Raw genomic sequence first — 71,862 nt, 5'->3', positions numbered from 1 at the left:
CTCTTTAGGCATGTGCCTACAAGGTGGCTATTACTGTTGCTGGCCATAGAAAATACTTTAAAATATTGGCCTGCTGTAAAATCTTTATTTCCAAAGTGTGGGGTAAAAAGAATGTCCTTAACTAATTTGGAAATACTTTGAGGATGGGAATGGAGAAAAGTACTATGGTAAAACAGAAATGTATATATGCTCTTTCTCCAATATTGTTTGATGTTATGTAGATTGGGACAAAAACTCATACCCTAAAAAAATGATTTATTTGGGGGAAAATATGACTGCTTCAGAACAAAATAATAATAATAATAACAACAATAATAATAATTAATAATACTACCAGAAAGGGACAGACAAGTAGTCAAGTTAAACAGGACTTTCTTAACTTATTTGCTGAAAGTATAACTTATTTGGAATCCAAGTTTTATTTCACAAGTTTAAATTACTGCTGTGCTTTTTATCAAGATGAGAACTGGGCAAGGAGCAGGTTTGGGGGATGGGTAGGAAATCAAGAGATCTTTGAACATGTTAAGTTTGTGATGCCTTTTAGACATTCAGTGGAGATGTCAGTCATGTAATTTGATCTGCTCAATGGAGAGATGGGATTGAAAGTTTAAGTCTGGGACTTCTCAGGGTATAGATGGTATTTAAAGCCAGGTGATCAGGTGAGCTCAGGTAGGGAGAGGGTGTATGTAGGGAATACATGAGGACTCAGGTCAGGACCCTAGAGAACTCCAAAATTTAGAGACTGGGAAGAAGAGGAAATAAAGAAGGAACTACATTTAAGTGGAAAAAAAAAAAACCAAACAAACAAACAGAAAAAACAAGAGAGAGTGGTGTTCCAGAAATCAAGTGAATGTGTTTCCATAAAGAGGGAGTATCAGCTGGGCCAAGTGTTACTGAGAAGCTGAGCAAATAGAAGGCTGAGAGTTGACCATTGGATTTTGCAAGATGGAGGTTGCTGAGACTCGACAAGGGAGTTTCAGTGGAGTTAGAGGGGATAAAGATTTGGTTTAGAGTCGGTTAAATGGAGGAGCACAGTTGGGGGTATGCTGTATCCATTCAGCTATTCAGATTCAGGTTTGGAGAAAGTGGTGGTGTGTTTCATTTGACCTAGGGTGGGGAGCGGGGCACAGGAGATGAAGGTTATACAAGCTAGTAATGCTGGCAATTAATCATGAAATCTAAGCTGTGGAAAGAGGGAAGTAAAGACGTGAGGAGGAAGGGGATACATTTTCTCCTGCTTTTCTCCCCATTCTCCTATCCCCATCCTCCTCAGTTTCTGAGATCTCTAAATTCTGAGTCAATTCTCTTCAAGTATGAGAAGATTCTCATTAAAATATCCTCATCAGCTCTGTAGCCTTCGTTTCATTCAACTCCATCCAGTCTTGCTGACCTTGAGGGCTTCAAAATATTTTAGCATGCAATAGCATCTCTTCATCTACGTGAACAACTGTGTTAAAGCACCAGACTCAAGGCCTGTCATTCTCATTGTTTTCTCCCTGGTTTTCAAATCCCACTTCTCCGTAAGAAAAGTATCACCTTGGCGAAGACCTGCTTCTCCTCCAACAGCAGGTGAATAGCATCATCACATCTGCATCCTTTTTAATCCCTTCTTCTCTTTTACTCACATTCTACCAGCTTCCAGGTCCTGTGAATTCTACCTCCTTGGTACTTCCTGAATCAGTCTCCTTTATTCCATACCAGATTACTACCATTGTTTTACTTTTTCTTTCTCCTCATCATCCCTCCATGTCTTTCCTCTGCTACTGCAGTGGCCTCCAATCTGGTTTCTGGGCTTCTAACCTTGCTTGTCTCCCATTGTTTGTCTACACAGAGCTGTCATACACAGATGCCCTATGAAAGACACTTGTGAAGAAGGTAAATAGGAGCTGAAGTCTGACCTGAGTTCTGAGAGTCAAGCCATGAGCCTTGGATAGAGGTGGCATTTTCCTTTTTTTGTACTTTATCAGCCCCGAGGGTTGCCTTTCTGTTATTCATCCACCAATATGAGTCGTTATTACATAATTTGCACAAAGGCACTCTGTGTGCTAGCTGAGGCCCCACTTCTGCAGTACAGTCAGGACAAGCTTGCAAAAAATACCAGTTACACTGGCCTTCCTGTTCAGAAGGGCACTTCTTTGTCTTTCCAAAGCCTTTGAGGTAAAGTTCAAAGTCATTGAAGATACAGCTCACAATGTGTTCTCATTATCCACTAATATGTAACAGAATTCCAAAGCACAGTGACATGTGGTACACAGAATAATGGACATTCCAAAAGATTCTCTAATCCCTGGAAACTGTGAATGTTTCCTTACATGGTAAAAGGGACTTCACAGATGTGATTAAGATTGAGGACCATGAGATGGGGAGATGATCCTAATCACAAGAGTCCTTAAAAGTGGCAGAGGAAGCAGAAGAGTAGGTAAAGGGATGTGATTTGAGGACTTGACCCATCATTCATGGCTTTGAAGAACCAAGGAATGTAGCGGTCTTTAGAAGCCAGGAGTGGCCATTAGCTCAAGCCAGCAGAAAACAGAGACTTCAGTCATACAACTACAAAGAAACAAACTCTATAAACAGTGTGAAGCAGGAAACAGGTTCTCCCCTAGAGCCTCCAGAAAGGCATGCATGCTGCGAATACCTTGCTTTCAGCATGGTGAGACCATACCCGTCACTTCTTTTTTTTTTTTTTTTTGCGGTATGCGGGCCTCTCACTGTTGTGGCCTCTCCCGTTGCGGAGCACAGGCTCCAGACCTGCAGGCTCAGCGGCCATGGCTCACGGGCCCAGCCACTCCGCGGCACGTGGCATCCTCCTGGACAGGGGCACGAACACACGTCCCCTGCATCGGCAGGCGGACTCTCAACCACTGCACCACCAGGGAAGCCCCTGTCGCTTCTGACCTGAAAAATTCTAAGATAATAAATTTGTGTTTTTTTTAAAGCCACTAAGGTTGCTGTGATAGCAATAGAAAACCATTTTGTTATCTCTCTTGATTCTGTGGGTTCACTGGGCTCACCTGGGCAATTTTGCTCCGTGTGGTGTCAGCAAGAACTCCAGACCTCTGAGGACTTGATTGGGCTGAGCTCTCCAAGATGGCTTGCTCACGTGACTGGTGGTGGCAGTTAGTGTTTGTGACCTGCTAGGAGCTCTATTGAGGCTGTTGTCCAGAGTGCCTGGCTGTGACCTTCCCATGTGGCTTGGACTTCTCACAGTATAGTGACTGGGTTCTGAGAGAGAGAGCTTCCCAGATTGAGCATTCCAAGGAACCCAGTCAGAAGCTGCCAGGGTTCTTATGACTCAGGCAGGCCTGGAACTGGCAAAGTGTCACTTCAATGAAATTCTACTTGGTCAGCCAAGATTCACTGTGGGAATGTGCTACACAAAGGTGTGATTACTGAGAGACCTGCTACACTGGGGTCAGTTCTGGGAGACTAGCTACCACACAAGGTGACTCTTTTTTCATCTGCAGCTTCATCTTAATCTTATTCCTTTTGGCCCATGCACCATTGATGCTCTGCTCATGCCTAATGGAACTAGGAACTAGGGATTTTCACACCTTTTCAGCTTTGCACCTGTTGATGCTTCATGGAGAGAATCTTCCCATGCCCTATAAAACTGACACAATTCCAACATGTGGGGTTTCCCCCACACCACCAAGCAATTCTTTACACCAGCTGGGTGTGCTACAGTTCAACTCAGTTCTGACACTACCTACCCAGAGGTGGCATCAGATTTTACCACTTAAGGAAGGGCTCAGCTCCACAAGACTGCCCACAGACGCCAAACATGAGTCCAGGTCATCAGCTGTGCATCTGATCGACTGACTAGAGATGGGAATTTTCACAGACTCCACTCCTTGGGTTCAATTAATTTGCTAGAGCAGCTCACAGAACTCAGAGAAACATCTTATTACTGGTTTATTGTAAGAGGCTATCACTCAGGAACAGCTAGATGGAAGAGATGCAAAGGGCAAGGTATGGGTAAAGGGGGGATGGAATTTCCATGTCTTCTCTGAGCTGGTCACTGTCCCCACATCTCCAAGTATTCACCAGCCCAGAAACTCTTCAAACCCTGTCCTTTTTGGGTTTTATGGAGGCTTCATTGTATAGGCACAATTCATTAAACTTAGGCCATCGGTAATTTAACTTAATCTCCAGCTCCTCTCCCCTCCCAGGAGGTAGGAGGTGGGACTGAAAATTTTCAACCCTCCAATCACATGGTTAGTGCCCCTGGCAACCTGTGCCCGTCCTTAGGAGACCTCTGGGGCTTTCCCAAAGTCTCCTCATTAACATAACAAAAGGCACCTTTAGGGCTCTCAACAATTAGGAAAGTCTCAGTGTTTTAGGAACTGTGTGCCAGAAGTGTGAGGAAGATCAAATAATATTTATTATAAATCACAACGATCACATCTTCCTTACCTGCCTAATTATAGCTCATCTTTAAGACACTTTTCCGCTATCATCTCCTCCAGTAAACCATCCCCATCTTAGGTTAGGTGCCCATAATGATGATTTTCTCTACACAACGTCCTGCCCTTACATCTATGGAAGAATACGAGTGTGTCTTAATTCTCACTGATTTACTTGTCTGTATTTTTAAAAAATCAGGCCGTAAGCTCCTCAGAAGAGTGCATTTTGTACTCTCCGATTCCCCAGACGGACCTAGTATAGATGGCACAAAGCAGGGGCTCAGTAAATGTTGGCTGACAGAGTAGTAATTGAACAATTCTCTGCATATATTTATTACTTACCACAAAACGAAAATGCACCCAACATGACATTGTACAAATGTCCTGATTTCAACCATGCACAAAATTATGTATGCATGAGGGCGGGAACTAAAAAGGAAGAAGGGGAATGCCCATAATCAGTTGGGAAGGCAGAACTGTGGGTATCTTTTTATTTTTCTCTTTAATGTTCTAATATCATAACGCTGCCACTGTTAAAATAAATGAAAATGTGTAGACATCTGGTTCCAAAGCGTCAACAGCCTTGTCACTTGCAGCACGGACCGCTGATTGGCTTAACCTGGTAGTTTCTTAGAAATGCAGACTCTCAGACCTCACCCCAGACCTACAGCATTAGAACCTGCATTTTAGCGAACCCACCCCCGCGTGATTTTGTATGCGCATTGAAGTTTGCGAAGAACACAACCCTCAATACAGCCCTTCACCCTTTCCTTTATTAAATTTACGGCCATTTGTTTAACAGACCTTTTTGCAAAGATCCCGAGGACAACACGATAAACCGAGCTTATTCACATCTCTGCCAGGGCTTTCTGCGTCTCCTGAGCTCGGTTCTATCAACCCCTTCTAGCAATCTAGAGTGGGTAGTGGGCTGCGCACAGGGGAGTCGCCGCGCGGGTCGCGCCGTGCAGCACGGCAGGGCCGCCGGCCTCAGCCTCCAGGCCCGCGGCGCCGCATCTCCCCGCGCCGGGCACGGTGGCGCGCGCCTGTAATCCCAGCTTCCCGGGAGGCTGAGGTCGGCGGATCGTGGGTGCCCGGGGGTTCGGGACTACCGCGCTGTGTAGAGCGGGCGTCCGCACCGGGCCTGGCACCAACATGGGGCTCCCGGGGGAGCCCGGGGGTACCAGGTTGTCTAAGGAGGGGGGGACCCGGCCCAGGCCGGACACGGAGCAGGTCAAACTCCCCGTGCTGGGCGGCGGTGGGACCGCGCCTGCGAGCAGTGCCTGCAGTTCTGCCCGGACATCCGACGAGACCCGGTCTCTTTTGTTTAATCTTCCCTGGATTCTCTTTTTGAAGAATCGTTTTTCCCCAGCATTATTTTTGCACACAGCAGACCACCTAACTTTACGGAGTACACGGGGCGGCGTACATACTACTGTTAAAAGATAAACCGAGGCATATTAAAAATTTTAAGATTTTACTTGAGCAAAAATCGATTCCAATCGAGCAGCATCCAATCTAGCAGGTAGGAAGGAGCTCCAAGGAGCTGTACAAAATGAAAGACTTTAGCAGGCAGAAGGGAGCTGGAACAAGGAAGTTATACTAGGCAAAAAAGCTGGTTGGCTATTGCTAGGTTACTTTCCTTTAGGGGATGGCAGGAGTCTATCAGGCAGATAACATAACTAGTAGTGCTGATCAGGTGATTCCTGATTGAATGGTTTTAGATTACATTTCTAGGGGGCAGAGGCCCTAGTTAGATCTAGGTTTGGTGACAATGAGACTTAGCATAAATGACTCCATTTTGGGCCTGTCTTTTTTTTTTTTTTTTAAACACTACTGTATACTTTATCTTTAGGTTTTGCACACAGGGGAAGGGTGGTGTAGTCAGTCCACACTGGAAGAAGCTCTTCTTAGTGACTTATTATCCTGGGGATTTCTCCACCCTGCAATCAGCCTTTCCCAAAACCATAAGACTGTACTGCATTTTGTAAATACTGCTGCATTATGTTGCATTGCATGACAATTGTATAATCCAAGACAGATTTGCCACAGGTCTGAACTTCCAAGTTTTTTCAGGAACTTCTCACTCAAAAACCTGTACACAAATGTTCTTCCTGGATTGGACAAAAGACCTAAAGAGACATTTCATCAAAGCAGATACATGGATGGCAAATAAGCACATGAAAAGGTTTTCAACATCATTAGCCGCTGAGGAAATGCAAATTACAACCACAATGAGATGTCACTGTATACCTATCAGAAAGGCTAAACTAAAACTAGTAACAATGCCAAGTGTTGATGAGGCTATATACATTGCTGGTGGGAATGTAAAATGGTGCAGCCACTCTGGGAAACACTTTGGCAGTTTCTTTAAAAACTAAACATGCAAGTACCATGCCACCCAGAAGTTGCACTCCTGGACATTTAACCCAGAGAAATGAAGACTGATGTTTACACAAAAACCTATCCTCAAATATTTATAGCAGATTTATTCATAATAGTAAAAAGCTGGAAACAACCCAAGTGTCCTTTAATGGAGAATGTTCAAACTGTGGTGAGCTCATACCACAGAACAGTATTCAGTAATAAAAAGGAATGAACTATTGAAGCACTCAACAACCTGGATGAATTTCCAAAGAATTACAGTGAGTGCAAAAAGCCAATCCCAATAGGTTACATACTATATGTTTCCATTTATATAACATTGTTGAAATTACAAAATTATAGAAATGGACAACAGATTAGTGGCGGCCAGATGTTGGAGGAGGCAGGAGGAAAGTGGGTGTGGCTATAAAAGGGCAACATGAGGATCCTAGTAGTGATGGAAATGTTCTGTATCTTGACTTTAACAATATCAATACCCTGCTCCTGATATTGCATTATAGTTTTGCAAGATGTCACCATTGGGGGCAACTCAGTAAAGGGTACATGAGATATTTCTGTATTATTTCTTATAATTGCAGGTGAATCTACAATTATGTATAATTTTAAAATTGAATTAAAAAAAGACAGAGGTCAGGACACTGAGACGCAGCCATTTCTAAAGAGTCCTTAGAAGTGGGGGAGAGGGAAGATGGAAACAGAGCAGCTGGAGAGTACAGAGAAGAAAACGTCCAAGGAAGACTGATTCATGAAGGATGAGTTGTCAATAGTTTGTGTCCTGCACAGAATTAAGTTTAGGGCCAAAAAAAGAGACAAAGCATTAGAAACTTGGGAAGTTGATGGTAATGGTTTCCTAGGTTTGGAAGGCAGACCTCAGCTGACAAGCAACTGATGAGGCAAGGAAGTGGAGGCAAATACTGTTCCTGCAACAAGTTTGGTGGTGGTTGGAAGGAGAGATTCTGGGGAAGAAGCACGAGGGCCGGACAGGAGGGCATGTGTTCTCTTATATGTTGTCTGAAGATGGACATGCAGGCATTCTGTAGTTTGAAGAGAGGCAGGTAAGAGGGAGAGAGATCAAAGACACGAGGGCAGAATGGAATTGGGAGAAGGGTCAAAAGCTCAGATGGCATATCTATTAGCCTTGGAAATGAGGGAAAATTTTCCTCTGAGTAGGAAGGAAGAGGTTGGGATATGTGAAGAACTACCAAATTAGGAGGTAGGGAAAAAGGGAGCTACAGGAATATCATGACTCTTTTGTCTCCTTCAAGGCTCAGGCTCAGTTTACCACACACCCCGCACACCGCCCCGCCACCGCCCTTCCAGCCAGGAGCCACCTCTTCAATTCAACTCAGATGACTTCATTTTCCAGGAACATTTCCTTCAGTTCTCCTGCCTTGCCTCTCTCTTTCTCTTCAGAGTTGCATAGGAGTCCACTTAATAAATATTTATTGAAGGAACATGACGTCGAGAATAAAATGCAGTTGGTATTCCTCATATTAAACTTCTCTTTTCCATATCTATCTGGATGACCTGTCCCCTTTGCATTAGAAGCTGGCAGAGAATAAGATTAGGGGGAAAGGGAGATCATGAAGTAGAAATGAACAGGAGAAAGAGGAGTACTTTGGGGTCTCTTGACTTTGGCTTAAGGTTGTTGGAGTAATTCCATGGGAATGAAGAAGGGATAGGTTTGAAGAAAGAGGAACATAGCATAAGTGGAACACAGCCCGAACCAAGAAAGAAGATACACACTAAATATTACAAAGAAGGGAAAGTAGTTTTCCTTCTGCACGTTTGGATCTACTTCTTTTATTTTGTGAGATGTAGAAGCCCATCCCTAGGCTACTCTGGCTGGAAGAATCGTTTTATTGCACAACCCTCTGTCTTCCTTTATGAATTTGAGAAAAGAGTTGCTTAGTGTTTCGGTATGTTGTTATTTGCAGTCTGTTCCCTCAGTATTTAATGTAGCTGCGAAAAGAGACCTGCCGAAACCCGGAATCGAACCAGGGACCTTTAGATCTTCAGTCTAACGCTCTCCCAACTGAGCCATTTCGGCTCCGCCCACACTTTTCTCAAACAATGTCTTATGACTTTATCCTCTGTCTTTTTATTCACTAAATATAAAGAATTTGATAAACATCATCATAAACACGTTGAGGAAACCAAAGATAAACTTAAAAATGGTTTTCATCTTCGAATGGCTCACCAATTTATGAGGAGAAAGATTAGAAGACAGTTACAAATTAATGTCATAAGAACTGCCGTAACGACTTAGGTAAATCTACAATTTATTCCGGAATAAATCCACACGTCTGGAGCAGGGAAGGAGACTCTATGCAGCTACGTGGCCCCGATTACTCCTTCTTGGGCATTGCCACATCTTCTCCTTGTCCAGATTTTATTGGTTGGTGCGGAACAGGAGGTTCATGTATGAAACGAATGTGATCTTGCATTGCCTTATTGAATATTCAGAAAAGGAGTGACGCATGCGTACTATGGAGCATTAACCTTGTAGGTTTATTTAGAGACCTTTCTGTCAGTTTCCCTGGTGGTCTAGTGGTTAGGATTCGGCGCTCTCACCGCCGCGGCCCGGGTTCGATTCCCGGTCAGGGAAAAGCCCCTTTTTTTCCTCATCTACTCGGCTTTCGCGAAACCAAAGGGGAAACTTGTAAATAAGACTCAAAGTTGAAGTGTATACAAGTTAACGTTTAATTTTCATACGAGGCATTTTCTGCCTAGAAACTCTGCAACGTTTTTGATATTCCAACCGCAAAATCACAAGTGATGTAAGTTTCAGTTATTTACAAAATTTTGTTAATGAGCACGTTACCTGACATTGACCAAAAAGCTCGCCACTATCCTGAATGCTTCATAATTTTAATTATTCAGTTGGATGGTCCAGTGAGCAGGAAATTTTGGAGGCAACTGATTAGCTTTAGGAGTTGGCTGAGATTAGCATAACACTTTGTAAAGAGAGTTACGAATGAAGATGAGAGGGAAGAAATCGGGAAGTTATTTCCTGGAAGTTTGCCTTGGCTGGTTGTGGGCGAGTTTCTGAATTCCCGAGAGCGTCTGGAATTGTGAAACGCACTCTCTCCGGCGGGTTTTCTAGTTTCACTGATCCAGCTGGGAGAAGGGGGATCGGCCTAGAAATACTGACACGGTAACTTAATCTTGGATCAAGGCGGTCTCCGGACTGCCTGATCTCCCCAGCGCCTCCACCTGTTTTCCGCTCTGAATTTACAATTTGTCTGGGGTTTCCTAAGAGAGGAAATAGGGGAAGGCCATATTATTAAAGGAAAACTGCTGTCAAAAAACTAAGAAACAGGCAAACGATGTATTCAGCATCTCTGAATGGGCACCTGAGAAATTTACTGACAGCTACTTGAGAAAAAGCAGATTCTGTTATCCTTCTGACTTTTGACAAGGTTTGATGCCTTTGTGATAATTCGCTCCTGTCTGACAGTATTGGGGCACGAATCTTTGTTACTTAGTTTGTCTAAATAGCAGCCACAGAAGTATTGCTTATTATTTCCTTCTCATTTCTTATAAAAGTTCGATGCACATATGAACTCTCCACAAGCTTCCAAACAAAGATCATGGTGACCCTGATCTTACTCTACCAACAGATGGGGACACGATGTTTTTATGATCATGTTAAATGAAGCAGTAATACTCTTTTTCTAACTAATTGCACATTCCTGCTCTCCCCTAACCCCCATATATAAATTCACAAATTCCAAAACCTCTTTGAGATGGGACACTCCTTTGTCATCTTGCCAATACTCTCCTTGAGTTAATACACTTTGACGCCTATGTAAGATCAATTTGTCTAAGAAATTTTGTTTTGCCATAAGTATAAAAGTGGTATAGTTTGTCAAATTTCTGTATATACTGAAGCTGTTCTGTTTCTTTCTGCTTAGTGTTTCACAGGAAATCAACCCTATAGGGCTGATGGCAATCACTCCTGAACAACAGCCTCTTTTAATGATGTTGTATTTTGTCTCCTCTATATGCAGCAAGAATCCTTTGCTTCATTTAGTTTTATATGTCTGTTTTTAGGGAGGAGTCTGGGTAGAACCCCTGAATGTGTTTAATGGTTTTCTAAATTTTAAAACTATCTTACATAAACCTAATTGGATTAGAGACAAAGGATTCTTCTTTGAATGTGATGTGACTTCTTTTTTTATGCTTCTGTTATGAGCTATTTCTTATTCTCCATGGGGGGTGGGGAATCTCTAATCTGTATTTTAGCACAGTAGGTTCTGTGCTCATGATACTGCTACCTAATTACTTGTCAACTCAGAGAGAAAATGGCAAAAATATAACAAAACCAAAATCCACATAAGTGCAAGAGAAAGGAGGGAGAACTTGAATGACTATAAGAAAAAGGACAACAGTTGGGGGTCAGTAAATCAATCTTAAGGGCCAAGGTAGGTTTGCACTACACTAGTCCCTATGGAAGATGAAAAATGAGCAAGACACGCTCCTATCTCTCAATTAACATCCCTAAACCCCAGTTTCCCCATCTGTAAAAAGGGAATAAAAAATCTACCGCATAGATTTGCTATGGGGAGTAATGCACAAAAACTGCTCAGCCATACTATTAGCCTAATCCATATGATTTTATTGTTATTATTATTTTTATTACATTTGTGGTGCTTAGGATGACTGGAGGAGACATATTGTGAACAAGTTTTCCATTGGGCAGAAAGAGTAATCTGCTAAGGAAAAAAAGTGTGGAAAATCACGGTGGTGTGTGTGTGTGTGTGTGTGAGAGAGAGAGAGAGAGAGAGAGATTCGGAGGCAGGGTGGAGAACTGACTTATTTAAAGTGGACTTTGAAGAATGAGCAAGATTTCTGTGAGGGAATGAGGAGGAGACCGGCATTCCAGGACAAGGGATCAGGGGAAGCAAAGCGCGGAATTGTGAAAGCGCCTGGATCGTTCAGGACTTTGAAATCCGAACTCTTTGAATTCTGAACTAAAATTTGGAAAATCTCTGCTACTGATGGGATGGCATACGTTTTCAATGTCAAGCTTTCTGGCCATACCCAGTGAAGCTAGAATTACACTTCTGTATATGTTCCGATGGCAATTGCTGACAAACCCACGTCCTAAAGGTGCATAGTTGCTACCCAGAAATTTTCTCAAGTCGGTCGGTCCTGAGGAACTAATTTTAAATGCTTTACAATCAGTTTAGTCTCTAAAGAGAAGATCATCAGAGTTCCCTGTTCGACTTCCAGGAACCTGTGAGGGTGGTTCCAAATCTCACTCTGACGCCCGGCCTACCCAGCTGTCGGACTGAAGCTGTGGGTTCCCCAAGACTGAACTAGAACCAGCGAGAGAGGCAGTCCTCCCCGCTTCCTAGAGAGTACACACTGAGCTGACAGTTGGATAGAGGGTACTAGAAAGTGCCTCTCTAGGGAACAGGAAGAGGGATATATTTGTATACCGTTTAAATTCTTTGTTCTGTGTGGCGTAGGCCTTTAGTCCTTGCAGGGGTTGTCTCCTGAGGAGCACGGTTGGGCTCATTATTTCTCGGAATGTTAGAATCATAGATCCGGAAACGGTCAGGTAGCGGCAGCTGACGGGGGCCTCCCCACCATCACCCGGAGCGGACCGTGGGGGCTTTGGGAGAAGCCCTCCTCTTCTTTTCATTCTCCTTCTCCTTTTTCTCCTTTCTTCCACTTTTCACCCCTGGCTCCTTCAGGAATCTGTGCCTTCCCTCCGGGAGCGAGCCTGTGGGGTGGGGAAGGGGTTGCAGGTGCAATCCCGACCCCAGCCGCCCTCCACCCAAACTTTTCCTTGTTATGCTTCTCGCCAGGCTTGTCTCACTCCAGCCCCCAGCTCCACCGCATTCCTCCGCGTATTCCTCCAATCAGGCCTTTCCAGAACTACACTAAGTTAGCTCCTTCAACCAAGTGTGAACCCAGCCCTCCTTCATTCACAACACTGAGTTGTAATAACTAGATGAATGTTTGCTTTCCCTGGTAGCTCTGAGGGTGAGGACAGCAATGGTCAAGTGTTTCTGCTGAATATTCAGTGCACAGCTTAGTGCCCAGGTACCCAGTAGGCACTTGGTCAATACTTGTTGAATGAATGAGTGGACTCCTGATGCCCACTCCTTGATATAGTCACTTTATCTCAATTTATTTCTTCATTTTTCTGTTTCTCCGTCTTGGTTTATCATGTAGGAATGTGAGCACTAGAAAGAGAAAATTGGTCTCTGAATTGATGCCTTCGATGGATCAAGATGACGCGGATGAAGCATTGAACCAGTTAGCACCTAGTGGGAGGGTACCATTCTGTGTCTCTGAGGGTTAAAGTTGTCACAAAATGGTCAGTTTCCATCAAACTCTGTCCATCTTGCCCTCAGAGATCCAGAACTGGTGGGAGTACATAGTCTCATAGTGGGGAGGAGACTACTGCTGTTGTGAGGGACTGAGAGAACCAGGGAGAGGCTCAGAATGACACAGCGGGTGAGAAAAGAGGCTCCTAGCTTGGGATATATGGAGAAACTGGGGAAAGTGAGGCTTTAGCAAGCGTAGGGGTAACTATGTTGCTCCTACTCTCTTGAGAATCCTTTTTCTTAGTGATTTTCCTAAAGTAATCTCCTTAGGAAATAACACTGGTAATTGCTAAAGTATTGCAGCTAAGGATAATGAGATACTACTAAATCAATTTTTTACTTTTTATTTTCTTAGAAAGAGAAGGCCATAGAAGACAAAGCAGAGAGAGAGATTTGTAGATGCCTACTTTGAAGATTGGAGAGATGTGGCCACAAACCAAGGAATGCCAGCAGCCACCTGAAGTTGAAAGAGTCAAGGAAACAGATTTTCCCCTAGAGCCTCCAGAGGAAGGTTGACTCTGAGGACACCTTGATCTGGGAGGTGATACAGATTGGACTTCTGGCCTCCAGAATTGTGAGAGAATAAATTTCTGTTGTTTTTAAGTCACACAGTTTGTGCTAATTTGTTACAGTAGGCACAGGAAATGAACACACATGCACTATGCAATAAACTCCATATGAGCAACTCTAGTATAGGAATTTGTAAGAAAGCCTAGTTTTCATTGGAATAGTGGATAAATACACTATCAGCATTGACTTTCTTGGAGATGAATGCCAAAAGAAACAGAAACTCCAGCGTTAGCTAACTTTCTCTATCGAGATATTATTTTTGACATAATCCGCACAATGTGTTCTTGTTTTATGACACCCTTGTCTGAGCCAAAACTTTTAGGTCAGGGAGACCCACGCCCCACCGTCTGCCCTAAGAAGAGAAATGCAGACAGCAACTTTATCAATGTATTGCATTATATTATGACAGCAACTATGTATATATTATTTTGCCATTTCAAATGAGTTGATTTAATTCCAGGTGGAACAGAATTCAGGGTAGAACAAAGACTTAAGAACACACTTTGGCAGGATTCTGGGCTGGGTTTATGCAGATCTCATAGCTAAGGCAGAAATGGCTGAGAAGAACTAAAGACAAGATGAGCCACTGTATGATTTTTTTTGTTTTTTACAAAAGTTTATTCTTAAATGTACAGTAGGTTCCAAGACAACGCTTCATTCTAGCTATAGGTGGCAACAGATGTTATGGCAGGGAATCCAGATGTTTAAACAGGAATGGAATTAAGGATCATCGTAGCCTCAGACACAAGGAACAGCTTACTTTCTGCCAGACCTTAATTCCACCTGTGGCCAGGGGGCCTTTCCCCGCGGCCTTCGCTTTCAGCTCCTCGAGTTTCTTCTGCTCCTCCTCTTGTTTCTGCTTGAATGCCTTATCTTCCTCGTCCACCTCCTTAGCTTGCTTCTTGGGCTGCTTCAGGGGCTGCTTCTTGCCACCTTCGTGGCCCGACCACAACTATATTTTTAAATGATTCGAATCTAGGCGTTTCAAAATGAACCGCCCAACGCCTTTGGTCCTGGGGGCACTTCTGCAGAGACCGTGGTCCTCCTGAGCACTGTGCTCTCTGCTCCTTTCGTCGGGTTGCCTTCCTTTCCTAGAGTACCCTCGGGAGGAGCCCAAACCACTCCCGGACTCACTCAGCTGTGTCGCGGCTCGGGCTGGACATCCCCATCCACGGCGGACCTGAAACCCACCCGGGCCCCGCGGCCCAAAGGGGCGGGAGTCTCGGATGCCCTGGTTTCCTCCCACCCTACTCCCAGCTGTGGGGAAGCAGGGTGTCAGGGGTCAGGATGGGTGGTGGCTGAACACCAGGCAGAAGTTCTATGGAAGTATTAGTGGGAAGAACGCCAGGAAAGAGTCCTGGGTGGGAAACGTGTGTGGGAGTCGGAAAGGGGAGGACTTTCACTTCTAGGGGAAGTGTGGAAAAGGGGGCAAGCCGGAAGTGGTAGCGTGGCCGAGCGGTCTAAGGCGCTGGATTAAGGCTCCAGTCTCTTCGGGGGCGTGGGTTCGAATCCCACCGCTGCCAAGCATGCTTTTCTTTCCTGGTATTAGACGTCCTTTCTTCATGCCCAATGTGGACAGTTCTAACATACTACAAAGTCGGTCCCTATCTCCCCCTCTTTTGATTTCTGTTTACCCAGGGGCCATAGATAACTGCCCTAGAACAATGCTCAACCGAAAATAACCGCTCAAATAATCTGTCTATTTGAGCAGCCAGTATATTCTAGGCACAGTTCTAGGCCCTGCGGATGCAGCAATCAAGTAACACGAACAAAAAGTGCTTTTATGCATAGAGTCTTTATTACAAACAAATGAATAGATGTCAGATTCCTGGGAAAGCCCTTGTAATTCAATACAAATCCTTCCAGTTCCTCCGAAGGAATAATTTATGTTCAAAATAATCACTGTTCTTCCTCCAGCCTCTCTGCAGCGCACTTTGTGTTTGGAACCCTAGTTATTCAGACCTGAGAAGAGGCTCTGGAAAGCGCCAGCGCCTCGTCCCGCAGCTGCCGGACACATCGCACCAGCGCTAGGTGCCATCGCCCCTCTGGGCGCTTTCGAGTTTAGCTGCATCCAACACCTCTGTGGCTTGGGGTGGGCGCTCTCTTTGCTCTGAGCAGATCCTCTTGTCTCTTTCTCATCCTCCAGGACTTAGCTTGGAAATTGTTTCCGCCCGATCTCCCCCTCTCCCTCCTGCCAGCTCCAAGTTCCTTGCCTTCATGGAAATTGTAGTGAGGTTCATGTAATAGATAAGTTATTGCCCAAATATGGTTGAGTCTCTACCAAAAAAAAAAAAAAAAAAATAGTTCTCTATGTGAGGACTTTGAATGAAGTTCCCGATTTAAGAAAATTTGTCAACCTAGTAGGTATCTCACAGCATCTCATTGTGGTCAAAACTCCTTAATTACTGAGATTGGACACTTTTTCTGAGTTTGGTCATCATCGTTTTTCAGTTTTCTGTGACATACTTCATGCTTTTTGCCTATTTCTGGGTTGTCCTTTGCTTATTGACTCATAGGAGTGTTTATATTAAGTTGAAACATGTTAAATTGCCACTATTCAACCTCTTTGTCAATTCATGGGATTCAACATAAAATATTTTAGATAATAATTTGCCAAGTATCTTTTTTCATTTCATGAGAAAATTGTATTTTCACTTTCCTTATGGTGATTTTGAAAAAATAATTCTTCATTTTAATCTAGTTGAATTTATCAGAAAATTAAATTACTTTCCTTAAAATTAACCTTTTTTTGGTGTCTTGCTTGAGAAATCTTTTCTTGACCTGAGGGCATACAAATATTTTCCAAAACTTACTTGTAAAAGACAAAATTTTACCTTTTATAGTCTCGGGTATTCTTGGCCATTCTTGGCCAAGAATTACATATATATATTTTTTTAAATTAAACTTTTTATTTTATATTGGAGCATAGTTGATTAACAATCTTGTGATGGTTTCTGGTGTACAGCAAAGTGATTCAGTTATACATTTTTCCATTTAGGTTGTTACATAATACTGAGCAGAGTTCCCTGTGCTACATAGTAGGTCCTTGTTGGTTATCCATTTTAAATATAGCAGTGTGTACATGTCAATCCCAAACTCCCTAACTATCCCTTTCCCCCACTCTTCCTGCCTTGGCCAAGAATTATATTGCATTTCAACATAAATTTTATAATCAATTTGTCAATTATCATAAAAACTCACCCTTGGGATTTTTTACTTAGGTTGCAATGAATGTATAGATCAATTTTGGGGAGAAATGACATCTTTATAACACTGAGCCAATCCATGAAGAAGTATAGTCTTAGACAAAAATAGCCAAGTCAGTCTTGAAAAATAATAACAAAGCAGTAGGACTTACCCTACCAGATGTCAAGATACTTTAAACCTATAGTAATTAAGCAGTTTTGCATTGGTGTAGGGCTAGACAACAGACCAATGGAACAAAGGCCAAGATGTCTAGACTCCACTCTCACCAACCCATCTTCAATATGATCATTGTCTTCCTGTTGCTATGATCCTGACACCAGCTTTAAAAGCTCTCAATTAACTCTCAATCCCATAGTAAGAAACCCTAAATTGAACTCCAGGAATCTTATGATATTTCCTGAACATTTAGAATGAACATTGTGAAAAGGCAATGAAGAAATTTCAGATATTTTACCTGGTGGAAAGAGCTTTTGTCTTGATATTTTTGAAGGACTACCTTGTGAGCAATGGGTTAATCTTACTCTGCAATTATCCCAGGGCATAGAACTACAGTCCATGGGTAGGAGCTAAGACATTTCTGTACATTTGTGGTTCTAATTCTGAAATCTGATTTTATCACCCTTTTAAAAACTGAGTGAAATGGGCATTCTTTACTTCTTCTGTACAGGTAAAGTGAAAACAATCTCATGGTATCAATGTTCATGGTGAAATTTTTATGTCCTTGCATTTAGAATTAATTAGGTTTAAAAAAGTGAGTTTTATCTGGTGATTTTTCTAAGAAATAACTAAATCAACATCTTTTGTTTTGGTAACTTCACAATTAGAACTACAAGCATCTTAGGGTTTCAAGAAACACTAACATATTTGATTATTCAACTATGCATCAGATCTTTGAATTCCTTCTACATTATGCCTGTCTACCAAACTTACAACTGTATGGCAGAGTCTATTCCACCTTAGGACTCCTTCTAAATGACTTTTTCCACAGGTAAAATATCTGAAACTCCTTCAGTGTTTTTTTTCATAATGTTCACTTTAAGTATCCAGGAAGTATCAGAAGATTCCTGGAGTTCAAGATAGTAATTTGGGATTTCTTACTGCAGGACTGAGAGTCAGTTGGGAGTTTTAAAAGCAGCTGTACACCTAAAACAACCAAAAAATTGCAAATCAACTATACTTCAATAAAAATAAATAACATTTTTTAAAAAGCAGGTGTCAAGATCATAGGAATATTTTAGGGAGACAATGGTCATGTTGAAGATGGACTGGTGAGGATGAAGTTTAAAAGTGTTCTATTTGGGCTCAGTACAGAGGCTTCTCCACTTTCACAGAGGGATGTCAGGCTTGCCACCCCCTCCAGTTACCTGGTGTCTGAAGAACATGACTCTCTGATCAATAACACAAAACATCAACACTCCAGGACTGTCCAGAGTTTAAAATGGAATTGAAACCTTGCCAGATTCTGTCAAAAGACTGACTGAAGAAGTGACTTGAAAGGATGCACTGGAGGGTTCTCATGATGGGCTAAGGATTTTGAGTCCAAAATCCAAATGAACCTCATGGCCTGTGGGTAAAAAAAACATCCTGAACATGTGTATACATTTTCCAAAAGCATATACATGCTGTTGTAATTAACAAAACCTCAGATTTTCTAGGAGAACATGACAACATTTTGCCATCAAGCATTAAAGTACAACTACTTGTAGTGTGTGTATGTATGGGGGAGAGAGTGTCGGTAAAATTTACTGATCATCAAATAAGGGGTCCTTGCAGTCAAAAAAGATTGGAAAAGCACTGCCGATTCTCCAGACATATCCTAAACTCTGTCCTTAAGTCACGTTATATCATCCAAAAGCCACATATACAGAGTGTCATCCTCCACAGAGACAATTTTAGGGTCATATCCTAAATGTTTTCATCTTGGTTTTCTTCAACAAACTATATAAGAAATGGCCATATAAAGGACATGCTCTAATTTCCTGTAGAAACTGAACATAAGAAACAATGTTTAATCTGTCTTTTGTATAATAAGCCACGTAATTCCCTTTGGAGTTTGTTACTAGAAAATTGTGTATCTTGGACTCCTTGTCTATATTAGATAATGTGTAACCATTTCCCAAGATGTTTTCTGTGAAACAAGAGTCCATGAAGGTGCTCCTCCAAACAGAATTCTTTCCTCCATCACTTTGGGAAAGCAATGCTTCTTACAGTTCCTTTGTTTAAGACTCAGAAAGGACATTAGCATAGTATAAACCCTGAGAAGTCTTTAAGGGAATAAAAACCTCCACCTAGCCAGCATTTCTCAAACTTATTATTTTTTAAAAACATTAGCTTGTAAAACACTTTTGACAAATGCTGGGGAACCCACTGCTCATCTCTTTACCAGTCAGGGAACTTTGAACTAAATTTAATTCTCAATTATGGTCATTATGTTAATTAAGTTGACACACATTTGCATCCTCTTCTAGGATTTTCAATTTCTATTTTAACAGCCTTATTGCATGTGGGTATTTAATTTAATTCTGTCTGCAGTAAGGACCTATAACATTTGCAAGAGAAAGGATAGATGTTAGACACTGAAAGACTTGAAAAGATATAAATTTACTAATCTATTTGAAAGAGCATTTCATATGTCATGCAAACAGATATAGCAAATATTTAAGAAATCAACATCTTGAAGACCTTTTAGTGTATTTATAACAAAGTGGGTCAGGCTTCATGCTTTTTCCATACGTACACTGATGCTTGAGCAGTGTATACCTGACTTCTACTTATCTGTAATTTTAAAATCTGCCCTTGCCCTGCCTCCGTTCCCCCACTGAATCTCAGCAATTCTGATCCGTTAAGGAGAAGTACCATTCAGGCTTTAAGTTAAAGCAAAACTTGCTAAAGATGATCAATGTTTATCAATTAAAAAAATGTTCTGTGCTGAACTGAGGTATAGCTTCATATCCAAGAGATGTGGTGCAGGATAATGGAAATTGCTCAGGTAAGTCTAAGCATTCAGTGGGCGTTTGTTCAGAATTTACTAGCTAAGTGATCCACAGCAGGTTTCTTCATTTTTTATGCCTCAGTTTCCTAATCACATAGGGATGTTGTATGGATTAAATGATTAAAAATTGTAAAGAATAATGCCTGGCATGTGTCAAGCACTAGTATTTAATATTACAATACTATTATTGATAGACAAAGGCTTGGAAGTGAATGTGCTCACTGAAGAGACACTGAATAGGAAGGTCAAGGACAAAGGCTTGGTGGGGGTCTCACAATTAGGGGGTCAGGGGGCCAGGAAGAACCAATACAGGAGACAAGAGGAACCAGTGTAAGAAGTAGAAGGAGAAATGAGAAAGTGTAAACACCAGAATCACTACCCTCAAGTGTTGGTGGTCAAAATATTGATGAATGAAAAGGTCTGAGAACCGGTTACTGGAGAGAGGGATTTCCCATTCTCATCAAGTTTGTGGGTTCCCCACACTCTATGTTTTCTTTTCTTATGTCCAGTAAGATTTGAGCTCACTCTGAAAGCTTTTCCACACTCCTCACATTCATAAGGTTTCTCCCCAGTATGAACTCGCTTGTGTCCAATCAGAGCTGAGCTCTGACGGAAAGACGTGCCACACTCACTGCAGGTATATGGTTTCTCACCAGTGTGGATTCTTCTGTGCTGCCTCAGGACTGAACTATGATGAAAGGCCTTTCCACACACCTCACATCTGTAAGGCTTCTCTCCGGTGTGGATTCTTTGATGATTGGTCAAGTTTGATTTCCCACTGAAAGCTCTACCACACTCTGAACATTTATACGGTTTCTCTCCAGTGTGGATTCTCTGATGGATGGTAAGGCAGTGCCGATCCTGGAAAGTTTTCCCACAATCCCCACATCGATAGGGCTTCTCCCCAGTGTGTTCTCGTTCATGAGCCCTGCGCTTACAGTTATGACGAAAGGCTTTCCCACACTCCTTACACTTGTAAGGCTTCTCTTCAGTGTGGATTCTTCTATGTTTGGTGAGCTCTGCCTTGCTGCTGAAGGCTTTTCCACACTGAGGGCACCCACAGTGTTTCTCCTGAGTGTGGATTCTTGTGTGTTTGCTTCGGTCTGAGCTCCGGCTGAAGGCCCTCCCACACTCATTGCACTCATAAGGTCGCTCCCCAGTGTGGATTCTTGTGTGTTTGATGAGGTCTGAACTCCCGCTGAAGGCCTTCCCGCATTCCTCACACTCATAGGGTTTCTCCCCAGTGTGGCTTCTGCCATGGATGATAAGGGAATGCTTAAACTGAAAGGCCTTCCCACAGCCACTGCACTCATAAGGCTTCTCCCCAGTGTGGATGATCTGATGCATCCTGAGATGGTTCCTGGTCTTGAAGGCCTTCCCGCAGTCACTGCATTGGTGAGGTTTCTCCCCACTGTGCGTTTTTTTATGTCGGCAAAGGGCTGATCTACTGTTGAAGGCCTTCCCACACTGGCTACAGTTAAAGGGTTTCTCCCCTGTGTGGATTATCTGGTGCATAGAAAGCTGATTTTTGGTCTTGAATGCTTTCCCACACTCATTACACACATAGGGTTTCTCGCAAGAGTGAATTCGCTCATGGAGAATTAGGTCAGAATGCCAGCTGAAGTTTTTGCCACACCTGGCACATTCATGGAGTTTCTTTTCTGTAAGAACTCTATATGGAATACATTTTGAGTTTTTTCTAAGTACCTTCTGGTTCTTTCCTTTCTTGAAGGTCACTTTATCACAGCGTTCTTTCTCTTCTCTCAGTTTCTCCCTCATAGGCATTTCCCATTGATTCTCTAATTTGACACCTTGTACACAAACTTCTCCAACCTCTGGATCCTGGGAAACAACTTTTAGGAGACTTTTAAATTTCACCCAGCAGACTTCTCCATTTTCAAAAACCGCCTGTTCTGAACTTGCCTTCTCATTCTCAGGCTGTGTCTTGGCAGCTGATACTTAAACAAGAAAATAAAAATGTCAGATGTTCAGAGGAAAGGAAATAAGTGGGCTGGAAGAGGTGAAGCAATGGTTAAGCTGTTGGAAGAGTAACTGACTTTCCCATGCTTGAAAAATTGCTAACATTATGGCAAGGTCGAAATAGGCTGAACTACTGAAAAGTACTAAGATATTTAAAACTGAGTAAACTTTACAAAAATTCTTCCAAATCTACTCATGTTCTAGAATCTCCTAGTTTAGTGAATGACAACTTCATTCACCTAGTCACCTAAGACAGGAAACCAGAAATCATCTTCAACTTCTCATATATACTCACTAACATTGTATAAATGTTACCTGTGAAGGGAGCTGCAAAGCGGGGGCTGAAGTGCCAGCGCAGCCTCCTTTTTAGGGGTCTGTCTGCTTTGCTCCTGAGAGTGGGCCCTGGAGAGCCATATTTCTGTGGTGTAACTCCACCCATCTGGGTAGGGCAAATTAGGTCTGGGCAAGACCTGACCCAAACCAGGACAGATTCTCTCTTCATGAACTTTGGAATCATGATGTGAAAGCAGGTAAGGCCAGGCTCTGAAGAGAGCTAGAGCTTTAGCACTTAAATTTGAGAACCAGTGGTGGTGGGATGGTATGTCGTATAGGGGAGAAAACGCTCTGCCATCGGGACTGAGAAGCAGAGAAGATCCATCTGCCAAGAAAGGAGAATGAAGCAGACCCACAGAGTAGCAGAGAAGACAGCTGGAGAGTGGGGCCTGATGGCATTCCAATCCCTTCTTGAGCCTCATGTATACGTGCCCTTAAGTCCCCTGACACACCCTGAATAATAAATTATTTTTCTTTTGGTTAAGCTAGCTGGAGTTACTTTTTACAGTTGGTAACCAGAGTCCAAATCAATCTCTTATTATCTCTTAACTCTATCCCATCTCCTTCACTTCTACTGCCAGTGCATACTCACCAGCTAACTTTAATAACCCTCAAATGTCCTTTAGTCTGCCTCCCCTCTAATCCATCCTCTACACTGCTTCCAGATTATTCCTTCTAAAAATCAAATCTAATCACATCACTCCTTAGCTTTAAACACTTCAATGGCACTCCATAGTTAACCAGACAGAAAGGAAGTAAAGTGTACAGTCAAGAGCCCCAGCTCACTGTCTGGGTTCAAATCTTAGTTCTGACACCTAATACCTGTGCAAACTTGGGAGGATGTTGTAACTTCTCTCAGTTGCTATATCTATAAAATGGGATCTAGACTATCCACAATAATTAAATGAGTCAATGTATGCAAAGCACTTCCAACACCAAAATAAGTACTTAATCAATCTTAGCTGTTATTACAAGAATAAAGTTAAAGGTCTGCAGTTTATCAAAAGCTCATCCAATTATGATCTTGCCCCTGTCTACTGCTCCTGTACTTTCCCCACTGGCTACTCCAAGTCCTTGGCTCTGGTCACACTGAACTATTCACAGTTCACATTCTTTTACTCCTCAATACTTTCCTACTTGTTATTCCCCTCTGCCCCTCCTTCAACTAAATGACCTCACTTATCCTACATAACTTAATTCAGTTGTCATTCCTTCTGCAGTCTTCTGGTCCTCAGGTCAGATTTAGGTGCTTCTCCTCTATGTTTGTATATACCAGGTACATATCCCTATCTGCATATCCCAAGAACTCCCACCATACTGTCCTATATAATTACTTATTTACTTACCTGCCTTCCCCACTAGAAAATAAGCTTCCATAAGTCAGGGCTCGCCCATATCTTATCTGACTGCATATCTCTAGAACCTTTTATAGTACCTGGCATTTAATAGTTGCTCAATAAATGTTTTTTAGATGGAAGGAAGGGAGGAAGGAAGAGTAGGCATTGTGGACACAGCAGCTGGAGTTGGCCTAGAAACAAAGGACAAGGTTTTTTTTGAATGACAAATACAGAAAATAGTTTGAATGAAGAGCTAGTAATATTTCATGACTGACTAGATAAGAGGTTCAGGGAATGGAAAGACAAAGTAAGAAAGAGGTAGAACCAGATATAGAAATAGAGAGAGCTTAATGAAGAGACAGCCTTGGAGGGAGAGATGAATTTGACTTTAGATAGGTTGCTTTCCAGATGACAATGGGATATTCAAATAAAAACCAGGAGTTAGAAACATGAGACTGCTGCCCAGGAAAGAGGTAAAGGTTAGCATTATCAATGTGGCAGGCATCTGCATCAGAGCTAAGAGCTGAAGCCATGAAAGAAACTAACTAACTTCACAATAAGAGAGAATAGAAAAGGCAAGGGTCAAAGGCTCAGGTCTCCAAATGGGGGAAGGTCCTAAAAAAAAAAAAGAAAACAACTGGAGGCAGAAAGGCAATGCTCTCTGAGCACTGGAGTAAATGATACACAGAGGGGAGATGAATTGTCTGAGCCTTTTTGGAGGACTAAATTGCAAAAAGCCTATATTAGATAGGTTTCAAACAGCCAATTAGATGACAGAATAATTATCCAAACAGTTTGTTTGTTTTCTCTGCCTTAAGATTTCCTAAATAGATTTCCTTCTGGGCCCTTCAGGATGGATGACCCACCACTAAGAACATTCTATAACCATTTTGTCACATGGAACACAGAAGGGGACTGACAGCTTCTCTGGCACTCACCCGGGTAGGAGCAGCTCAGGAACTCCCTGTCCTGTCGATCCTGAACACAGAGCTCTGCCTCTTGCTCCAGATGGGAGATCAAAGGAGGTTTAGGAAATGGAAACCCTGGTTGTAGAGAAGGAAGAAGACAGTGTGTAGAGCAACAGAGAACTGTCCTAACGCTTACCTTGACCCCTCTGTTTGCATATGGAAACAGGAAAGAAATGTCCATTTGGGTAGAGAAAAGGGTTTATTCAGGGGTCTGGTAACATGTAAATGAACAGGTCTAGGAAATTTCTCAGAAAAGTCAATACTCAGAAGGGCAAAGAAGGAGATTCTGGGAAATAGTCGGTTGGTTGTATTTTCCCTGTTCTTTTTAGGAGGTTGGGAGTCTGTAGAGGGAGGTTAATCTGTTTTCAGCCACTAGGAAGGAGTTCATGACTAGGAGCTGAATACAGAGCATTTAATGGAAAATGAGAGGCCTGAGGAGGTGAGAATCCAGGGAGAACAGAGGTTAAGTGTCTCCTTTTTACCCAGGGAGAGTTTCATTGCAAAGAATCAGAAAACAACAACTAGGTTAGCCAGAAAATTATCTTGCTATGTAACAGGGGCAACTCAAAACTAATTTGGGGGAAGATATTGATGATATGGAATAAGAGCTCTGATTTTCAATATGAGACCCCATAAACATCAATAAATAAAGCAATTAAAAGAAAAAGGAAGGGAGAAAGTACTAAGCCAAGTGCAGGGAAAGTCCTTACCAAGTGATACCACGTTCCCATAATTTTCCAACATCACATCTTTATAGAGGTGCCTTTGAGCATGGGTCAGACACTGCCACTCCTCATTACTGAAGTTCACAGCTACATCCTCAAATGTCACTGCCTCCTGAAACAATATGTCCCTGCTGTTCTGGAGAAAACTCCATAGTTCCCTCAGGAAACAGAGGCAGAAGAAAGGAATTTGTAGGGAAGTTCACAGAAGTGAAAGGCTGTTACTGTTTCATGTATATTTGGGGATGAGGTGAAAGGTAGCATCAGCTTTCAATAGCAAAAAATAATAAAAGGAAACAATCCACAAATGGTTTGTCACCCAACAAAGTATCCCTTATGAGAGGGAGCACCTGGACTTGGGAGGTGCATAGCCAGGGAAGGCAGTGAAAATAAGGCCACATTTAGGAGGCAGTGACATATTTCCAGGAGGGAAGGAAGGGGCCTTAGCTCACTTGAGGCTGGCTCATCAGTGTGATTTTTGCTCCTGGCAGGTTTCCTTGGCTTCCATCTTCGGCAAAGGCAGGACAATGAGGAGATGGCAGAGCTGAGAGAAGAGAAATAAGCCAAGAGTCAATTCAGCACAGTGTTGAAACCCTCTGCTTTCATCCTCTCCTCCCCAAATGTAGAAGCTTCCGAAGCTCTAATCTAGGGATTAAGTCTACTGCATTACAGTATCCTCCTTCCCCATTATTCCTCTAGTCTCAGTTTCCAGTTTGGGGTATCAGGCCCTGGCCAGCAGCCAAGCCGACTGTAAGTGCGTTCTTCTTCTCTCTCACCTACTGCACCTTTTTCTCTGGTCTCTCTTCATCCTAGAATACCTTACACCCTCCCCAAAAGGCCCAAATCACTGACTCCCAGCTTATACGATAACCTGGCTTTCTATATTAGAACATTGAAGTCATTTTGTCCAAAAAGACTTGGGGTGGAGGTGGAGGGAAAGGAATGAAAGAGAGGTATGGATCAGAAATATCCACGGATAGGCCCAAAGCTTTTTTCTTTAGGTAACTTAATGGCTGGTCAAACTCAAGTTAGTTTACTAGAAAAAATTTTTCCCTTGTTCTTCTTAGAGAAAATCACTTTCTCCCTTTGATTCTGAGTCTCTTTCCTGTTAATTCCCTAGTATTAAGTGATTCCGCTTCCCCCCAACTGCCCTCCCAGTATAGCATAGCACACACAGCTTTTAAAATGCAAAAGAAACTTTCTCAGAGTGTACACGTGACTAGGTATAATTCATATGGATTGGGCAAGAAGTATAGTTTCACATTCCTGATTAATGGGGCCCTGTTTTATTCCTTGCAATCCAGCTCAGCCTCTCTGTTGCTTCAGTGTTTATGGTGGTTTATCTTTCTTGATAGTCATCAACATATTCCCAAGTCCAAGACCATTCCTTTCTGGTCTGAAATCATCTACTGGTAAGTCTCTAGGATAACCCCTTGGCCTCAGGACCCCAAAACTATCATTTCAATTTTATCAAAACCTCAATTTAGGAGTAAACTGGCTTCTTTCCACAGAAATAGGCCAAGAAGACTTTTCTTTGGTCTAGGCCACCCTTAGCTTTTGATCAAGAACAGGCCTGTGTTCAATCATTGTGGGTTCCATACAGTTTTCCCACTATCTCCTCTGAAAGCCTGTTACTTTATAACTCTTCGTCTCAAAAAGTTCCCAAACCACCTGGAAGGCACAGAGCTCACAGCAGATACATGTTTTGCTCTCAAATGTTCCATAACAGTTCTTTTCCTTATAACATCAATAAACTTAAACCTCCTAATTGGGTTTTTTTCAATCAACATTTTATAATGAACATTTTCAAATATACAGAAAAGTTGAAAGAATTGTAGAGGAAACATCCATATATTCACCTCTTACATTCTACAATTAACATTTTGCAATATTTGCTTTATCACATATCTGTCCATCTAACTATCCCTGTCTCTGTCCATAAATTCATTTTATATTTTGTTGCATTTCAAAGTAAGTTGAAGACATCAGCATACTTCACCCCTAACACTTTATGATACATATCATTAACTAGAGTTCAATATTTGTTTACATTCCTGCTTTTGAAGTAAAATTTACATACTGTAAAATGTACAAGTCTTAAATTTTTGACAAAGCACACCCTATTTAACCCAAACTTTCCTCCATATACATCCAGTTGGATTTTTACCATATCTTCTTCATAAATTAGGAAAGTTTTGTTACCTTGTCATGGCTTTTCCCCCCCTAAGTGTTCATTACATTAAAAACTGTTTTTAATTGTGGTAAAAAACATATAATATGAAATTTACCATTTTATAAGTGTACAGTTCAATAGTGTTAAAAATATTCACAATGTTGCATAATAGATCTCCAGAACTTTTTCATCTTGCAAAACTGAAACTCTATACCCATTAAACAACAACTCCTTATTTTTCCCTCTCCCAAGCCCCTGGTAACTACTGCAGTGATTTTTTTTTCCTAGCCTCACTGAGGCTTGTGGGATCCTAGTTCCCCAAGCAAACCTGGCCATGGCAGCGAAAGTCCTAACCACTGGACCGCCAGGGAATTCCCCCCACTGTAGTGATTCTTAAACTTTATTTTTTAGCCTCAGAATTTGAAAGGTCAGTTTCTGCCCTCAAGTTAAAAATGAACTTGGGGGAATTCCCTAGTGGGAATTCACATGTGGGAGAGAGTGAAAGCTCTGGTCTCTTCCTTTTCTGAGGACACTAATCTCATCACTGGGTCCCCACCCTTATGACTTCATCTAAACATGATTACTTCCCAAAGGCCTCACCTCTAAATATCACTCTGGGGGGTGGGTTAGAGCTTCAACATACAAGTTTTGAGGGTACACAAACATTCAGCCCATAACAAAACTATCTGTTAAAGCAGTGTATAGATATTATCCAGGGTGAGATTAACTCGTTTACATTTTATGTTAAGTAATTGTAAACCTTATGGCCCTGAAAATCACCTATAGGAAGAGAATTCAAGATCTTTTGAGAAAAAGAGGACTTGGATACTCAGGTCAGATGTGAACCATAAAATTATATATATTTTAAAAAATGAAATAAAATGAACAACGAAGTTAAGCAATATTCATTATTTTCTACCTCTCCTAAATTTGTGACAAATATGTTCTATATTATTAATTTTCATTTATGATTACCTATACAGTGGAAATTTCAAGATTTCTCTTCTGGAAGTTCCAATAATATGCTTAGAAATTCATTTTACGTTTTTTTTCTTTGTAGGTAATATATACTAAAAGCCTATTTTTGGGGTGTCCAGGGGCCTAGTCCTCTAAAAGTCTGTGCCTTTCAGGGTCTGATTTTATGACTCCAGAACTGTTAAATACCATCAGCAACTTCTATACAAATCTTATTCACTTTTCTCTTCATATATGCTACCAAAGAACATTTTTAAAGCCCAGCCCCACATTTCCCCATCTTCCTTTATTCTTCTCAAAGCTTCATGAAAATACTTTGCTCCTTCTTTTGCCATGGCTTTATCTTCTATTTCTCAGGTATACCTATACTATAATTTAAAAATCTCAGGGTTAACACATGTACAGAAATAAAATTACCTACACTCAAATTTTACATGTTGGTAAAATTGTGGTTGGGAGGAGTTACTGTATTATACCACAAGTTTTATATGTGCAAATATTCATGTACACATATGTAAGCTACTTACCATACATAAAGTTGTACATATAATAAGTGAATGAATACATTCAATATATTTCATAAATTGCTTTGAAGAATCTTTTTTTATGAATCTTTATTTTTTCCAAATTTGGTTTAAGATGAGGGCAGAAACCTAATAATGTAGTTCCTCTCAATACCAAGCCAAGCCTAGTATAGAAATAGCAGATTTCCTATAAATACTCAATAATGAGCATATTTCCAGGCCCCAGGAAGCATCTCCCACTTAGTCTGTGTCCCTGCCCCATTTTCAGCTGTCATAAATCCTGCCACAATACCCTGTGTGCATTACCTCTTTCCTGCAGGAGCTTGGTATCACAGATACAAAGCTGGTTTGATGGTCCTGGAGTCTCATCTGATACCACCACCTATTGCAAGGAAAAGAATACATTTGGAGACGTTATGGAGGGATGGAAAATGTATGGGAAGCTGCAACCAACTGTGAAGTTCTGTTCATGGAAATCAACTCCCAGAACTACCAAGACGGGTGAGAAAATCAGGGACTCAGTCCTTGATATACCTTATGAAAAACAGAAATGGCATCCAATTGTCCTATAACGTAAAATGATCACCAGGCCATCCAGGAATAAAAGTATTTTGAAGGAGAAAACTTCCACAAGGACAATCCAGGCCCACCACACTCCCACTGCTTTCCTCCTTTCTTGGACCCACTTCTTCCTCCTTGTGATATACTGCAGACACTCCTCTTTTTACCTGCTGCATCTTTTTACCCGGCTTTCTTTTCCAGTCTTCTAACACTGTCCCGGTTTCTTCTCTGCTGGTTGGATCCAGCTCCCAAAGTCAATCGTGGCTTTGCCTGGACAACCAGTTTTGAAGTGGCTCCAGTGGATACCAGCCTCCTTTCAGGGATTTAAGCTTTGGTGGTGCCAGCCAAAGGGCCTCTCCTGACCCACAGGGCAGCTGCTTTTTGGCTTGATGTGTCAAATACTGCCCTGGATTTGGGGTTCATCAGCAGTACTAAGCTAGTGGTGATCCCATACCTTATTTTCCTGCATATTCGATGAAGGGAGGAGAAAAGAGAGGAATGTGACCAAAGTGAAAAGAAGGAATCACTGAGAATCTGAGGTATCTATGGGAGATGAGGGAGCAGGGGAAGACAAACTGAAAATGATAATATATCCAGAATACAACCTCCACTGCCACTATCTTGTCCCAAGCCACCATTGTCTGCATTGCCCTACAGTATCACGTTAGCCGTCCAGCTGGTCTCCTGTTTCTATCCTTGCCTTCCGCCTGCCTCTTCTCAATACCACAGAGTAGGCCATTTAAAACTTAAGTTGGATTATTTCATCTCTCTGCTTAAAACCCCTCAATGGGTCCATCTTACTCAAAATAAAGAGTAGCATAAAAGGCCCTAAAGAATGTGCCTTTTGAATCTCTCTTGTTCATTCAAAATAAAAGCTTAAGCCCTTACAATGGTATACAAGTCTATAGGGTGTGCTATTACCTCTCCTACTATTCTCCCCCTCATTCAACACTCTTCAGTCACACAGACCTTTCTATTCCTTTTTAGGCACATTTCCATTTTAGAGCCTTTGTACTGGCTGTCCCCTCCACCTCAAGCTACACTCACGATGAATAATCTTGCTTCCTTCAACTGTTTGCTTGTACGTAATCCTCCCAAGGAAACCTACTCTAGGTCCCCTATTTAAAATTACAGCCTACCCTCTCCTTCCAATCCTGACATGCCTTACCTTCCTATATAGCACTTTATCACTTTCCAACATGGTGCATAAGTTACTTATATTCTTTCTTTGTTTATTGTAGATCTCCCCTTCACTAAAATGTAGGCTCCCAGGCTTTTGAGGGCAGGGATTTTTGTCTATTTTGTTCACTGCTGTATTCCCAACTTCTAAAACAGTGCCTGCACCAGTAGGCGCTCAACTAGAAATTGGCTGAATGAATGAATGTACGAATGGATGCTGGGGAGGAAAGTAAATGAAAAACAAAAGGGGGCGGGGGAGGTAAGAGGCTGCTGAGAGCAAGAAGAGCGGGAGGGAGTTAGGAACGCAGGAGTAAAAGGCCCTTGTTTGGCAGGAACCCGCGGCGGACCCCAGCTCCCGACGGACCGGGCTCCAAAGGCCCGCCCCGTCCCCGCCAGCCGTCCCGGGCCCCAGGGTGTATTTAAGTGAACCAGGTAGTGGTGCCAGGATGCTCCCAGCCGCACCTCGGCGGGTTCGGAGACCCCAGTGGCAGCTTGGGAGCCCCTCGGCTAAAGTCCCGTCCCACGCTGGCTGAAGACACAGACCTTCCTGCCGACATTCTCCTCTAAAAATGAGAAAACTGAGAAATCTATTCTAGCTCCACTTCCTAGTCCTTCAATAATCATTTCCGGTGCCTTTCTAGGAAACCTCAACTCGCTGGTCGAGGAATTTCCCTAGAAAGCCTCCGTAGACTCCAAACGTGTTATTTCATGTTCTTCAGAATGCATCTCTTAAAACAGAACCACAATGTCATTATCCCACCTAACAAAATTAATTCCTGGGTACCATCTAATACTGAGTCCATATTAAAATCTCCCAAATATATAAAATACTCTGGTTTTTTGAATCAAGATCTAAAGTCTACATACTTTATTTGGTTATTTCTCTTAATCCTCTTTTAATTTAGATCTAGAATAGCTCCTCCATCTTTCACTTTTCCCCACACTGAGTAAATTGGGTCATTTGTCCTGAATGTTCCACATGCTGGCTTTGTCTGTTTGCATCCTCATTTAATTTGTTTCTCTAGCCTTGTATTTGTTAACTAGATGTTAGCTCTAAAGGTTTAGAGTTTGGTTTACCTTTATGGGTAAGCATTCTTACGTGGTGCTACGTACTTCTTTTTGCTTTATATCAGGAGGCATATAATGTCTGATTATTTCACTCTTTGTGATGCTAAGATTGATCAATGAATCAGCACTTGCTAGTGGGATCCCTCCATGTAAAGCTCCTCATCGACCTTTCATCTGGTGGTTTCATCCACTGATGATCTTTGCCTGAATCAACCATTTTATTGCAGAACTGGGATTTTCTAATTCAATATTTTTTTCACATTTATGAGTTGGAATTCCTTTTTAAACAAGGATTTTATCTCATTAACCTATCAATTCAGGGTTATTTGGTTATCCTGAAATGTCAGTTCAAACAGGAAAGACAAAATAAATGTTTACTTTTCTATTTAATTGCTAATTTTCAGGGTAAAAAGTTGTGCCCTAGGTGCCACGGCCACTGATACCTTAGCGGTTCTTCAAAATGGCCATCAATGAGCACTGCCTTCGAGTATTCATACTCTTGTGTATCTCCTTCCTACATTTTACCAGTGTTGGTTTGTGTGACCAATTGAGTATGGCAGAAATGATGTTATGTTACTTCTAATATTAGGTAATAAAAGAAACTGTGGCACCCCAGTGTTCATTGAAGCACTGTTTACAATAGCCAGGACATGGAAGCAACCCAAATATCCATCAACAGAAGAATGCATAAAGAAGATGTGGTACATATATACAATGGAATATTACTCAGCCATAAAAAAGAACGAAATTGTGCCATTTGCAGAGACGTGGATGGACCTAGAGACTGTCATACAGAGTGAAGTAAGTCAGAAAAACAGATATCGTATATTAATGCACATATGTGGAATCTAGAAAAATGGTACAGACGAACCTATGTGCAAAGCAGAAATAGAGACACAGACGTATGGACATCAAGGGGGGAAAAGAGGGGTGGGATGAATTGGGAGATTGGGATTGACATATCTACACTATTGATACTATGTATAAACTAGATAACTAATGACAACCTACTGTATAGCACAGGGAACTCTACTCTATGCTCTGTGGTGACCTAAATGGGAAGGAAATCCAAAAAAGAGGTGATATATGTATATACACAGCTGATTCGCTTTGTTGTACAGCAGAAACTAACACAACATTGTAAAGCAACTGTACCCCAATAAAAAAAAAGAAAAGAAAAAGAAACTGTGGCTTCTATCTTGGTCTCTCTTTTTTTCCCTTTCTCTCAGATCACTCACTCTAGGGGAAGCCAGCTGCCAGGCTGAAAAGTGAGACCCAGGTGGTGAGGAACTAAAGCCTCCTGCCAACAGCCATATGAGTGAGTCTAGAAGTGGATCCATCAGCTCCCTGTCAAGCCTTCAGGTGACTGCAGCCTGGGTCAACATCTTGGCTGCAACCTTAAGATAGAACTAGAACCAACCCCTAAACTGCTCTCAGATTCCTGACCTGTAGAGACTGTGAGAGAATATTCAATATTTGATTCTAAATTTGGGGATAATTTATTATGCAGCAATTGGTAACTAATATTTTTTGTTGTTTTCTCTTTTTGAGCATCATTAACTCATGGATTTTTAAAAAATATTCAAGGAATCTTAATCAATTGCATTTTTTTTTTCTTTTTCTTCTTGATGTTCAAATGATTCCATCTTTGGCCAGTGGGAGTCCCTTTATTTTGTTTCCTGTGTCCTTTTCATCTAACTCTAAGAGTCTTTGATGGTTTTCTTGCCTTCTGGCAGCACAAGATATTTCAGGCTCATCTTGTATATTTCCTGCTCCAGACCTGGAATCAGCCATTTCTCCAAGGACTCTTGGTTCCTTTCAGAGGGTAGAGTGATTGCATAGCTTTGTGAACGGTCATAACTTCTTTTAAAGCTTATCAAAATGAAATAAAATTAATTATGGGATTGAATCCAGGCTAAACCACTTGGTATCTGTGTGCATGAGAACCTAAGCAAGGTATACATCGTGACCCAGTTTCCCCAACTGTAAAATAGGTCCAGGGTGAATACCTAAGTTTCGGAGTCGTTATGAGGATTAAATGAGACAATATACAGAAATCATTTAACACATCACCTGGCATCAAATTTCATCATTAGAATAATAGAATTGCAAGTCTGAAAGGTACTGCAGTGATGACCAAGTACAATTCGTTCATTTCACACTTGAGAAACCTGAGGCCCAAGAGATTAAAATTTTGTCTAAAACTACAAAGGAGGATAAAATTAGAAGAGAAACTAATGACTCCAGAGTCTTGGATCTCATACTTGGGCTATTTTGATAAAAAGCAGTCTCTCCAGCCCGATCAGGGCTTTTATTTATTCAAAAACAAAAGAGGTTAGAAAGTACTAGGCACATTAGTTATAAAATGGTATTATGGAAAGTTCATCAATTTTATGTTCTGAAGACCTGTTTCCTGGCTCTGCCACTCACTAGCTTGATATTTTGGTCAAGTCATTTAACTCCATTGCATCTCAATTGCTGCATCTGTAAAACAGTAACAATAAATCCTTTAATCTCAGCTCATTGTGAGAGTGAAAATACAATATATGGTATATGAAAGTGCCTGGCTCATAATAATTGCTAAATAATGATCATTATATTAAAAAATTCCTTCAATCCTCCAATTTAATACAAATGTATCCTTCTCCTCTAAAGGAAATTGGGTTCTGATTAGACTGATCCCTAAGTCCCTAATTCTGAAACTGAGTTCAGTGAATACTGCACAAAGGCACTGAGCAAGAGGCTGCAGGAAAGATGCTATGCATGGTCACCCATCTTCAGACTGTAGTCTTTCTTCCTGATATCAATTTACTTAACAGTACTAACGTCCAGTACACATGTACTCACAGGGTATATTTATGAGAGACTTTGCTATAACCTTTGCTGATATGAAGATACTTTACTTCCACAGCAGATCCTTAGTATATGACTTTAATAATCTAGTCCAATTGAGATATAATTTATTTACATTTTTCTTGGTTAAACCCAATCTCATAAAATCTCCTAAATAATGTCCTAAAATAATTAATGCTGGAATTTTGCCAGGGATCCATGTCAAGCTTTTCAGCCTAATTCCACGGTTAATCTTTTTTCAGTTTTTGAATATTTGGATATTTGCCAGTCTTAGGCATGACTCACACTCCTTAAAAATGGCCTCCAGGGGCCCTGTGGCTAATCTGCCTGAAATTCAGGATCCTTCAAGCAATTTTATCTGGGTACGAAGATTTGCACTCATTTAAGGCAAGTAGTTACTCTTTTACTATCTCCTGGTATGTCCTGAAATTTAATTTCCTCATATTAATGTTTGTCCTACGATTCCCAATTTGAAGGTCATGATCCTTGATGGAGAAACAGAGGCCTGATTGGTGTTAAGTAATTCTATGGCCCCTCTGCTGTCTGTTGAAATTACCAAATTCATTTCCAGGGGCTTTTAAAAAAAAAATAACAAACATTTCAGGCATACAAAACAATAATAAAAGAAACACTTAACATCTATCTTAAGATATAAATATTACAGATATAATTATATCCCCTTGTCTACTCCTCTCCAATTCCTCTCCTCTTCCTTCTCAGGTTAACTACTATCTTGATATTGATGTTATTATTCCGATGCATGTTTATATATTTTTAGTACATATGTGGGGAGCCATAAACATTTTATAGTATAATTTACGTTTCCCTAATTTTATACAAATAGTTTGACTCTGTACATATTTAAGTTTGAAAGGCTTGATTTGATTTAGGTTCAATATTTTTGGCAAGAATGCTTCATAGAGGTTACTATGTACTTTGTACATACTCAATTTCATGGTTTTGAGATATATCCTTAATGAAAAATGTATCCTTAGCTCATTCATCTTATCTGTCACAGGTATTTTTCATTTTCCTTCCAACAGTCTTGTTCATTATTCTGATTATTTTTTCAGTTCAACTCAGAACTTTAGCAAGTATTTGTTTTTTGTCTTTGAGTTTATGGATTTCATTTTGTTTATATTGGCTGTCTTTTTGAAATAATTTTCTTGGAGTTTCCCCTTCTAAAAAGATTATGTCCCATAATTTTATGCTAGCCAGTTCATATTCTAGTGTAGGAAAGAATAATCTAAAAAGTATTTGCCACTTCCTCAAATTTTTAAATATACCTTTTGTGCTTTACTTAATTACTTAAGTAATTAACATAATTACTTAATTACTTCTCTTCAAGTTTCTACTGCTAATCATTATACTGAAATATACTGAAAATATATTATAGAAAAATACAATACTTTAGAAATATAATATTTTGGAAAATACAGCATACATTACTTATAATGCATGCTTGTGGGTTTTCATAATCCCCAAATTATAAGATATTTAAATGTATGTGACACATAGTTCTCTTTTAAATAAAGCTACTGATCACAGGCAAATACTGATATTAGTCAATGATGCTTTGCAGCAATATTTTTTCAGAATCGTTTCAATTCATTCATTTAACAAGAATTTCTTCAGCAACTGTTATAAAAGCTTGGGATACAGGAATGAACAAAACAGTTAAAGATCTCTGCGTGGTGGAGCTTACGTTCACGTAATTCTGATTAACTCGTGCTTCCATTTTCTTTCGTTGTTTTCCCTCTTCACACGCTGAAGAAGATCAATTTCATATTCAAGCTCATCTGTTCTCCATGTGGCAACAGGTCCAAACTAGCAAGCAGGGACCGGAACCGTCCAGCTTCTCAGGGTTTGTAGTGCTGGACCAAAGAGAAGAGTCCTCCGGGGGTCCTAGAAGGGCGAGCCGCGCGTTACCATGGAGACCGCGGAATGGAAAGGTTCTGTCTGCACTTTGGAGTTGAGCCCCTCGTCTCTGAGGTGCGGGTGCGGATTTTTGGACTTCACCTGAGGAGGCCTTTGCGCTCCTTCGGCCCCACCGCGATGAAGGCAGGACCCGCAGGGTCGGCGGAGAAGGTGAGTTTGCGGGGCAGGTTTGTGAGGCCCTGTCCGGGGTTCTGGCGGGAGCCCCTCGCTGGCCTTCTGGGGAGGGGCGGGGCCTGCGGTGGGAGGTGGGATGGGATGGGTTGGGACGTAGGAGGACCCGCCTGCTGAAGCATATTTATCTTTACCTCTTCTAATCTGTTTTTCTCTCCTTCTCCTCCTTCTTTAGGCCATCCTTTAATATTACAATTAAAGTTTTTTTATTTGGCAAACTGGTGAATATAGCGCTTATTCTGGGTCAGGCCTTGTCCTAAATGTAGTATACATATTGATGTTCATTCGTTTAATTCTCAAACAACCCAATGAGGTAGGTACTATCACTACCCCAATTTTTAGATAGGCAACTTGAAGCCTAGATATGCTAAAAGCTTACCGACAGTCGCATAGCTGGTAAGGTGAGGAGAGGAAACCCAAACGATATGGTGCTCTAAGTCTTTTCTCATGAATTCTGAAACTCTCATCAGAGCTTTAACTTCCTTCCTCTTTGCCAGTTTCTTTCCCCGTCGGGCTGCTTGGTTCTTTTGTGATTTTTGTTGATGTGGTACTATTCCCATTCATGACTTTCCCTCCCTCCCTCTCTCTTTTTTTCCTGCCCTTTTCTTTCAGGCCAGTAACCTAAAATGCAGAGTGGAGCCACTGAACTTCACTGGTATCTAAAGCCATACTGCCAATAGACAAAAAATGCAGAGCAGCTCCTGCCCCTTGGCTCAAAATATCAGTCACTGGGAGAAGGCAGTTACTTCTGATGGGTGTTCACAGGGATTTGGCCCCCTTGAGGAGACCTGTTCTGAGCAGCAGGCCCTGGAAGTCCTACCTGGAGAGAGACGGGACTGGATGTGGGTACATGATTCACCTAGCAGAGAGAAGGTCACAGTAGTGATGGGAGATGAAGAGCGAGATCTGGATGGAGAAGAATGGGTAAGAGGAGGCAGTGTTTCTGCTGGCCAGGGAAGAGAAACAACGAATGATGTGGTTTTCTTAAGGGCTAAAGAAAATAGTGGCTAAGTGCCTCCATTGAGTTTCTTCCTTAACCTCTTTGTTATTGACTGTATTGATAGTCTTTAAAGTTGCATGCTTTTTTAGGAAAGACTGTGCGTATCCTCTGTCTTTTTCTAAAATGGAATGAGAATTGGATTTTCCCTTTCTCTGTAGTCCAGAGAGATTGCTCTTTCATATCTTTCCTAGGATTTTAATTTTAACATGTAAATAATCCCTTTTTCTTTTCCCTTTGATGACATTCCTACATCTAGGTTCCATCCAGTGCCCAGGAAGGGCAGAGCTTGGCATATGAGAAGATTTTGGCATCAGCTTTCGATTCACGAGTTATTCAACATTGGCCCATAGTCATCCAGCCTGAAAATGTCATTCCTTTTTCTTGGGTCCTTCAAAAGAGAGGTGGGGAGCTAGCAGTCATTCCTGCTTATAAGGTGAGTTCTGGTGGAAAAGGAGCCAGAGCATATCTTTGAAATGATGGTACCAAGAACTGATTTTTAGTTGTTATACTTATGAATATTTTAAAAAAATAGACCTAAATGAACATTGGGCTGTATTATACCTGATATATCTATGGGAGGAGAGGCCAGCTCTCAGTATTATAAGGTCAGCTTTCCTTGTCAGCCCCTTGTACATCTGGAGCAGATGCTAAACAATTCATTCATTTATTTATTCATGCATTTAATTCATGCATTCATTCATACAACATTTGTTGAATATATTTTAAGTGCCAGATAATTATTCTGGGCAGTAGAGATTAAAAAGTTAAAAGTTTAATCTTTTTAAGAGATAAAAGTGATGTCTTGATAAAGTTTATATAGGAGTCTTTGGAACCACTCTTACAACTTTCCTGTAAATTTAAACTTATTTTAAAATAAAAAGTTTTTAATCATATGTGAATGAAACTAACCAAGCATTGTACAAAACCAAAACTCTGTTTAATGCCCCAAACTCAATATGGTGTATTTTCACTACTAATTTCATCTTATATGAAAAGGTAGCATTTCATGTCCAAGCCTCAGTTCTTATGGAACTTTTGCTGTTATAGAACCGGACAATAATCATTTTTTGACTGACACTATATTTGTTTTTATTTTCCACATTACACATAATGGAAAGATGAAGAAATCTCGACAGACCACATTTCACTCGCTGGTGAAATCTCCTGCAAATGTGTAAAGTAGACAGAACATGAATGATTCTAGGAAACTCATGCCCATCACTAGAAAGCAAGATTAATTCTACAGAAATGTTTGTAATCAGAAAATTCACTCAACACATGTTTCTTTGTAATTCCATCCATACATAATAAAGGGAAATTTCAATAGTAGCACAGTGCTCAGAATGTAATAAGTACTTGGGGACTTCCTTGGTGGCGCAGTGGTTAAGAAATCACCTGCCAATGCAGGGCACACGGGTTTGAGCCCTGGTCCGGGAAGATCCCACATGCCGCAGAGCAACTAAGCCTGTGCGCCACAACTACTGAGCCCTCATGCTGCAACTACTGAAGTCTGCACGTCTAGAACCCATACTCTGCAACAAGAGAAGCCAGCACAATGAGAAGCCCTTGCACTGCAACGAAGAGTAGCCCCCGCTCGCCGCAACTAGAGAAAGCCCGCGTGCAGAAACGAAGACCCAACACAGCCAAAAATAAAAAAAAAGTTTTTTTAAGAATATAATAAGTACTCAATAATTGTTTGCTGAATTAATTAATCCATATTTTATATCAGCTTTCTTTGCCTTCAGCCAGTAAGTCTGAGGTACGTGTAAAGCTTCGTCTGTCTCTCAGCACATTCATGGTTTCCTCCATTCTACTAGACAATGTTTGACCTGGAGACACAGGGGAAGAGAAGGGGCTGCTGGATGTTGATGTACCTGGGAAAGCTGGGTGAAAGGAACGGGAAGAGAAACGTCCACCTGGTAAGACCTGACAAGTACCCAGGGTGAGTTTTTATAAGACAGGTGGGAACGCACTGCTCAGACACCTCTCGTCCCTCTAGGTCTGGACAGGAATAGGTCATGGTCGACCACAGCTCCCTGGTGGACTTCCTCCTTCTGGGCTTCTCTGAACACCCAGGGCTTGAAAGAATCCTCTTCGTGGTTGTCTTGATTTCTTACCTCCTGACTCTAGTGGGCACATACTCATCATCCTGCTGTCCATGCTGGACCCCAGGCTCCACTCCCCAATGTACTTTTTCCTCTCCAACCTCTCCTTCTTGGACCTCTGCATCACTAAAAGTTTCGTTCCCCAGATGCTGGTCAACCTCTGGGGCCCAAAGAAGACCATCAGCTTCCTTGGCTGCTCTGTCCAGCTCTTCATCTTCCTGTTTCTGGGGACCACTGAGTGTGTCCTTCTGATAGTGATGGTCTTTGACCGCTACATGGCTGTCTGCCAGCCCCTCCACTATACCGCCGTCATCCACCCTCGCCTGTGCAGGCAGCTGGCAGCTTTGGCCTGGGTAATGGGTCTGGTGCAATCAGTAGTCCAGACACCACCCACCCTCCACCTGCCCTTCTGCCCCCATCAGCAAATAGATGACTTTGTATGTGAAATCCCTTCTCTAATTCAACTCTCTTGTGGAGGCACCACCTACAATGAAATTCAGTTAGCTGTGTCCAGTGTCATCTTCCTGGTCATGCCACTCACCCTCATTCTTATCTCTTATGGTGCCATTGCCTGGGCAGTGCTGAGGACTAACTCCACCATAGCATGGAGAAAGGCTTTGGGGACCTGCTCCTCCCATCTCACTGTGGTCACCATCTTCTACAGTTTAGTAATTTCCGTTTACCTCCAGCCCCCAAATCCCTATGCCCAGAAGAGGGGCAAGTTCTTTGGTCTCTTCTATTCAGTGGGCACTCCTTCACTTAACCCTCTCACATACACCCTGAGGAACAAGAAGGTAAAGAGAGCACTCAGGAGGCTGCTGGGGAAGGACGAGGACTCCAGGGAGAGCTGAGCGAGAACTGCTTGATGTGCGTGAAAAGTGAGAGCAACTTCTTCGTGGTTTTGTCAGGAAGTCTGTGTTCCCCTCACCTCTGCTCTCCTCACATCCATCATGTCACAGAAATGGATGACAACCACGTGTGTGTGCATGCATGCAAGTGTGAGTGTGAGTGTGTGTGTGTGTGACAGAGAGAGAGACAGAGACACAGAGATTGAAAATGTGCTAAGGGGAAGTACTTATCTCCATATGAAACATATGAACCAAATTTAATAGTTTCTCTATTTTGTATTTCATACATTTCACTTCCATGGTGATCTCCCCAATTTTATCATTTCTATTTCCAACTCACCTCCTTGGCACATCATCACTATTTCTTTACCTCCACTTCTAATTTCTACCATAGTTTCTTTACTTCTCCCTCGGGTTTTTTCCCACTTCCTTAAGTGTCTGTTTTGCATTGTTGTTCTATTTTATCCCCCAAATGACAGCAAGGAAGGGGGGAAGTTGAAGTCCAGGGGTTCAGAAACTCGCCCAAGGACATGCAGTGTTAGGACTAAAACCCAGGCCTGGTGACTTCCATCAGGCAACTTCTCGAATACACACTGTTGCTTTCAAAGCGTCGTCAGTATCCTTAGGCTGGAATTCAGAACAGAGCCTTAGTAGAAAGCTTACCTTCTTCAGTTCTAGTGTTTCATCTTCTACAGCACCCACAAATCGAAAACAGCTCAGACAGAGAGGGAGACCTCAAAATGTTTATGCCGGCAGGACAGTTTTAACAATGTGGGCTTTGGTGCCATCGACTGGCAGTATATAGTATTACAACTGGCATTCCAGACTCCTGACCTAAGACCTCTCTAAGGTCATCAGGTTTGTACTCTTGCTCAGAAAGATGATAATTATTATATTGTTATTATTAGGTATTTATATAGTGATTATGATATCCCAGGTACCGTTTAAAGTAATTTTCACACATTGACTCATTTAATCTCTATTACAACACTATGAAACAGGTAATATCGCCATCCTTTTTCAGATGCAGAAACTGAGACACAGAATTTAGTAGCAGCTTAACAATTTCAGGCATTTGGACCCAGGAGGGCTGGTTCAGGTCTCCAGGCTCTTAACCCTGTGCTTGAATACAAATAGTGTCTCCCCAGCACGGGTGAGAAGTCTCATATCTCTCAGTAAACTTTGAGGAGATCATCCCAGTCTAGAAATATGTCTAATTTATTAGACCCCCCCCCCCCAGCTGGAGGAGGTTTGCTTCCCTGGAATAAGAGTTTATCAGATGCTCCAAAGCATCCCCTGCGAACAAGAAACAATAGCTGCCTGGAGGAAGTTTTGGTACAGTTCATGTAGTGTGTTCCTGGCTTAACTCCCCCACTGGATTTCAGACTCATAGAAGCAAGGACCAGAATGTTGCAGAAAATCGGCCCCCAATTAGTTCTATAAATGAATGAATGAGTGAGTGAGTGAATGAATATCTCCAAAAAATGTGTAAAGTTTCCTGGGGTCCTAATCTCATAGATGCTGTCTCCCAGCTTTCCCCATGGCAGTGGCAACAATACCAAATTCTCTCAGATACATGCTGATGAAATAAGAAAAAGGGAAATCCTAGTTTTATTCTACTCCCAACACAAAATGGCTTTGATTCAACATTTACTCTGGCATCAGCACAGAACAGCAGCATTAACTCTATTTTAATCCTAATCTTCATTTTAGCCATTCATGTACTAATCTTCTTGCCTCCTTGACCTCCTAATTTGATTGTATCCTATACTAAATGTAGATCCCCTATTTTATATTTAATAATCCTAATCTCAACCCTACAAGAGATGCTAACCCTAGTTCTACTTTTCAAATCACTTATGTAATACTTTTTTGTCATGATCACCTCTATCCTCTTTCTCTCACTGGGACCTGGAAACCTCTACTTTTTTGGCCTGTTTATCAGCTCCCTGTGCCCAGAGGCCCTAATGTTCTCATACAGTAAAATCCTTTCTGGGCAGACTCTAGGGGAAATACAACAGAGAATTAAATGAAGCAGTGTAAACAATCTGTTTTAATGAAAACTGATTTGTTGAATACGTGGATTAACAGAGGTTTTAGGACTAACATCTTATTTTGAATGCATTCCGTCTGTGTGGACAGTTATCTACTGGATACCCTAGGGGAAAACCCAGCACAAGCTCACTCAGTCACAACCCTCAAAGTGTCCAAAGCAGATCAAGATGGTCAGAGACACAATTCCAACATAAGTAACCACTACACAGCTGAGTTGGGGGCAAGTACGAGGCCAAAGGCATAGAGAATGAAAGAATAGAGTGTACGAGCACTGGGTGGTGTGGGCATCAGAGAATTCTTCCCTGAGGTTTAAAACACAGCAGAGGGAACAATATTAATATGAAATATTTGCTGATTTACTGTGTGGAAAGAGCTGGCGTACATATGTTGTGCATTAAGATGGGAAGATGTGGGGGAAGGAGTTACACCAGGGAGCCAAATGGTTTAAGGAGAAAATATGGATTATTTTAGAAATATAGAGAGCCTACTGAATTGGATACAAGTGGAAAAGGGGATCCCTTGCAGATGATTAAAGACTACAGGATTTAGGTCCTGTGCGTGTGGGCACTTCCCTATCCAATACGGCACATGAGTTGGAAGCACTTAAGGGGACATTATTCAAGAACCTCAGGGTGTAATCACCAGTTCACTTCTGAAGGGCTCACTGAACCATGAATAGATCCTGAAGCACAGGGCCCAGCTTCTGTTTCCCCTGTGCAGAATTAGTCACTCATGCCTGAAGGGTACCAGGATATGCCACCCCAAAATATGTCTCTTTGGCATACGGATTATTTTAAGCTAAAGGCCCATTGAGAACCAGCAGCTGCAAGAAAACCTCTAAAACAGGGCACAAGTTTTCTTTTTGTAAATTTACTTTTATAAAGGTGTCTCCCTCCTGTACCAGGAAGAGGAGGACTCTTAACAAATCTTATCTAAGGAGAAGGCACAGACTTAAATCTGCATAACAAACCTTACTAAACAATCCCTATTTACCACACTTTTCCTGATCACTTTCCCAAAGCTGGCCTCCACTACCCAGAAGCCCAAAACCCCTTAACCCCTTTTCCTTTGTTTAGCTCAAAATGGTATATAAGCCCCAGTTCTAGCCACCCCTCCGAGTTCCTCAGCACTGAGTATTCCCAAGCATATTCGCGATGCACGTGTTAATAAACTTCAGTTTTTCTCTTCTTAATGTGTCTTTTGCTGGTCTCCACTTGCAAGGCCCCAGCTAAATAAAGAACCTAAGATGGGTTGGGGGAAAAGATTATTTGTCCTCCCCTCCACCCCGCCGAGAACACTGTGCGCTGCTTAGTGTTACTGCCCCTCGGCTCCCTCTGCCCACGACGTCGCAGTTCCGGCACAGCGCCCCCTCGCGGAAGCCTCCGTGCGGTTCACGGCAGCAACACAGGTCTCGTCTCCCACGACCGTCTCTAGTGTTTCCTTCCTGGCTCCAGGGGCCGCTTAAGTGGATGCCTCATTGGTTAAGTATTTTGAATATCACCCCTGTTTGGGGGGGAAAGCTGTCTGATATGAAGCCCACCCTCCGATTCCCCTCGGGTTAATGGACCCTGAAGTACAAAGTAACAGAATTCCCTGCTTCAAAAACCGGAGAGAATAAACTCTATCCACAGTGTCCTAAAATTACAATGGACCGTGGGAGGAACCACAATTGGCAGAAACGGCTAGGTGTGGGACTACCGCTGGCCTTGAAGCATCCAGAAGAAATCAAAGACCTGGGAAGAGGCTGAAAGTCAGCAAATAGACAAGACTGGGTGATGGACCTGCGAGGGTAGACAGCAGCGTGCGAGGTGCAGTGAACGCTCGCTTTGCAGTAGGCAGACCAGATGCGGTGGATCATTCTTTCCAAAGAAGGTTGCAGCAACATATTTATTGCATCCCACGTGTTCTTTTCACAGTGGGACTGATGCTCCGCCCACCATGACGTGAGACCCATGTTTCCTCTCCTTGAATCGGCACAGCCTTGTGACTGCCCCAACCAATGGGATACTCTCCCTCCCTCCCTCCCTCCCTCCCTCCCTCTCTCTCTCTCTCTCTCCCCACACTTGCCTTTGGAACCCAGGCACCATGTTGTAAGGAATTCCAGGCTGCATGGAAAGGCCAGGTGTAGGGGTTCCAGCTGACAGCTCCAACTGAAGTCTCAGCCAACACCCATCTTTAGACCCTTCTGATGATTCCAGCCCCCAGCCTTCGAATCTCCCCACTGTTCCCTGAGTTCCTGACCCACAAAACCATGAGAGATAATAAATGATTATTGTTTTAAGCCAGTGTTTTAGGGTAACAGGTTACGCAGCAACAGACAATAATTCACTCATCCTGGATGCTGGCTCTCCTCATCAGCTGTGTGACCCTGAACAAGAGTCTTCCTCTCCGAGCTGCAGTCTCCTTGCCAGGTAACAGACATGAGTGCACAACACCTTCCCACAGCACCATCCTGAGCAGCAGAGGTAACGAATGCAAGATGCCCACACTCCTGGCTGTTCTCTCAGGCTACCTTGTTTATTTATTTCACCTGCCTACTTACTTACTTCATCTTCCCTCTTTGAGAATGTACATCCCACGAAAGCCCATCTTGCCCACTGCTCTACCCCAGGGCCTAGAAGCACCTGCCACAGTAACTTCCCCATCAAAACGTGCTGATTAGGACTTCCCTGGTGGCGCAGTGGTTAAGAATCTGCCTGCCAATGCAGAGGATACAGGTTTGATCCCTGGTCTGGGAAGATCCCACATGCTGTGGAGTGACTAGGCCTGTGTGCCAGAACTACTGTGCCCATGCACCACAACTATGGAAGCCCTCGCTAGCTGCAACTGGAGAGAGCCTGTGCGAAGCAAGGAAGACCCAACGCAGCCAAAAAACTTTTGATTGATTGAAAAAATAACAAAACTAACGTAGTAGCAAAGTGTTCACAAAATTCTGTTAGTAAATGACTAGGGCAGGGAGGCAAGAGGCCAAGTCAGGGCAGAGCGGGAGCCACTGAGGCCTGGCAAGCAGTCTAGAGCCCACGGTGCTCTATAGTCAGGAGGAGATCTGAAGCCTGAGGGTGAAGCCCATCCTGACCGAGGCAGGGCTGGAGAGGCCAAGGGAACAGCTCTTCCCAGAACTGCTGAGTGGTGGTTGCACCACCCAGCAACACATCTTCCTCACACCAGGAGCCTCTGCTGGCCCTACTATTTGACCTGGTCCCTGTCTGTGCTCCTGCCAGCAAAGAATGTCTGGCTTGACCTTGGCACAGTGGAACTGACCCTCTGTAATTTGCAGCTCCGCTAAGTGCAAAGAAAGTTCAAGGTGGTAACTCTGGTCTCTTCTGTTCTACCCAGGGCTGGGATATAGCTCCTGCTGCTGCTTCTGAAGCCAACTGTTCACTTTCCACACTAAAGGCTTACCTAATCCACAGGCTTCTTCCCCTTTTCTCGAGAATATTCTATTGTGGGAAGAGGGGAAACTCAAATCAAGTCCTATTGGTCCAATGTGGATAATCACAGTAGAATGGCTTTCAAGTACTGCTGGTCCAAGATTTAACCACCCATGCTCTCAGGGAACTTCAGAACTTGGCTCTTCCACAGGATGGTGAAATGAGAGGGCCCATCCAATCCTTGTAGCTCTTTTGCAAAACAATGAAAATCACTTTAAAAAAAATCAGTGCTATGGGGAAAGAGAAAAATTGAGCTTCAAAAAGGCACTTCTCCAAGAGGACACAAAGAATTACAGAAGTCCCAAGCAATGTTTTGTTTTGTTTTGTTTTCCATTGGCCATTCAACACTTTCTTTCACGTGGATAGCCAGTTCCTGCCAAGATGCTCAGAGTTCTTAGACAAAGACTTTTAAGGCTGGAAGCACTCAGGGGCCATCTCATCTGCTGCCTCCTAGCAGTCATATTTTTTTGTTATTCTTAATTCCTAGGAAGAAGACTCCCCACATCTGTTCAGCCAAATGCTCCAGGCTCCCATAACTGCCCATCACTGTCAGAGAACTCATTAAACAGTAGCAACAGTGGCTAGTGTTTACCCAACATGCTCCATGAGCCAAGAACCATCGTGAGCACTTGTCCTTGCAGCCACCCTGTGGAGGGCTGGATGATGAAGATGGTGATGATGACGATGAGTCTTATCTTTGTAAGTGAGAACTTGGAGAATAAAGGAAATTTTTTGCATGTGGTAGAATCTGAAGCTTGGGTAGTTAGACTCCAGTGCCCACACTTTTAACCACTAATGTCATCCCTCACTAATCTCAGTCCTAATAGTGTCCTGCTTTGCCCTGCTAAGCCCTCAATGGATCAATAAAACACCTTTTTCCATCCCTCCACTGCAGTGCCTTTTCATCAACGTGGCGTCTCCCGAGCCTCCCTCCTTGGGCTGAAGCCCACTCTGTTCACAGTAAAGAACAAGGTGCTGAGTCACTCCGTTCACTGGTTTATTGAGATTTGGGGAGCTCCTTCCCCAAGAGACACCACAGTGCAAAAGGGACGCCACCTCCCGCCCCATAGGACCATCTTCCATCTCAACAGTCAGGGGTGCCTTCCTTTGGTCAGGATTCTCACCGAATATCCACTGGAAGCAGCTCCCCAAACCTGCCCCCATTTCTTCTCCTTTCTTTCCCCCAGAAAAACACAAAACCAAGGGAGCACTCTTGGGAGAGGATGATTGTGAGTGTGGACCAAGGGTGGTCCATGAGCACAAAGGAGAGGCTGGAGAGTGCGAGCAGAAACCAAGTGTGACAGAGAGGATGTGGACAGCCACACCAAACATAAATTGGGGCAAAGTGCGTAACAGTGTGCAGGGTGGGTGCATATGACTGTTAGAAGAACAGAATGATTTTAAGGTGCAGAAAGAAGAGGGTACGTGAGACACCACGAGGGCACACAGGGAAAGTGCATGGATAAGCTTGGATGTGTGCACACAGGGAAGACCTGCTAGACAAATGGCACACGCCCACCCACACACGCCCTCACAAGGACACACCCATGACCATGAGAGGGGCACACACAGCCATGAGGGAAGGGAATACAATGGAGCATATGCGGCCACAGGAAGGGTGCAGAAAGCACATGTGAAACATGTGCACACACAGGAGCCTGCGCAGTGGGAACGAGCAGTGGAGGGGAGGATGAATGTGTGTCTGGCAGAGAGGAGCATGTGAGCCTTGGCAACAAGAACGAGTGCCCCGCAGAAGCAAAATTCAAGAGGAACAAAGCTTGTGGATGTGTGGAGGGGCAAGTGGGCTGGAAGGAGATTAGGATGGTGCGAGAAATGGCCAGGCCCTGTTAGGGTAGAGAGAGCACTCTGGGGAGACCCCTGCTGGATGGGCGCAGAGCACAAAGGCAAGGGCGCTGTGGGGTTGCCAGGGCAACGAGGCAGAGGAAAAGAAAAGGGTGTATGTAGTGAGGCTGCCGAGGAGCCAGTGAGTGAGAAGCTTCAGGCCAGGTACAAACTAGGTTATGAAGTAGAGACAGAAAATCATACGAACGAATGAGAGAGAACAGGGCCTGGCTCTGGGAGTACTGGAGACCCAGAAAACCCCGGGACTTGCAGAGGGGCAGGTATTTACAAGAGATGGGATGGAGCAGTGTTCTTCCCACCTGGGGCTGGTATCCCCTGCTTCCTCCCAAGCCCCCTCCCCTTCTCCCTCTCCCTCCGCCTACTGGCCTGTCTCCCCTTACACCGCCCTCACTTGTAAAGCAAGTGGACTCGACTCCCATCACAGCTAAGCCGGTCGGGGGGCTCAGGGGGCCCCCTGGGCAGGGCCCCCGAGGGGTCTGGGGGTGTCGGAGGGTGACGTCGGGAGCGGAGCTGCTGCCGGGACTGGAGCTGATGGCGCAGTTCAGAGACGCGCTCCTCTTTCTGGAGGAAGAAAACAATTGGGCGAGTGGGAGACAGGAAGTCAGGAAGGGCTGGGGGAGGGAAAGAGAGGCAGAGGAAAACGTGTGGGAGACGCAGGGGCGGGCTGGCAGAAGAAAGTAACACGAGGCATGGGGGAAAGAACAGGGCGAGCGAAAGAACACAGTGGGGCACCAGGTGAAGGAAAGAGATCAGGGAGACACAGGGGCTGGGGGGAGGGGACACAGGTGCACGCACACAGCTTCCAGTAACTCACGCACAGGTTGAGCTTGAGCACCCCCCAGCCTGGCACTGCGCCGGCCTCTAGCTACAGCGGGGACGCAGTGGACACCCTGGGGACCTGCCCAGACCCCTCTCACTGGAGGGTACACTCAAGCCCCGCAGCCAGCCACCCCCAGCCCAGGGCCACCCCCTCGGCTCCTCCGCAGGTCAAGCCAATTGTGCAGCTGTGCTCCACAGCCGCACCCGCCCCCACCTGCCGGGGCCAGCACCCGATTTTGCCTGAGGCCGGCTCCACCCTTGCCCCTTTGTCCTCCTCCGCTCACTCCCTGGCCGCTTGTCTCCTGAGACCCTCCCTCGGTAAACCACAGGCTCCGGAAGGCTGATCTCAGGCTCTGCCTCCAGAAGCCGGACCTGAGACGTGGGCCTCCAGGACCCGCCACCAGCCCTGCCTTCACCGCACACCTCAGCAATGATCTTCTCCAGTTCACGGTTCTCCTTCTCCAACAGCCGGGACTTCTCCTCCTCATTGTTGTTGGTCGAGGACCCTGTCTTCATGGTGTCCTGCGCCTCTGACTGCCACTCCCCTCGGGTGATCAGCCTGCGCATCTGGGGGTGGGGGGTAGGGGCATGGATGGCCGAGCAGGGACTGTGTCAGTGCTTAGCTGACGGTGGCTTGCAGTTGAAAGGAACGAAAACAAGAGGGACAAGCTGGGCCCGAAACAAGGGATGAAGTGGGAGGAGGGGACATGCGACGAAGGCGTGGAGGGGGCACGGGCTGGAGAGGGTGGGAGGACACCCAGAACCGCACCTTGGGCACGAAGAGCACAACCAGGGTGATATACGAGGAGAAAACTATGGCGAGAGAGGCAAAGGCGAAGGCCGCGTCCTGCTGGCTGGACAGGATCATGGTGACCGGGGCCGTGATGAGGCACAGGACCTGGGGCAGAACATGTTTGGGGTTGCAGATCTGCCGGCTCAGACGAGAGCCGAGGTCTTCTTCCCCCGGGAGAGAGGCTATGGGGACAGGTTCCTGGGGAACTTTCCATTTGAAAAGGACCCAAAGTCAGGATCATCCTCAACTCTAGGTTGAGAAGAATGCCAAACAAACTGCTCCAACCCAGCTCCAGCTCGAGGTCAACCCCTCCCTCAAGGCAGGAGCTCCCAGGACCTCTATACACACATCAGAGTCCCCGAGAGCCAGTCCCTGGGCATCCATGGCAGGAAATCTCGATTCAGATTCCAGCCTGTGAACCACAGACAAGTAATTTCACCTGTTTCTGCTTCCTCATCTATCTAGTGGGGATGCTAATATCCACTTCACTGGGTGGCTGTATGAAGATTAATATGTGCTTTATAGACTGTAAAGTGCTTAACAAATCCGAGACATTAAAAAATGTTTGAAGACTTCCACCCAGCTGACCCCACATCTGGCACCTGATTCATCCCAGGCCACTCCACCTGGGTTGCTATAGTCCGTCCCCAGGGTCGATGCCAGGGGTCCGGGGAGCTCACCGCCACATTGTAGATGGCCATGCCCACAGCCCGGTGGTCGTTGATCTTCTCGGTGGACACACTCTTGGTCTCATAAGCAAGAAAGATCCCCAGCAGCAGCAGGAGCCCCTTGTAGCCATAGAAAATGCCTAGGACAGCAGGAAAGGGCACGCGGGCGAGCAGGCCTTCAGGCTGCACTCAGTCCCCTGCCCTCTGTGCTCTTCACCTGCTGCTACTCCTTCTGGTCGCTCCACAAGGAAACGGGGGCCTCCTCTCCAATCCACCCATTCTGACCTAGCACACCCCTCCCTGTCCGCTGCCCCCACTGTCCACCCAACTCGCCCTGACCTCACTGCTTCCTCTTGGGACTAGGAACCAAGTCGCACAGGACGAGGAGGGTCATGAGCGGCTGTCAGTCAGCAAAGGCCTGGGCCGCACACAGTGTCTCACTCCCTTATTCTCCAGGTGGGAAGACGGCTTTCCACGCTGAGGGTAGGTTTGCCATTTGTGCTCATAGGTCAGAGGGATGCTAAAAAGGCCAAAGGGGGCCTAACCCCTCACAGCCCCGGTCTTACTCCAGGGAGCTGACCAGAGATGGTGTCAGGTCTGGAGATGAGGGTGAGGCATCATCACTGATCCCTCTGATGAATACAAGCTCCGCCTCATCCCTGCCTTAGACCTAAGCTCCTCACGCAAAAGACCAACTCTCCCCATTCTCAGAAAAGATTAGTGCCATGACAAACAGGAGGACATTCGCACCGGGTGGGCATGAGCTCTCTGCCTCTTTTTCCAAAGACACTTCTCCCTCCAAAGCTACTGTCCCTGCCCCACCCCCCACCCCCACATCCCACACACCAAGCCAGGTATTCATCTTCTTGGAGCTGCAGTGCTCCAGCTGGGGCAAAATAGACACGTCGATATCTTCCTTCGGTTCCTCCTTGGCAAAAGTCTAAGGGAGAGACGGGGCCACAGGAAAGATGGTTGCCATCCTCCCCTTCCCGCCTCTGCTCAATCCCTGACTCCCAACTCTGCCCTCTCTTTCTGATGAGATCCTCAACTCTGATGTCAGATCCCATGCCAGATCCCGGGAGCATTTGCCTAAACACCTTAAAAGTGCTTGTTCCCCCACTTTCCATGATATCTAAAGTCTGCACATCCTGCCAGCTCCCCACCACTTCCTTTCTTCAGATGAATCCAGAGCCTCTGGCGGTGCTCCCTCCAGGAAGGAGGTAGAGCTGCTGAGATGCACTGGGCTGGAAAACACCTCCCACGAGCGGCTCTTCTCCTCAAGACCACACGCAGCCCCGGAGGCCCTTCCACCAGTGAGCCCCCCTCGGCCTCCTGACCACAGGGCCTTCTCCCAAGCGGTACCTCAATGGTCCGGTGCAAAGGGTCCACGATCTGCCAGATGGCGAGGGTGAGGACGTCCATGCCCACCAGCAGGCCCACCGTGGCATACAGCTTCCAGGGCTCCAGGGTCTGGGTGAACACACGGAGTACAGGCGTGTTGGGGCGGGGGTCCTCCAAACCCCGAGAGTCAAGGCGCTAGGGGCCGAGGCATCCGAAGCAGCTCACCTTCCTCCACTCCTTCTTTTCCTCCTTCTTTGTGAAGACCGTGTGGACCCACCAGATCTTGGTGAACATGGAGCCGTAGCCCAGGCTAAAGCCCAGACCCAGGAGCCAGAGGCGGGCCTAGGAAAGGAGAGAGGGCAGGAAGGAACAGGGCGGGGCAACAGGTGGGACTGTGCCAGGATGGGGCAGGCTGTAGGAGGGGCCAGATGACAAGGCGGGCAAGACGCAGCCAGTAGGGGGGCCGGCGGGGAGGGGAGCAGCGGGGTGGCGGCGAGTCTCCCTACCTTTCACAAATTCCTCCCAACCACCTTTGCTACTCTGCCACCTGGGTGATCGTGCTAAAAAGCTCTGGGTTTTAGTCACTTCTGACTGTTCTCTAGTGCCTACAGGTTGCAGCCTGAACACCTCCAGATGTGGCAAGAGGCCTTTCACAACACGGTCCCACCCAAATTCCCAGGCTCATCTCCCCGCAGGCCCTCACCTGCCCGTGCTCCAGCCCTGCTGAACTGCTCATTTGCTTGCCCTCACCCTTGAGCTATTCTCTTTTGTGTCTTTGCTACCCACAGGATGCTCCCTCTGCTCCTGGAGTAACCATCCTTTATTTCTCCAGCCGACAAAACCCCCTGCATCCTTCACGATTCAAATGCCGCCTTTTGTGAGGTCCGCCCAGCTACTCTGACAGTGAGCTGCTTTCTCTTTGCTCCCACAGCAGATACCTCTCGTATGCCACTGCAGCTAATTATCTGCTCTCCCGCTGCATTAGGTCTCACTGGGGACAGAGAGCCTCTGAGGAGTTGTAGGTGTATGTGTGCGCAAATGCCATGTGCGTGGATGCATGATCAGGACAGGCACAGGGCAGAGGGCAGAGAAGGAGTGAGGAGGAGCAGGGAAAAGGGTGGGTGTTTCCCACCAGCATGAGAGAGAACCAATCAAATATTGCTGCTGAAGCAGCCCCAGAACCTTCCACGTACCCAGAGTCCCACAAGGCCTCCTCCCTGTGTGAGAGCGGTCCCTTCCCCCAGCTCTCCTTGCTGTTGGTTCAGATCCCCGCCTCCATCCTTCCGAACCACAACTAAGGCTCCCACGGGAAGTCCCCAGTTCTTGTTCTCAGCCCCCATGCCACAGACAGGACACCACTGTCCGAGGGTTCTCTGCGCAAGACCCCCTTCCTTCGCCTTCGATACCTTCCCCCTCTTCTCTGCAAGACATGCCATGGCAACCTTGGAACTGACAAGCGAGCTACAGAATGAAAACTTCTGGAGGCACAGAAAGAAGGGACGGAGCCAGACGTAGACCAGAGGGGCGATGTCAGGAGAAGGAACTGGGACAAGGGTCAGGGAAAGACAAGGAGAAGGACAGGCAGGGGATGGCGCATCACAGAAGGCGCTCCTGAGGGGCCGGGAGAGCCATGCTCTGCAAGGGACCTGCCACCCCCTCCTCACCTGGCAGACGAAGGGGAACTGGCTTCTCCCGATGTGGTAACCATCCAGCCCGAGGGGGAAGACGGCAGCTAACGCCAGAGAGCAGCCCACAGCAGTCAGATTATTCAGGTTGGGCTGTGAGTTCTGGATATAACTAGGGCAGAGGCAGAAGGGTGGGAGAGGGAGAAGAGCAGGATTACCCTCCTCTCCAGGGAGGCTCAGCTCCCCAAACGCCCTACGAGGGCCTGACCCCAACCTCAGGGCGGGGGGCAAAGGAAGGCAGGCTTGGAGCAGGCAGCGGAGTCTCGAGAGACAAAGCCAGCTGGGTCATGGCAGGGCTGCAGAGGGCTTCCTGCACGGGACCCCGCCATACACAATCTATTAGAGCCGCACACTGTGCTACCCGGTCCCAAAGGCATTTTTTTTTTTTTTTTCCGTTAGTTGTTTTGGAGCAAGGATGGGAGTTATAGCTGGTTTCTCCTTTTTTGTTCCCACTGGTCACTGGGAAAGCAATAATTCAGAGTGGAAACCTCAAGGATGCACAGCCTCAGAAGCTACACAGTTTCCTTCTCACTCCCTTCAAGCAAATGACTGTTATCTTGGAGAAACAGAAAGGACAGGGAGATGTCAGAAGAGAAACTTACCGGACATGGGAGTTATAGATGTTAAAGGACAGACAGACAACAGCTAGGACAATGCCCAGGCTGGAGAGAACGGATACGGAGATAAAGAGTTTCTGTGACAGGAAGCGGAACGTCTTGATGACCAAGGTCTGGTCAGCTGGGGGGGACCCTCCTGCATGGCACAGGGGAGGGGCAGGGGAGGGGGACGAGAAAGGAGGGAGGACAAAGGGGTGAAGGTGGGACGGGAGAAAGGGAAGAAGGGCAAAGCTGCTGATGGGCACCCAGGTCTTAGCTCTGAGGACAGGAGGCCCTAACTGCCCTGAATAGGGGCCGCTGCAGGTCAAATGCTCTTTGATGCTGGGGCTCTTAGGAAACAATCAGAAATGAGACTAGAAGATGGAGCTAGAAGCTGAGCGGTATCACCGAAGTCGTAGAGTCTTTTTTTTCTCGTTACTGTTTGTTCTTTGTGTTTTTCTGTCTTTCTTGCGGCAAAGGAAAACGTAGGGGAAAGAAGGAGATACTGAGAAATAAATTTTATGAGGTCTCTTACAACTCAAATCAAAAGCTGCAAAAGACAATCATAGAATCATGAAGCTAAAGTCCCTCAAAGTACTGAGTCTGGCCTCCTAACCTCAGGAGGAATTTTTTTTTAAAAAACTGATCCGTGATTTTACTGTAGGCAGGGTGATAGTCCCAAAGGTGTCTTTCAGTTATTATTAAAGGGAAGCTCAAACTTGTCAGAGTTCACAGAAAGGAAAAAAAAAAGACTAATTTCAATTTGCTTAGTTTTTTTTTTTTAAAAAGCATAATTTAGGCCATGAAGCATTTATAGCAATACGGAACGCTGTCCTAAATTCAAATTATAAAAAAAATTTCCAAACTCCAGCAGTACTGAGAACTACTAGATTTCAGCTGGGCGGGGCAGATGGCAGCTGTTTTCCACGGCTGTGTCTCCCCTCCCTCCTTAAGAGGCCAAACCTTTGTTTGATCAATAGAGCCCTCCTTTCGCCCACCTCCAGTATCTTTCCCATTTCCTATCATTTAGCTCACCAAGCACACAAAGAATATAATTGCTTCCTTTTTCTCTTTAAAAAGCACATTTTAGCAGAAGACAATTCAATGAGGTTTTGCAGCCTCTCCTACAGTTTAAGCAACCATTTTCCTATCAAAGCTGAAGAGGCAACTCTAGGATTAAAGTAGCTGGTTTAGATACCTCAAGTCACCAGAACATCTGGGAAACCCAAATGGAGTTTCCATTTCCCACCCCCTGCCTCTAATCCCCAGTCATCCCAGCAATGTACTATTTTTAAGAGTGCATTGCTACCAACCGCCTATTCCCTCTCCAAATACACCAGTCTCCCCTACCCACGTCTTGGTGGTTTTATTCCCTTTCTCTGAAACACAGCCCCTGGCCCATCTCCCAGCACATTTCAACCTAATGGCACCTACCACCCCACCCTCATTCAAATACCATTTTTCTGAATTGTTCAGAGGGGTTGAAGGAAAATATAAACAGGATCCACTTACCAATCCACTTATCCGTTTTGGACCAGGAAAGGTCATCCTTGGTGCTGTCATAATAGCCAATCTTCTTGTAGCTGCCACCTGGATGGACGATCATAGAAAGAGTGACCACAGGTAGGTGAAGACCGATCCCAGGCATTCTCAACCTCCCACTTCCCTAAAGTAGTTCTCCATGGTCGTATCTGATTTTCCCTTCACCTGAGCCCCTGAAGGATACTTGGGAGGACCTGGGGGTCACTTGAATCAGCAATCTGACTTAAAAGCACTAAAGGGTGGATTCCAAGGCAAGGCAAACAAATAAGAATATCTTATATGCTTAAAGCCCTTCAGTGAAGAAGGCTGTACAGTATGTCTGCCGCCCATTCCACAGGCTCACACCTCAGCAAGATGTCTCTCACTGTGATTCTGGCTTCTAAACCTTTCAACGTGTTTCTGCTTATTCTCCCTCTCATGATAGACAGAATCACAGGATCTATTTTCCCAGAGGCTTTCATTTTAATTTTAGAAATTTCTCTTCCGTTGACTTGGCTTCTAATTCCTTAGACAAGCTGCATCTGCCTCTTAAAAAGCCACGAAGTGAAATGCAGTCACTCCTAAGATTTCTAGAGCTGCCCCAGTTACCATAACTCTCCCTTCTAAAGCCAATTCACACCCCTTTGACCATGACTGAAGTCTATTCCCTCTTGTCCTGGTTACAAAGAAGATCTGAGAGGGTGTGGGAGGTGGGGGGAAGGAAAGAAAGAAACTTTTCATAGGAGGCCAAGAAATGGTTCTTTTGGCCCTGCTCTAAGAGGCTGAGAGGGGGGTGGAGTTGAAAAACGAATTCAGAAGTTTTGCAAATACGTGAAGTGCGCTAAGGTATAAGAAAATACCGTCTAGAAAAGCCAAACTATACGCACTACAGAAAAATTAGAAATAATTGTTTACAAATCAAGGAAATGCAATGGATTCCCTTTAAAAATAGCAGGTTTCCCAGATTCGACTTTTCTTGAGTCCATGAGTGTGCCACTAACAAGTCATGAACCCCTCAACTCAAGCCACCGAAGGGAAATCTTTCAAATCAAAATGGGGGCCACTGGGGAAGGAGAGTGGCTGTTTTCAATCTGCATGCACAATCACTGCAACTCAGAGAAACCCACCCATAGCTAAGCTTTTTATTATCATTATTATTATTATTACTATTACTATTATTATTATTTAAAAGCTTGATGAAAACAATTAGAAGAGCGGGCAGGAGGTAGGGAGGCACCAAGGCAATCTTGGCAATCTTTCGATGTCTCTTCCTGGTGTTCTCCTCCCAGACGTTGTCCTAGCCCAGCCCCAGCCTGGCCCCCGACCTCCCTGTTCCCTCACGCCCCTGTGCTCACCCTGTAGCTGCTCGATGAGCGTCCATGCCATCCGAGAGCCACTGGCATCAAACACCACATGGCCCTGAGGGGGAGAAACATGTGGAGGAAGGCAAAGCGATAAAAGCAAGAGCAAAAAAGAACATCAGGAACTCTTTGAATCCTTATGTTTTTGATGTAATCGAGCTTCTGAATGAATTCTATTTATGGCATTTGTCTGCATATAGGACATACCCCAGATGCCTATACCCTAGATTTTAGAAACATTATTCTTTTGAAAAGAAGCTTCACCCAGGAGATTTGAATGGGAAAAATCCCCAGATAGAGCACCCAGGGGACCTGGCTTCTGGCCGTGTGACCCGAGAAAGCCACCAAATCCCTCTGGACGCTGTTTTCCCCCACTTTAAAAGGAATAAGTAGATGATCTTTCAGGCTGTTTCCTCTTTTGAAATCCTATAATTTTCATCTGACTCATAAATATTGGGACTGAAGAGAAGTGAGGGGAGAGGTTGAAAGAAACGGAATATACCATTTCCCTTCTAGCCTTCCGTGGGGTTTTCTGGTTTGGGGGCTCCTACCTCCCTGGTCTGAGACCGATTATTGCAGAGAGGTAACTGAGAAAGACAGAACGCATGTCTCCAGGAGAAGGAGCTGGGAGGGGTGTCTCTGGATGGGAGGACAGAGGCAAGTGAGGGGTTGCTGTAACTCACGGAAACACCCTCGAAGGACGAGGAGTTCATTGCCCGGTAGATTTGGTCTGTTATGGTCTGGTTGTTGTAGTTGAAGTCTTCCAGGCGCACTCCTGAACGGCCACCTCCTCCAGACGTCTTGTTCAGGGCCAATGCCAAGGCCCAGATGGCATCATAGGCCAGAGGTGCCTCCTGGAAGCCTCCCGTCTCCTCAGGGTGTCTTTTTAGTCGTTTGGTCAGTTTCTCCACAAACTCCTGGGACGTCTGGGGAGGGAAGAACAGGAGGAAAGGACTGGAGTGGGGGTGGGCTTCTGATTCTGCTCTGGCACTTCGACTTGAAAGGATGGTTTGTGTGCATGTTGTCAGATTGAGAGTACGTACATCCAACATCTTTAACTATACCCACTTGTCTGTCTTAGATCAGAAGCTACTAGACTAGAGCAGGAGTTAGCTGGCTCCGATGGCCTCAGTGTGCACAGCTGCTAGCTCAGAACTGCAAACAGAGAAGTTTAATAAATAGATGCTCTGCATAATGAACAGCAAAGGATAGAAAGCAGAGAGAGGGCAAAGCAAAGACCTGGCTACGCCAGTGAGGAGTGGCAGCGTTGGTGTTCTGTCAGCCTTCAGACTTTCCCAATAGAGCTGACGCAGGAACTAACAGCTCCTCCAATTCTGAAAGAGCCCGGAAAAGGTGACACCACAGCCTTCCTCACCCTGTCAACCAGGAAGATTTTTCTTTAGCATGCTAACTTCCTGCCAACCTCGTGTGCTTTCAGCTCACTGTCTCTTGGAGGGTTTTCAGAAGACTTGGGACTGCAGAAACACCCTTCACACATTTGAAGTCAATTATTCAATCCTTACCCACACCCTTCCCAACCCTCCGTCTTTTTTTTCCAAGAAAGCTAAAAAGAATAATAGCTCCTTTAGCTCTGTCATGAAATGGATCAAGAGACCTGAATTTCTATACCTGGCAGTAACATTGTTTAGCTAAATGACTGTAAGTAAATTGCTTCAGTTTTTGGAAATGTCTTCCGTATAATGGGGAAAATCACTTCTGCCCTGCTTTATCTCCCAGAAACTGTACGAGGAAAGGTTCAGTGGCCACCTCTTGGCATGGCACAGGTAATACACAGGGACACTACACAACTCTGTTTAGATTTGGAATCTATTAATATACCAACATACTCTAATGAAGGAATGAATAGATGAATGAAGAATAAATATAAATCTTTGTTCCTGGTGCCCTGCCCACTTTTCCTTCTATTCAACTTTCTGGAGACCCGGGGGAGTGGGAAATGCAAAGGACGCGCAGTGTGGCGCAGTGGAAGCAGCCTGGGCTTTGACGACAGGCAGGCCTGGGCTCTGCTCCCCTTGAGGACAGGACCAGGTTCCATTCTGCTCTTAAACCTCAGCATCCAGCACTATGCCCAGCCCATTCTGGACAAATAATAAGTGTCTATAGATTAGGGCAGTGAAAATGCTCTGTTTGGTGGGTACATGTCATTATACATTTATCCAAACCCACCCAATGTACAACACCAAGTGAGACCTCATGTAAGCAATGGACTTTGAGTGTCAATGATATATCACCGTAGGTTCATTGGCTATAACCACTCTGTTGGGGAAAGCCGATGATGGGGGAAGCTATCAATGAGTGAAGCAGGGAGCATACAGGAAATCTCTGTACCTTCCTCTCAATGGTGCTGTGAACTTAACCTGCTTCCAAAAAATTGTCTTTAAGAAAAATGTCCATTGGATGGATAAATGGAAGGATGGCTTCTAATTCTAACTAATCCACCTACCTGCTATATAATCTGAAACAAGTTATTAAACCTCACTATGGGGCTTCCCTGGTGGCGCAGTGGTTGAGAGTCCACCTGCCGATGCAGGGGACACGGGTTCGTGCCCCGGTCCGGGAAGATCCCACATGCCGCAGAGCGGCTGGGCCTGTGAGCCATGGCCGCTGAGCCTGCGTGTCTGGAGCCTGTGCTCCACAACGGGAGAGGCCACAACCGTGAGAGGCCCGCGTACCGCAAAAAAAAAAAAAAGAAAAAAAAAACCCTCACTATGTAGTTATTCAGCTTTAAAATGGGAATAATATTAACTACCTTGAAGAGTTATTATAAGGATGAAATAACAACATGTATAAAATGCTGGGTATAAAGTAAGTTACATTTTCTCTTTCAACTTCATCTTTGTTACTAATATTGAAATCTGTAATTCCAGCTCAGTATTTCAAGTCCTGAATCTCCAACTGTCTCTAAGGCATTTGTAACTATATAATCAATAACCTGAAATTATAAGTATCTAAGAATAAGCTCTATTTTTCCAACGCTCCCCAGTATATAAGATTGAAACCTTAGAATCACCTTAGACTCTTTGAAATCTCCAAGTCCTCTTAATTCTTTTGTTGAAATGTTTCATTAATATCACCACTCCTTAAACAGAATAATGTTAATCATAATAATAGCTAACATTTATATTGGCCTTACATATATCAACTTACTAAATTCTCCAATAATCCAATGAGGTAAATACTATTATATGCCCATTTTAGAAAGAGATAAGGAGACTAAGACACAGAACAGTTTCACTTGCCTGAAGTTATACTGCTAGTACGTGGAAGAGCTGGGATTCAAACCCATTCACAGTCCATACTCTTCCAACTACCCTACACTGTCTCTGTAAGCTGAAATGTCTCTCTCGAGAGCACCCGTTGACAGACAGCAGCTAGCCTGAGACTTTCTGAGTAATCCTTCAGCCTCCAAGTCCATCCGACCTTCAGTTCAAAGTAAACACTGCATCCGAAAATCACCCAGATGGGAAGAGAATCATCTGCTCTGCATGTCGCCATCCCCTGCCCAGATCCTCATACTCTCTGCTGGCTCCAGGTCACCACCACTAACACACTTGGCCACTGGGGGCACCACTGTCCCCACCCATGACTAAAATTACCAAAAAATCTCTCCCCATTGGGTGAGCGAAGATGGTTGTAAATTTTCAAATGCAAATGTTACAAGGTGGCTTGAGGAAAACTGAACAACACAAATTCTGCAACCCATAGAAATTAGTGAAATGACCAAGTACAAATTTATGATCCTAAATTTTTAACAGCCCTGTCTGGCTATCTCTCTGCATGAGAACAGGTGCCCAATGGTGATCTAAAATGTGTATCCTGAGGTAGAGTTTTATTTTCTATCATACCCAGGTCTGACGGGACCTCTATCCCAGTCAGAATCTCCTGACAATCTTACCCTCAGGTGTGCTGCCTCTTACCTGATCTCTAGTACAGCTCCAACCCAGAGCTACTTTTCTCCAAAACCACTCTAATCCACTCTCCCATATCTGGCTCCTAAAAACTCTTTCTCTAAACCAGAGTTTCTCAATCTCTGCACTATTGGCATTTTGAGCAGGATAATCTTTTGTTGTAGGGACGATCCTATGCATTGTAGGGTGATTAGAAGCATTCCTGGCCTACTCATTAGATACCAGTTGTAACAACCAAAATTGTCCCTAAACATTGCAACCTCTGATTGAAAACCACCGCCCTAAGAGTCCCCAGAGTGTGTTCCCCAGACCAGTAGCATCTACATCCCCAGGGAGCCCGTTGAAATGTGAAGTCCCAGTCCCCACCCCAGACCCACTGGATCAGAACTTCCAAGGGAAGAGCCCAGTTGTGGTTCTGACAGAGGCTAAAGTTTGAGAACTACTGATCTAAACATAAGGCCATCCTTACAGAGTGAAGGCAACTCTGCTTCTTTTCTAAATCTCCTTGGCTCTGGGCCATAGACTCGACCCTTGCTTCTGGTCCACTTCTCTTGGTCCTATTTGATTCATCTACAACCTCTTCTCTAGTCAATTGTTAAGATGGCATCTACCCTCGGAAAAATCTTGGCCTCTTCACCTGGCATTTTAGGCTACTGAGCAGGCCTAGCAATAGCTCTAGACCTCAAAGGCAGACACCATCTTTCTCTAGAGATGAAGAGCCAGAAAGAGACCCTCCAACTCATCCTGTTCAAAAGCCCAGAAGTCCCACTATACCCCCAACCAAATCCTTGTGTCCTATCAGGGGCTCCTCTAGTTCCCTGCTATGGGGCAGAAGCCACTATTGGCAAGTCCTGGGCTCAGGGCACCAACAAGCCTTTCTGGCTTTGATTACCAGCTCCTCTATCTCCACAGGTTCTCAAGGACAACTCACTTCTCAGGTGCTCTACAGGGAAGTGATCTTGCAGAATTTTTCCATCGTATTTTTCAACCAAGATCCCTTAGAAATGTCCCAGGACAGTATCCATGATCAGAGTACCTGTGGCAACGGACCTTTCCATCACAATCCACTGCAGAATAAACTTCCTGAATTTTATTTCTCCCTTGCTCAAAAACTGTCATCTGCTAAACAGTGTTAGCTGATAAAAGTACAAGCTTGTTAGTGAGACTTCAGGGTTTTCCACGGGAGGTAACAGAGCAGAGGGTTTGGAGTTAGATTCAACTAGAATTCAGTTCCAGCTTCACCACTCAGTAGCTGGTGACCTGCAATAAATCACTTAACCTCTCTGAGTCTCAATTTCCTGGTCTATAAAATGGAAATGAAAAGTCTACATCAGAGTATTGCAATGAGGATCACTGAAATCATGTATCTAAGCTCCTGGTTTACTACATAAAGTGATTATTACTACAACTTTAAAAAAATAAGATATTAGGGTGGCTTTACAGTCATTCACTCGCCCCTAGCATGCTCTCCAAAGCAGGTATTCCAGACCTGGGGCTACACTTGGAATAATAAGCAGACACATAGGTTGCCCTATCAATCTCACCCAAGATTCTCGTACTCTTTAAGATGCAGTGCAGAGCAAGAAAGGGGTCTCCCCGCCACACCACACCCTACTCACTTGTGCCCCTCACCTATAGGCTGATTCCCACATCAGAGAGTGTGTCTTTTAGCTCCAGGTCTGTCACTAACCAGCTATCTGGGGCTAACTGATTTCAAAAGTCCCTTCTACATCTAAAATGCTAAAAGAGAATCATTAAAAAAGCATCAGGAGCCAAGCTAATTGAGTATCAGTCAGGAGTGAATATTAAGCAACTCTAAAGTGCTCTGAAGTCACCAAGAAAACAAAACGAATGTTCGCCCAGGAACAGCGCTCCTATAAAGGTGTGCTTGCAGATACGGCATCTATATTGTCATTAACACCTCTCCCTCATTTGACTTCTTGCCAACTGCTCCTTATTTCCATGGTAACAGCTCTGCAACTCATCAGGGGCCCACTGAACACACCACTCTCATAACTCTCTCTTTCCTGCCCAAAGAAGTCACAGCAGAGGTGGAATCCACAGGAAACACGATGCGAGCAAGTTCAGGGTGGGCAGAGGCCCCTTGCCTTCCTAGACCTCCAAACTCCATACCTGTTCCCCTCACCTAAGAGACCCCTTCAGTCCCCTCCATCTGCCCAGGTGCCAGCTTCCAAGTCCTCACACACTCACCATGTTGGAAATGCTGCGGGTGTTGGCAGGGTTCAGCATGACAATCTCGGTGGTGATGTGGCCCTCCACCGCCTCGGTCATCTCGTCCACTGTGCAGTTGATGGACGGGTCATAGATCTTGAACCAATTGTCGGCATACCACCCGATGAGGAACCAGACATACTTCTTCCCGAAGAGCCGCTCCTTGTACACCTGAATGCAGAGGAGGAGGAGGGCTGGGTCTTTGTTTTGTTTCTTTGTCTTATCTCACTTGACACTATGCAGCCTCTTCGGATTCAGAGGAGAGCAGAGAAATTGAAACAAGAAATCTACAAGTCTGGGGGTAGTAGGGAAGGCTGGACTACTCCTCCTTCTAAGTGCCTCCCCAGCCTCTATTTTTAAGTGGTTTTTTCCAGCCAGACAGGAAAGATGGGATTCACAGGCTCCTCCAGAAACACAAAGCGGTAGGAAAATAAGACCTGGAGAGAGTGTCACATGTGTGAGAAGACAAGATGTGGAGTCAGAGCCAACAGACAGGGATTTCGTATTAATCCTCACCTCCGATCACTCGTTCAGAGATGTAGAGGGGAGAGCCCAGGAGACACCCAAGGCAAAGAGCCCACCCAGTGCCCCTCCATCCTCAGATTCCAACTCCACCTCACAAAAAACTTTCCGGGCTTCGGTCTCATAGAAAAGTCCCACGATGATCCGGGCGTCTTGGCGCTACAGAATGGAGAGAGAACAGAGCTTCTGAGGGACGCCGGAAGGGACTAAGCCAAGCACTTTCACAGCTTTGATTTCCTGTCCCAAAGTGCTTAGTGCAGGGTTCTGTTCAATGGGTAGTAGATAAATGTCAGCTAGAAGATGGAGCTAAACTTCCCCAGGAGATGCTACTGCCTCACAGAATCGAAATTTTGTGACATGATGCAGGTGTTAGCTAATGCTACAATGGTAATAAATTGCAATAGATTAATGTACCAAATCAACACATTGTACTTTTTTTTTTTTTTTTGGCCGTGCAGGCATGTGGGATCTTGTGGGATCTTAGTTCCCCAACCAGGGATCAAAACCACGCCCCCTGCAGTGAAAGCACTGGAAGCACGGAGTCTTAACCCCTGAACCTCCAGGGAAGTGCCAACATGTTGTACTTCTTAAACTTACACAATGTCATATGTCAATTATACCTCAATACCCAAAAAAACAAAAAACAAAACCTGTCCCTGCCTGACTCTCCTTTCCAACCCACCACTGTTTTCCCCACCCAGACCTTTGCAGGCTGGGCCCATCACCCCCTGCCATCCCACCTTAAGGTTTTTGACGGGCACAGCTGGATCTGAGAAGAAACTCTGACGGAAAGTAATCTCGATTCCAGCCTCCTTTACCCGTTCCTCCAGGTCGTCCAGAGTCTTGGGTGGGGATGAGGAGCAAATAGAAAAGACACAGGGTGCACAAAGGAGTAAAGACTGGAGGTAGGACAGTGGGCTGCGTTCTCAGAGCAAAGGAAGAGCGGTTCTGAACCTCCCTTCAACAGCCCTGTCCCCGGTGGGGAGAGTTCGAAGGAAAGCATCTGGAGTCTTAGGATGTAGCTTCCAGGTGGGAAGGTGCTTGGTGAGCCCCTCCTGAGGATCTGTGCCCAGGGAAGTCACCCCATCACCCCACTCCTACCTGACAGCAAAGGTGGGGGAAAGGAAAAGAGAGGAACCAGAAAAGACGAGGCAGGGTCTAGTACAGGCAGGATGATGTCAACCTCAAGAGGCAAGTGGGCAGACAGACAAAGGATCAGAGAATGTCCTGAGTCACTGAGAGAAGGTTGGGGGAGGATTAAAGAGCCACCGAACATGAGAGTGAATAGAGGGCCCAAAGAACAGAATTAAAGGGAGGGAGCAGACTGTCTTCTCTGGGTACAGAGCCAGATATTTCCTTTCTTCCCCCACAAATCTCCCTCTTCCCCTCCACCTCTCCTTGCATGTCCGCATCTCGGAATCAATTACCAGGTCATGTACATGCACGCGTCTGTCTGTCTCTTTCTTCTCTCTTCTCTGCTTCTCCCTCCGTCCTCCCTCTCTATTCCCTCTCTTCTCTTCACACACGCCCACCACCTCCCCTTGAGTGCCTCTGGAATCTACTACTTCCATAGGTTTTTATCTCATATTCTCTCCCTTATCTTGCCTCAACTTTAGAGTGAACCTACTTTAATAGAACTGGGTCACTTGGAATCTCTCTGTCTGCAGGACAGAGCCTCAAAGCAGGAAAAAAAAAATCCTAAAACCAGAAAGTTGGAGAAGGTCCCAGAAACTCAACTTGTTCATTCCTCTGGCTACAGGAAGAACATGCACTTAACCCACTGGGAACGCGTTCTCTTTTGATAAAGAATCAAGGTCTTTGCCCCCCCAAATGAATCCCGTGTCACGTCTCTCTGTGCTGCGATTTGAGCAAAGGCTCCCTTCACCCTGTGCCTCCTCACCGAGGTGAAGACCTCAGTGGTCTGCTGGATGGTGGCGATCTTCTTCCAGCCCCACTTTTCGAACAGTTTCACCCGGGTAGGATTATGGAGTGTGGCTGACGGATGAGTTCGGAAGAACGTAGGAAAGCGTTGCCGGTTTGACAGGGCCGGTGAACTGGAGCCATAGGAAAGCTATGAGAGATAGGGACAGGATGACGTGTTCATGGGAGCCTCACGAAGAGCTGCCGAGAATTCCTTCAACCCTTCCCCGTCTCTGGGATTCTCTCTCTCACTCTATCCAAGCCTCCCTACCTCTGCCCAAGGAAAAGTGCTTCTCAAAAGCCCCCTCCATCAGGGCGCCCTTTCACTGAGCTGACTTCCACTCCTTCTGATGGAAAGCAGGTCAGCTGCAGCCCTGGCAGGCCAGTGTTGCTAGGAGGCCAACTAGCTCAGGTCTGCAAAGGACTCTATCTCGGAAGTGGGTCCGCTGTGGTCCGCAATACCCCCCCGCTTTAGTACAGCCCAGGGGACAGCCCCACCTCTGGCCCCCAGGGCCTTGCTTACCACAATGAGGTTCCACATCCTGGCAGCCTCAGCCACGAGCGTGGACACAGAGCTGCAGCCAGGCATGAGGATGATCTTGATAGGGTCATTGTACAGCAGCTCGTACAGGTACTTGGTGGCTTGGCCTGGGTCACACTGAACGAGGAGGGAGGGGATGAGGGAAGCTCCCCCAGGGCTCCTCCCCTCCCTGCAACACCTACTCTCTTCTTTTCCCCCAACAACCTAGTTACTTCCCCCACTACCCATCCCTCTGCTGAAACCCTTTTGCCATTATCACCATTTCTTCTCCTTCCTGAGTCTCCTTTCCCCTCATTCGTGAAACACCCTTCTCTGTCTTCCACCTGGCGCCTGACCCACACCCTCTCCTGCACACACCCCCATCAGTATGTATGCAAACACTGCCTTCCCTCCTTTCAGCGCATCCTCAGACATCCCCTAGCCCACCTTCGCTCCATCACCCTGCCCCCTTTCCCCAGGTTTCTATGCTCCAAACATTTGTGAGTAGAAAAGTCTGCAGGAATATGAATAAATTTTTCCTCAAGTCCCCAGACAGCATCCTTAAAGCCATATTATGAAGAGTCCTCCCTCACCTCTGCAAACTCCCCCTCCCACCTACTATTTTTTCTCCCTCTTCTGTTTTCAGGGCTAGAGATAAATAAACAGGAGAGAACAGGGACAAGACCACCAGGGGGTCCTGGCTCAGCGGATCCATGTCCTCCCGCTGAGCTCTGACATTTGACGGGTGCATTGGAAAAAAAAAGACATTCAGGGGCGAAAGGGGGTGGGGAGAAACAAGGATGAGGGAAGAGCTGGGGAGAATAAATAGAATGGGATGCTCAAGAAACCAGATGCTTTTAGGGGTGCCTGAAAGAGAAGAATGGAGTTGGGAAGGTAAACAATGCAGACAGCTCGAGAGGAAGGCGCTCGAGGGGAGGAGGGGAAGTGGGAGGAGGAAGAGCCAGCCACGGGGCTCCCACTGCCTGTTCCCCTCCTGCTGAAATATGACATTTCAGAAGCTGCTGGAGCCCCAAACGAAGTGGGGAAGAAATGGAAGCCAGTGGGGAGCCAGGGAAGAGGGGACAGACAGGAGACAGAGGGGACTGGGGAGGGCGATATGGGGGTGGGGGGGGCAAGCAGAAGGAAACAAAGAAGGCCCCCTAGTGCCTGCTCGCTTCCCACTGAGACCTGACATTTGGGACACGGTGGGAAGTTGGAGAAGGGGGAGCCAGGGGAGGCTGGCCCAAAGAACCAGCTCCCTGCTGCCCGCCCACCCACACCCCTGCTAAGGGCAGTGTTCGGTGTCTGCTCAACTGAGTGTGGAAGGTCCTGCATCCCTCCCACTTGGGCATCTTTGTGTATCTTTATCATTCTCACGCCCCACCTTCCGCATCTATCACTCCAGATCCTGCCCCCAGCTTCTCCCGAGGGCCCTCTGTGGCCCTCGCTTTCTTGTCTGAAGAAAAGGTTAATAGAAACAATAGGGACAGATAAGAACACATAAGATACAGGCAAACAGGGCAATGTACGCTACGCCAGCGTCTCTCCTTCTGGCTCCTCATTCCTTCCCGACCTTCTCTTATACCCCTTTTCCCTTCCACGCCCTATTCATCACCGCACATCCCTCGAGCCTCGTGATTCTCACCCCCTCTCCAATAGACTTCCTCCGCTGCTGCTCTCGCAAGGAGCAAGGATCCGGATTTGCAGGCAGGAAACGACACTTTCCAGTTTGTCTGCCTTTCCATCTCCCCCTCGCTGCCTCTGCTATTTTCTCTTCCAGCCCCCCTTCTCTTGGGTCCCCATCTGCTCCCCAGCACCTCCAGGGAATCACCTGCCATGGTGCATGAGTTTGAGCTCACACCCAGGGCTCCCCTAGCTCCCTTCGATCCCCTATTCTAAAGCCTGCACCACCCCTCCCTGTCCCTCTCCCCATACTCCCCCCACCCCACCCCCATAGCCCGTTACCTCTCTTGCTCTCCTAAGCTTGACTCCTCCACGGGATCTGACCCTCTTTCTCTTCCTGCCTCTCCTACCCTAACTAATTCTTTTCCTGTGCCCTGCGACCCTTCTATAGGCATCCTGGGGTTAGCTTCATGGGATTTTGACTGGAAAAAGTGCAGATCCTTGGGACTCATCCCTGACCAAGGATTTAGAATCTGTATTTTTAACAAACTCCTCTGGGGATGCTTAGGTACACTGAAGTTTGAGAATCACTGTAAAAGCATCAGAAGGGATTCAAATTTCCCTAAGAGTCCTTGTGCCCTCTTCTCCCCAAGGGCCCTATCTTCAACTTTGCTTCTGCCCCTTCCCTCCTCACATACCTATATCTAGGTGTAGATTGCTGTTCTAAAGAACGTATATAAATCCTCAGTCCACCCCAGGTGTTAGATCACCAAGTGCTCCCCTCTGTACTCTTTCACTCTCCCCCAGTCCCTTAAGTCTCTGGGGCTTCCTATGAGAGAAGATAGATTTGAGGTCCCAAATCGCCTTCCTTCCGTGTGCCACATCCTTCCCCCATACTCCCAATCATTCATGTAGGGGACAGGGGCGGGAAAGGAAGCTTGCAGGACTATCCCCTACTACCCCTGGACCCAAATTTTCTTACTTTCCTCCCTCTCCCTCTTCCCCACCCCCCTAACCCTACATCCCATTTCCCTTCTCACATCTCAGAGGCCACAGTGCTGCAGGGAAGACCCTTAGGAGCCGAGTTCCACATGATGCCCCAGGGTCTCTCCCCAGGGTCTCTCACTGTCCCCAGCCCTCCTCCTGGTCCCCCTTCCCCACTGCCACTCTTTCCTGTTCTCTTTCTCTTCCTCGCGTCCTGACTCTTCACCATCCCCATGCTCTGCGGGGGCTCCTGTGTGGACCTGTAACCCCATCATTTTCCTAGTGCCTCTGCCCATCCCTTGACCATTAGCCTTCCCCAACCACAATATGCCATATAGTCCCACAACCCAGGAATCTGCGACAGGGTTGGGGATGAAGGGATGAGAAAGAGTCAGGTAGGGACCACAGCTACCCTGCTGTTTGTTGTGATAAATAAACTAGAGCGCTCAAGTCCCTCCACATTTTGCTCATTGGGTCCCTATTCCTTCCAGCTCCGACCTGCTGCCAAGATTTACCTTGTTACCATGGTAAATGTAAACCCCAGATCCAGCTCCCGCCTCATCTCCTCCATCCCCCAACCCATTCCAGGGTTAGTTTACTCTCTGGAGGAACTGGATCAGCTTGTACCCTAAACCCATCCCCAGTTTCTCCAACCACCCCCCACCCCGGCACTTCCAAGGGTCTCAGGGAGCAGAAGGGTCAGCCTTGCAGCGTGATTAACCACCTTGAACCCCTAGACCCTCATCTTGAACCTCCAGCCCTTGAGACTCGCCCCGAGCTCGCGCACCCCCAGCCTGTCTTCTGCTAGTCACACATGGGAGGGGTCTGCCTGGCAACCCCAGGAGCGACTCACGCTAAGGTACATGCAGCTGGCCCCCTGCCCCCCACCTCCCACCCACTCCCATGTCCGGGGCTACCTTGCTGTCGTGGTGGATGAGCTTGAGCTCATAGTCCGGCAGGATGTCCCTGCGGCTGTTCACGTCCTCCAGCGCCATCTCCACCGCGGGCTGGCAGGCCTGGCCCCCCGGCCAGCCCCCGCTCATGGGAAACAGCGCCCCGATGTACACCGCGCGCCGTTCTGAGGAGGGGTGCGGGGGGACCCGCGGGTGAGGCCGCGGGAGATGAGGGGAGTGGGAGGCCCACGCCGGAGCCACCCCCGCCGCCATCACCACCAGGAGCGGCAGTGCCCACCCCAGCCGGGGAGAGGGGACCCCCGGACCCATGGCAGGGGGCGGGGGTGGCTGCTGGGGGAGGAGGAGGAGCTCAGGGGGGACACTTCTCCCGGGGAGGGCTGCTGAGGGGATGTCGGGGAAGCGCCTCCATCCCTGGTTTTGTGCGGAGGAGGGGGATAGGGCCTCGGGGAAGCAGGGGAGGTTGGCTTCGTACGGCCCCCACGGCTCTAGCTCCCGCCACCGCCACCGCCACCGCGGACTCTCCTCGCGGACTGACTGACCGACCGAGGGGAGGAGGAGGAGGAGGGAGATGCAGGGCTGGGAGGGGGCTCTGACGTCAAGGGCGGCGCGCGGCGGCAGCCGGGGTGGGAGGGCAGAGTTAGGGAGGAAGGAAGCGGGTGGGGATGGAGGCAAGCGCCGCTGTAGGAACCACAGTGTGAGAGGAGGGGAGGAGAGGGAGGATGCGACCCCTAGGGTGAAAGAGATGGACGAGGAAGGGAAGGATCCCACCTAAGGGAACATCAGTGAAGGAGGAACGAGGCGAAGGGGCGTGCCGGGAGGGCGGGGTGGGCGGAGGGAGCCGCGGGAGGCCGAAGCCATGAGGGGCGAGCGATGGAGAAGGGGAGGACGAGAGTGGGACGCGAGAGAAAAGGGGCTGGCGCCTAAGCGTCTTAATGGGGGTGTGAATAGCTGGGGTGAAGGACTGAGGGTGGTGAGGGAGAGGGCGATGGGAAAGGTTTTGGAGAGAGAGGGAGAGCTGGGTGGGGAAGAGGCAGGGCCGGGGTACAGGGGGAGGTGATGGGGGTAGAGGAAGGGAACACGGGGCTCGGTGGACAGAGGCTGAGAAAGGGTGGTGGGAGAAGGAACTGAGATAAAAGAGAAGGGGAAGGGCGTAGGGAAGGAAAGGATGTGGGGAGGAGCTGAAGGAGGGAGAGTGAGGCCTGGCAATGGGTGAGATGGCTGGGCCAGGCTGAAGGAGTCAGCAGGTGAAATCCTAGGAAGGGGGCAGGCAGGGAAAGGTTCCAGAGAAGGTCGGAAGGAACCCCACAGGGGAGGACGAGGTGGAAGCTCCGGGTCTCCCAGCACTCTGCCGCCCCCTGCTGGGGCCCTGCCATTTGGCAGAAGCGGAGTCTGGGAGGAGGCGGAGCCGAGGGGCGTGCAGCCAAGCGGGGAGATGGGAGGGACCGCAGCCTCGCAGAAAACCGGGACTGGAGGCTGGAAACAGGTAGGGAAAGAAAGGGCCAGCCGCGTACTGGGGTGGGTGGGTGGAGGTGGGGGAGGAATGGGAAGGTTGAGAACTCAGAGCCTAGGGGCAGAATCCCTGGGGGTGGAGGGTGAAGAGTGAAGGGTAAGGGGATTGCAGTGCACGCGATGAGGGTTTCTGATCTCACCTGAGTGTGGCGTTCGATTCACTGGCAGCAGGAAAGACGGGGATCAGAGAAGAGTTACCAGTGGTGCCCAGCTTCCCAGGCCTGATCCCCAGCCCCCTCCCACACCTGTCCATGCCGAAGAAGACCGCGGGGTGAGGGGGAGCAGAAGCCTGCGTTTCTGAGGGGAGGGTGCCTGGGAATAAGAGCAAGGTGGGGCTGTGGGTCAGGACTTGTTGGTTTTCTTCTTTTATTTCTCATAGGACAACAGAATTTGAGACAGGAGTGCCAACAGCTAAAACATGGGCAGATTCTGGTTTTGTGGAGCCTAAATATTATAAAATTTGGGGGTCTCTCTTTAAGAGAAAAAAATTACAAATGCAATTGATTTGAAACTATTGCTGTTAAAATATCTTACTTTTGCAATTTTTACAAAACCTTATGACCATGTGAACACATTATTAGAGCCTTCTACATTATTCGAGCACAAGAAGAGGCCTGTGTAAGTGAGGAACCCTGGAGCTTAAATTTCATTAGCTTCATAGTAAATTCACCCCTGGCTGGGAGTCCCACTTTCCAGAATGGAATGATAAACTACAAGCAGGATAATTAAGTGAGGAAAGCCAGGTCCAAGGATCTTGAAAGGTAGAGGGTCTACAAAGGTAGAGGAAGCATGAAGTATGCCTGCATCCCAGGAGAGAAGACTGCAGAGGGAGAATCTGGGTGCCCAGAAAAGGGGGAAGTTTGCAGAACCACATGGAAAAAAGGGGGGTGGTGGACACAAGATGGATTCCCTTGGGGAATGATGGAGGTTGTCCAGGAGG

The 71,862-nt window shown here is 45.6% G+C and overlaps 2 protein-coding genes and 1 long non-coding RNA gene across 3 annotated transcripts; 2 read left to right on the top strand and 1 right to left on the bottom strand.

Moving 5' to 3' along the window:
• Nucleotides 1–12,278: 12,278 nt before the first annotated feature.
• Nucleotides 12,279–13,739, top strand: LOC307059365. Its single transcript, XR_013811125.1, has 2 exons — nucleotides 12,279–12,357; nucleotides 13,488–13,739. It is a non-coding gene; the product is annotated as an uncharacterized lncRNA (long non-coding RNA).
• Nucleotides 13,740–39,701: 25,962 nt separating this feature from the next.
• On the top strand, nucleotides 39,702–40,639 carry LOC307059347 (olfactory receptor 2H1-like; the record flags this gene model as incomplete). Its single annotated transcript, XM_079713247.1, is given in 2 exon segments — nucleotides 39,702–39,819; nucleotides 39,822–40,639. Coding segments are annotated over 2 exon segments (936 nt in total).
• A 7,733-nt stretch (nucleotides 40,640–48,372) lies between these two features.
• GABBR1 (gamma-aminobutyric acid type B receptor subunit 1) lies at nucleotides 48,373–69,722 on the bottom strand (the record flags this gene model as incomplete). The annotated part of the gene is made up of 18 exons (XM_079713215.1): nucleotides 48,373–48,546; nucleotides 49,228–49,371; nucleotides 49,574–49,702; nucleotides 50,278–50,405; nucleotides 51,112–51,205; nucleotides 51,628–51,735; nucleotides 51,832–51,948; nucleotides 53,271–53,403; nucleotides 53,894–54,044; nucleotides 55,400–55,477; nucleotides 56,764–56,827; nucleotides 57,453–57,695; nucleotides 62,910–63,101; nucleotides 63,546–63,611; nucleotides 64,193–64,294; nucleotides 65,353–65,523; nucleotides 65,896–66,030; nucleotides 69,417–69,722. 18 exons carry the CDS (start codon nucleotides 69,720–69,722, stop codon nucleotides 48,373–48,375), a joined length of 2,535 nt encoding a protein of 844 aa, XP_079569341.1.
• Nucleotides 69,723–71,862: the final 2,140 nt, after the last annotated feature.

The sequence above is a fragment of the Hyperoodon ampullatus genome, assembly GCF_949752795.1.
Source record: "Hyperoodon ampullatus genome assembly, chromosome: 10".
NCBI lineage: Eukaryota > Metazoa > Chordata > Mammalia > Artiodactyla > Ziphiidae > Hyperoodon > Hyperoodon ampullatus.
The sequence above is the reverse complement of the archived record's forward strand: the minus strand, read 5'-3'. Positions and strand labels throughout refer to the sequence as shown.